General features: G+C 45.3%; 1 protein-coding gene across 1 annotated transcript; it reads left to right on the top strand.

Moving 5' to 3' along the window:
• The first annotated feature begins 22,016 nt into the window (after nucleotides 1-22,016).
• Nucleotides 22,017-54,851, top strand: DNAAF3 (dynein axonemal assembly factor 3). The gene is made up of 11 exons (XM_073571078.1): nucleotides 22,017-22,167; nucleotides 24,469-24,608; nucleotides 27,358-27,451; nucleotides 27,711-27,868; nucleotides 31,542-31,718; nucleotides 32,018-32,140; nucleotides 40,240-40,362; nucleotides 44,500-44,689; nucleotides 44,771-44,885; nucleotides 45,303-45,377; nucleotides 52,896-54,851. Exons 1-11 carry the CDS (start codon nucleotides 22,065-22,067, stop codon nucleotides 53,062-53,064), a joined length of 1,467 nt encoding a protein of 488 aa, XP_073427179.1. The 5' UTR covers nucleotides 22,017-22,064; the 3' UTR covers nucleotides 53,065-54,851.
• Nucleotides 54,852-72,089: the final 17,238 nt, after the last annotated feature.

The following is a 72,089-nucleotide window of genomic DNA, read 5'->3' as shown; positions in this document are numbered from 1 at the left end:
CTAGCAGACCGAACATTCAGCGTCTCCCATTCGCACACTACCTCCTCACCACGCCCCCAATCAGTCGGAGTCCCGCAAGGTTCAGTCCTAGGGCCCCTGCTCGTCTCCGTTTACACCTTCGGCCTCGGACAGCTCATAGAATCTCATGGCTTTCAGTATCATCTCTATGCTGATGACACACAGATCTACATCTCTGGACCAGATATCACCTCCCTACTAAACAGAATCCCTCAATGTCTGTCTGTTATCTCATCCTTCTTCTCCGCTAGATTTCTAAAACTTAATATGGACAAAACAGAATTAATCATCTTTCACCCATCTCACGTGACCCCCCCAACGGACCTATCCATTAAAGTAAACGGCTGCCCACTCTCTCCAGTCCCACAAGCTCGCTGCCTCGGGGTTATCCTTGACACTGATCTCTCTTTCAAACCACATATCCAAGCCCTTTTCCGCTTCCTGCCGACTTCAACTCAAAAATATTTCACGGATCCGTACATTCCTCAACCAAGAATCTGCAAAAACCCTAGTCCATGCCCTCATCATCTTCCGCCTTGACTACTGCAACCTCCTGCTCTGTGGCCTCCCCTCTAACACTCTCGCACACCTCCAATCTATTCTTAACTCTGCTGCCCGACTAATCCACCTGTCCCCCCGCTATTCCCTGGCCTCTCCCCTCTGTCAATCCCTGCACTGGCTCCCCATTACCCAAAGACTCCAGTTCAAAACCCTAACCATGACATACAAAGCCATCCACAACCTGAGTCCTCCGTACATCTGTGACCTAGTCTCCCGGTACTTACCTGCACGAAACCTCCGATCCTCACAAGAGCTCCTTCTGTACTCCCCTCTTATCTCCTCTTCCCACAATCGCATACAAGATTTCTCCCACGCATCCCCTCTACTCTGGAACTCTCTACCACAACATATCAGACTCTCGCCTACCATGGAAACCTTCGAAAAGTACTTGAAGACCTACCTCTTCCGACAAGCCTACAACTTGCAGTAACAACCATCCACCAAACCGCTGCACGACCAGCTCTACCCTCGCCTACTGTATCCTCACCCATCCCGTTGTAGATTGTGAGCCCTCGCGGGCAGGGTCCTCCTCTCTCATCCTGTACCAGTCGTGACTTGTATTGTTTAAGATTACTGTACTTGTATGCATTATGTATACCCCTCCTCACATGTAAAGCGCCATGGAATAAATGGCGCTATAATAATAAATAATAATAATAAAATACATATACCTCTCAAACTGATGTAGGAGCAAACTAGAAGGGGAAAGGGGACTTCTAGAACTAAATTTAACAGATCAGAGATCACTTAGGAAAATATGTCAAAAATAACACATTTGCAATTTAATAAGATTATTATTGGAATAGTTCCCTTTAAATGGGAACTGTCACATGCTCAAAAAAAAAAAAGAGAACATCCTTGTAAAAATCTCAGGGCTCCCCTGAGTCTGCTGTTTGTTTTTTTTTCCTTGTTGTACTACATCTAGAGATAATCACATTTGTGGCTTTAGAAATGCAAAATGTGAAATTTCTGTTTGTAGTGCAACGGGGCATTCCTTCAACATTTTATTTGTGCTTTCACCTCTCCCAGATGTTGCTAATCACGGTATCCCAATGTCTGAAACTACTAGACTAGTGGACAGCTGGTGAGTGATGATTGTCAGTGTCTGAGAGGTAGGGGTAAAAGCGCATGCCGCAAGAGACACTGCTGAAGGAACACACAGTTGCTCTACAAGCAGAGATTTCACATATCGCGACGCAACGCAAAACAGAAAAGAGTCATAATCAGGGATTTTTACAAGGTATTTAACTCAATTGTTATAGCAAGTGACGGGTCCTCTTTTAAAGTATTGGCTGTATTGATTTTTTTTCTAAAGCCTCTCTATAAAGTTCAGGTTGAAATTCTGACAACAGTGAGAACATTTTTTATTCTCTTGAATAGGAGCTGTTCAGCATTACCCGCCCACTAGACATTGCGCAGTGCAACTCCTTTCAATGCTGTAGGCAGCGCTCATAAGAGCTGATCAGTCCTGACCCCACAGTTCTCATATTGATTACCTATCCTTTAAAGTGACTTCAATTCAATTAATAACAAATAACGATATATTGCTACAATAAATGCCTTTTAGGCCTTATGCATTTAGAGAGGATGTGTCACTGTGTTTTTTTTAAACTAAAACCTAGTACCTCCTCCAATTGGCTCTATTCCACTGATTCTGGAACAGTTTTTCTTTTTCTTCTGTGACCCTCCATTCGAAAGTTATGCCCTCTAGTAGTAATGGTGCAAATTTTCCCTTCAAATAACTGGGCGTAAAGCACAGGACTACTCTGTGGGCATTTGCTTTTTCTCCGCTGGCCATGTTTTCAAGTCAAGTTTTGCGGTACACACCTACATGTGAACCTTATTACCAAGGGACATAACTTTAGAATGGTGGAGCACAGAAGAAAAAGAAAAACTGTTTCAGAATCAGGAGCACCAATTGGTGGCGGTTCTCTGTTTAAATTTAAAACTCCAGTGAAAGATCCCCTTTAAGCATATTATGGTTAACTATAATCTACCAGTTGTGTGGATCCATTACAGGAAAAAAAAACATTTGGAGGGGATTCTTAATATGTCTCTGATTTTCTACAGCAGCATAAAGAGTTGTCCTATAGCCACAAGCCCCAGTACCACCTTGGGTGTAATGGCTCCTCTTGTATAGTTCTGTTTATCAGCTGTCTGTATGGGGTCAAATAATCACTGGTATGAACATGACAAAATATAAGGTTTAATGTTGCATTGGTATCATGTCATTCAGATGGAGAGACAATAGGCAGCAAGGGAAAAGGATACGTGAAAAGAGACAAGGCTCACAAATGTAAAGCAGATCTGTCTGGCAATTACAGATTAAATAAGGCCAGGTGGGAAAATGTTCAGGAAGAAATCTCTGCTGAGACTGTTTTTTCCTTCTATTATCCTCTTCAGTTTATAGATCTCAGTCTCTTCGGAGGCTTTATTAACTAATTGTGCCACAAAACCAACAGTGCCATCTACAGGTTAGTAGGAGGATTACTGCTGATATCAGATTGCCTAGAATAGTATACAGTAAAAACACAATTCAGCATTACCACTTTTCACTAAAAATGTGGCCGAGCTATGACACTTCTATGAGATAATGTTTAATTTAAATAAGACCTGCCACCAGGGCAAAATTGGCGTATTTTCTCTCTTATTTTAATCCCAATGATCCCTGTTATGAATGAGTCACCGGAGGAGGAAAAAACAAAAATGCAAGCTAAGTCCAGAAAACCGGATCCTATTCACACAACTAACAGTAGCCGTGGGGGGTTCCTACGTGATCCTAGACACCTCGTCACAGGCGGAGAACTAAATAAGCCTAAAAAAAGAAAGGGGAAATCTAAACTGCCCCAGAGCAGACCCCAAAGCAATAGACAGCCCCCAACATGTATTGTCGGTGAAAACAGATGAAAACACAAACACAGACAGAAAGACAGGCAGAGCAAACGATGGGGCCCAACTAACTAGATAGGAAAGGACAGAAAAGATGCTAGCTGCAATCCGCAAAAACCCTACCAAAAATGTCCCAACACGTCTGATAAGAAAAACGGCCCTGAAGTCACTAGACTTCAAAATCCCTATATCAGCACTCCGATATATTCTGAAGACAGAGCAAAAGAGATTTAACCGATCAGGGACAAAATGGAAATTCAGCAAAGCCGCAACCGGGGCTGGCTGAGCACAAAACTAAGCAAATCAGGCAAAATCTCATGGAACAATAACAGAGCAAAACTTAGCTTTCAGAAGACAGGAACTGAACTGGAGGCCAGAGCTCAGAGCAGAGAAATCACCAGCAACCTTACAGGGCGTCGGCAGCCTTATATCCACTCAGAGATTCCGGATGTCCAATCGCAATCCTCCTGTTCAGATGACAGGTTTCTCCCATCCAAATCAGTTTCACCACCTCCTTTCACCAGCAGAGGAAGTTCATCGGACATCAAAGGTGAATGAGAAAATGAGCTCACAACAGATCCCATGAGTATTGTGCAATTTTTTTTAATTCACCAAAGATATGGTCTTTACAAAGGGGTGTGGCTTGCTGGTTCCTCTGGGGCGTGTCTTCAGGCTGCTTTGCATTATCACCCTATGAGCATTGCTTCCTTGGGAAAGACCAAAAAGTTAGCACCTAATAAAAAACCTCCATATCTCTGGGGCCATATGGCAATATGGAGAATTTGGGAAAAAAAAGCCAGAATACTTGAAGTTGCAGCAGAAATAAAATAAGACAAAAAAAGTCAGCACTTTTGACCTGATTCCAGATCCTCCTTAAGTAAGATTACAATTGATTGACATCTTAACCACAACCGAGGAACTTTTTACAAGCAAATGACAACTTCACTATGTTCCCAAAACCGTTTTGAGGGACAGAAGGTGACCACTGTCTTCCACATTATTTGTTGTACTATTTTCTATTTTTTTCTGTAGTTTATTCCTTGACCCTCTTTCCCAGTTCTTGCTAATTGTCAAGTCAGCAACATCAAATCCTTTAATCCCTCTAGATGTATAAAGAAATGTCTGCCGACCCCCATCAGCTGCACAATTGCAGAGCCCCCGTGAGATTGTTGAAGTCAAAACATGGGAGATTGTTGAGCTCCCATGTTTGGGCTTCAATGATATGGGGGATCTTACAAGTTCAACTCCCCTGGAGGGACTAATAAAAATGTAAAAACAGAACAAAAATATATGTAAAAGTTCATATAACTGATTTTTCCTGTAATGTAAATGAAATCTAAAAATTTAATTTGCCATATTTGGTATTGCTAGACAAAAAGTTAACTCTAATATTAATGTAATAAATATATCGAAATGGCAGAATTGCTGTTTTTTTTTTCAAAAAAATTGAATGTAAAGAGATCTCAGAAAGTGGCATGGGTTTTAACGTAGTGATGATAAAAACTACTGCTAGTACAGCAAAAACTCAAGTCCTGATACAACTCTATCAATTGAAAAATTAAAAAAATAAGAGCTCATGGAGGGTGAGGATGAAAAATGGAAGAGGAGCCCAAGGACCTGCATAAGACTGGAGCTGACCCTGACTGCAGGGGTCGCATGAAAGGTGGACATGATGCAGGACGAGCAAGAGACCACCAGTTCGGTAGCACTGAAGAGCCCGGGAATTTGAAGAAGGGCGTAGACAGACGGCCGTATTTCTCATGCGAGGATCACACCGCAATCCTCCGACTGGCCCAGCACCTCTCCTGACCTGAGTGTGACACCATGATGTACTTCTACATCAGCTCAGGTCAGTCCGAGGATTGCGTTGTGATCATCACTAGAGTTGAGCGATACCAGCCGATACTTGAAAATATCGGATCGGAATGGATCGGCCGATCTTAAAAAAAAGTATCGGTATCGCCGATTCCGATACCGGGAACCAATGCAAGTCAATGGGGCCAAAATATCGGAATTAAAAAAAACCCTTTCTTTCCCTGTAGGTTAATTCTACATGAAGAAAAACAACTAAGAATAATGTAGAATGTATTGTGGGAGGTGGAGGAGACATTAAAGCCATAGAGGTTTAGCCCAATCAAATGGAATAGCAGGAATTAAACTTTTTTTTTAAAGATGTTAGGAGTTACAAAGATATTGACTATGTTAGCCTCATTTATATTTTGCCAGACATGTATGTCTTCTTCTTCTACTTCCTTTTTTTACATTCTTCTTCTTCTTCTTCTACTTCCTTTTTTTACATTCTTCTTCTTCTTCTACTTCCTTTTTTTACATTCTTCTTCTTCTACTTCCTTTTTTTACATTCTTCTTCTTATTCCTTTTTTTACATTCTTCTTCTTCTTCTTCTACTTCCTTTTTTTACATTCTTCTTCTTCTTCTTCTTCCTTTTTTTACATTCTTCTTCTTCTTCTTCTTCTTCTTCTTCTTCTTCTTCCTTTTCTTACATTCTTCATATTCTTCTTATTCAACAATTATTATTCTACATATTCAGCTTCTTCATCTTCTTCCTATTCTTCTTCATCATATTCTTGTTTGTGTCAGGCATTCCTGTAGTTGTTATCTAGAAAAGTTAGAAGTTTACACCTTCCGTTCTGCCTGTCACAAAAGATTTACAACAGGATTTGTCCGCGTTCAGTTTGGCCTGCAGCAGCAGGCCTTTTCCAGGGGCACCACGAGGAGGAACGGACTCACCCCCATACACTGCTTAGTCTTCTTCTGCTTATAAATAAGATAATATCATTTGCTCAGAGTATTAGTCTTATGCTTAATGTTCTTCTGCTTTGTTTTTTTTATGCTTCTTTGTCTTCTCTCTCTTGTTGTTCTGCATCTTGGTGGTTGTCTTCCTGTTCTTTGTCCTCTTGAACCAGCTGACGGTACTGGCACCCGGAGGGGCAGCAGAAGGAACAAGAGCCAATGGCACTACCGAGGACCAGCTGACGGTGCTGGAACCCGGTTACTAAGCAGGAGGTACCTGTGCTACAAAGCACTACCAAGGACCAGCAGACGTTGCCGGAACTCGGATACCGAGATGGAGGCACCTAGGCCAAAGGCTCTGACGAGAACCAGCTGACGGTGCTGGAACCCGGAGGGGTAGCATAAGCTGCAAGAGCAAATGGAAATAGCGAGGACCAGCTGACAGTGCTGGCACCCGGAGGGGCAGCAGAAGGAATAAGAGCCAATGGCACAACCGAGGACCAGCTGACGGTGCTGGAACCCGGTTACTAAGCAGGAGGTACCTGTGCTACAAAGCACTACCAAGGACCAGCAGACGTTGCCGGAACTCGGATACCGAGATGGAGGCACCTAGGCCAAAGGCTCTGACGAGAACCAGCTGACGGTGCTGGAACCCGGAGGGGTAGCATAAGCTGCAAGAGCAAATGGAAATAGCGAGGACCAGCTGACAGTGCTGGCACCCGGAGGGGCAGCAGAAGGAATAAGAGCCAATGGCACAACCGAGGACCAGCTGACGGTGCTGGAACCCGGTTACTAAGCAGGAGGTACCTGTGCTACAAAGCACTACCAAGGACCAGCAGACGTTGCCGGAACTCGGATACCGAGATGGAGGCACCTAGGCCAAAGGCTCTGATGAGAACCAGCTGACGGTGCTGGAACCCGGAGGGGTATCAGAAGTTACCCCTGAAAAGCAAAGTTGGCATGCCGCAAGCTGGCCGCAGTTACCGAATCACACAGTCCTACAGGGGGTGCTTGTCCTACTGGCACTATGGAACAAACCTTTCTTACCAGAACCCGCAGTCCACATAGGGAGCACCTAAACTGCTGGCACCCTAGCCTCGGCTAACCCAACCGCAACACGACATGGCAACTTGGGGTGGCAAACTGACATTGACACTTCCCGGAAACAGCAGGCAGGGCTGGAACCAAGCTGGGCAGGAGGGAGTACCCGTGCCAAAGTCAGTTATGAGCAGCAACTGGCGATGTTGGAGCCAGGACAAGCACTTAGCAGGCTGAGGCCTGATGTGCTGTCAATTGGGAGGCAGCAGGACAGATTGCCATCAAAACAGCAGGGGAACAGCTGACGTTACTGAACCCCACAAACACAGGAGCTAGTGTTTTACTCTGTGAAGACGGCACTTCCGAGCAACAACTGGCTGTGTTGAAGCCCAGGGACAAGCACGGAGCAGGCTTAGGCTGCATTGAAGAAATTTTAAGATCGGTTGTAGACTACTAATTTGAACCAAGCTCCACTTAGGCCTGTGGCTTCACTGATTTTCGTATTTCCCCTGTCCTCCAACCCCGCCAGTTACAGCTCCGAAGTGGCGTCTGCACAATCCACACTTGTTCCTGTGTTACAGGTGTTCAGTCCGGTCAGTTAATCCCCTGATGTGTGTCCGGCAATGTCGCCTGCTCTGTCCACATTCCCATAATGGGAATGTGGACAGAGCAGGCGACATTGCCGGACACACATCAGGGGATTAACTGACCGGACTGAACACCTGTAACACAGGAACAAGTGTGGATTGTGCAGACGCGACTTCGGAGCTGTAACTGGCAGGGTTGGAGGACAGGGGAAATACGAGAGACAGTGGAGCCACAGGCCTAATTGGAGCACGGTTAAAAATCAGTAGTGGTACGACTGTGTAGGCAGCAGGAGACTTTGCCATCCACACAGCAGGGGATCAGCTGACATTACTGAACCCCACTGAGACACGGGAGCAAGTATCTCTTTCCGTGTGGACGGCACTTCCGAACTACAACTGGCTGTGTTGAAGCCCAGGAAATAGGAGGGTGTAGGCAGAGGCCTACTGTATTTTGAATGAGGTGACAGCAGGAGAGACTGCCATCCACACAGCAGGGGATCAGCTGACGTTACTGAACCCCACTGAGACACGGGAGCAAGTATCTCTTTCCGTGTGGACGGCACTTCCGAACTACAACTGGCTGTGTTGAAGCCCAGGAAATAGGAGGGTGTAGGCAGAGGCCTACTGTATTTTGAATGAGGTGACAGCAGGAGAGACTGCCATCCACACAGCAGGGGATCAGCTGACGTTACTGAACCCCACTGAGACACGGGAGCAAGTATCTCTTTCCGTGTGGACGGCACTTCCGAACTACAACTGGCTGTGTTGAAGCCCAGGAAATAGGAGGGTGTAGGCAGAGGCCTACTGTATTTTGAATGAGGTGACAGCAGGAGAGACTGCCATCCACACAGCAGGGGATCAGCTGACGTTACTGAACCCCACTGAGACACGGGAGCAAGTATCTCTTTCCGTGTGGACGGCACTTCCGAACTACAACTGGCTGTGTTGAAGCCCAGGAAATAGGAGGGTGTAGGCAGAGGCCTACTGTATTTTGAATGAGGTGACAGCAGGAGAGACTGCCATCCACACAGCAGGGGATCAGCTGACATTACTGAACCCCACTGAGACACGGGAGCAAGTATCTCTTTCCGTGTGGACGGCACTTCCGAACTACAACTGGCTGTGTTGAAGCCCAGGAAATAGGAGGGTGTAGGCAGAGGCCTACTGTATTTTGAATGAGTTTACAGCAGGAGAGACTGCCATCCACACAGCAGGGGATCAGCTGACTTAACTGAACCCCACTGAGACACGGGAGCAAGTATCTCTTTCCGTGTGGACGGCACTTCCGAACTACAACTGGCTGTGTTGAAGCCCAGGAAATAGGAGGGTGTAGGCAGAGGCCTACTGTATTTTGATTGAGGTGACAGCAGGAGAGACTGCCATCCACACAGCAGGGGATCAGCTGACGTTACTGAACCCCACTGAGACACGGGAGCAAGTATCTCTTTCCGTGTGGACGGCACTTCCGAACTACAACTGGCTGTGTTGAAGCCCAGGAAATAGGAGGGTGTAGGCAGAGGCCTACTGTATTTTGAATGAGGTGACAGCAGGAGAGACTGCCATCCACACAGCAGGGGATCAGCTGACATTACTGAACCCCACTGAGACACGGGAGCAAGTATCTCTTTCCGTGTGGACGGCACTTCCGAACTACAACTGGCTGTGTTGAAGCCCAGGAAATAGGAGGGTGTAGGCAGAGGCCTACTGTATTTTGAATGAGTTTACAGCAGGAGAGACTGCCATCCACACAGCAGGGGATCAGCTGACGTTACTGAACCCCACTGAGACACGGGAGCAAGTATCTCTTTCCGTGTGGACGGCACTTCCGAACTACAACTGGCTGTGTTGAAGCCCAGGAAATAGGAGGGTGTAGGCAGAGGCCTACTGTATTTTGATTGAGGTGACAGCAGGAGAGACTGCCATCCACACAGCAGGGGATCAGCTGACGTTACTGAACCCCACTGAGACACGGGAGCAAGTATCTCTTTCCGTGTGGACGGCACTTCCGAACTACAACTGGCTGTGTTGAAGCCCAGGAAATAGGAGGGTGTAGGCAGAGGCCTACTGTATTTTGAATGAGGTGACAGCAGGAGAGACTGCCATCCACACAGCAGGGGATCAGCTGACATTACTGAACCCCACTGAGACACGGGAGCAAGTATCTCTTTCCGTGTGGACGGCACTTCCGAACTACAACTGGCTGTGTTGAAGCCCAGGAAATAGGAGGGTGTAGGCAGAGGCCTACTGTATTTTGAATGAGTTTACAGCAGGAGAGACTGCCATCCACACAGCAGGGGATCAGCTGACTTAACTGAACCCCACTGAGACACGGGAGCAAGTATCTCTTTCCGTGTGGACGGCACTTCCGAACTACAACTGGCTGTGTTGAAGCCCAGGAAATAGGAGGGTGTAGGCAGAGGCCTACTGTATTTTGATTGAGGTGACAGCAGGAGAGACTGCCATCCACACAGCAGGGGATCAGCTGACGTTACTGAACCCCACTGAGACACGGGAGCAAGTATCTCTTTCCGTGTGGACGGCACTTCCGAACTACAACTGGCTGTGTTGAAGCCCAGGAAATAGGAGGGTGTAGGCAGAGGCCTACTGTATTTTGAATGAGGTGACAGCAGGAGAGACTGCCATCCACACAGCAGGGGATCAGCTGACATTACTGAACCCCACTGAGACACGGGAGCAAGTATCTCTTTCCGTGTGGACGGCACTTCCGAACTACAACTGGCTGTGTTGAAGCCCAGGAAATAGGAGGGTGTAGGCAGAGGCCTACTGTATTTTGAATGAGTTTACAGCAGGAGAGACTGCCATCCACACAGCAGGGGATCAGCTGACTTAACTGAACCCCACTGAGACACTGTGGACGGCACTTCCGAACTACAACTGGCTGTGTTGAAGCCCAGGAAATAGGAGGGTGTAGGCAGAGGCCTACTGTATTTTGATTGAGGTGACAGCAGGAGAGACTGCCATCCACGCAGCAGGGGATCAGCTGACGTTACTGAACCCCACTGAGACACGGGAGCAAGTATCTCTTTCCGTGTGGACGGCACTTCCGAACTACAACTGGCTGTGTTGAAGCCCAGGAAATAGGAGGGTGTAGGCAGAGGCCTACTGTATTTTGAATGAGGTGACAGCAGGAGAGACTGCCATCCACACAGCAGGGGATCAGCTGACGTTACTGAACCCCACTGAGACACGGGAGCAAGTATCTCTTTCCGTGTGGACGGCACTTCCGAACTACAACTGGCTGTGTTGAAGCCCAGGAAATAGGAGGGTGTAGGCAGAGGCCTACTGTCTTTGTAATGCGGAGACAGCAGGAGAGACTGCCATCTCCACAGCAGGGGATCAGCTGGCAATGATGAACCCCACTAACACTTGAACGAATGTGTTTGGCTCTGTGGAGACGACACTTCTGAACACCAACTGACGCTGTTGGAGCCCAGGATTAGGCGAGGAGCAGGCTGTGGCCTACTGGATTTTGGCACGTGAAGGCAGCAGGAGACTTGCCATCTCCACAGCAGGGGAACAGCTGGCAGTGCTGAACCCCACTAACACTCTAACGAAGGTGTTTGGCTCTGTGGAGACGACACTTCTGAACACCAACTGACGCTGTTGGAGCCCAGGATTAGGCGAGGAGCAGGCTGGGGCCTACTGGATTTTGGCACGTGAAGGCAGCAGGAGACTTGCCATCTCCACAGCAGGGGAACAGCTGGCAGTGCTGAACCCCACTAACACTCTAACGAAGGTGTTTGGCTCTGTGTAGACGACACTTCTGAACACCAACTGACGCTGTTGGAGCCCAGGATTAGGCGAGGAGCAGGCTGGGGCCTACTGGATTTTGGCAGGTGAAGGCAGCAGGAGACTTGCCATCTCCACAGCAGGGGAACAGCTGGCAGTGCTGAACCCCACTAACACTCTAACGAAGGTGTTTGGCTCTGTGGAGACGACACTTCTGAACACCAACTGACGCTGTTGGAGCCCAGGATTAGGCGAGGAGCAGGCTGGGGCCTACTGGATTTTGGCAGGTGAAGGCAGCAGGAGACTTGCCATCTCCACAGCAGGGGAACAGCTGGCAGTGCTGAACCCCACTAACACTCTAACGAAGGTGTTTGGCTCTGTGGAGACGACACTTCTGAACACCAACTGACGCTGTTGGAGCCCAGGATTAGGCGAGGAGCAGGCTGTGGCCTACTGGATTTTGGCAGGTGAAGGCAGCAGGAGACTTGCCATCTCCACAGCAGGGGAACAGCTGGCAGTGCTGAACCCCACTAACACTCTAACGAAGGTGTTTGGCTCTGTGGAGACGACACTTCTGAACACCAACTGACGCTGTTGGAGCCCAGGATTAGGCGAGGAGCAGGCTGGGGCCTACTGGATTTTGGCACGTGAAGGCAGCAGGAGACTTGCCATCTCCACAGCAGGGGAACAGCTGGCAGTGCTGAACCCCACTAACACTCTAACGAAGGTGTTTGGCTCTGTGGAGACGACACTTCTGAACACCAACTGACGCTGTTGGAGCCCAGGATTAGGCGAGGAGCAGGCTGGGGCCTACTGGATTTTGGCAGGTGAAGGCAGCAGGAGACTTGCCATCTCCACAGCAGGGGAACAGCTGGCAGTGCTGAACCCCACTAACACTCTAACGAAGGTGTTTGGCTCTGTGGAGACGACACTTCTGAACACCAACTGACGCTGTTGGAGCCCAGGATTAGGCGAGGAGCAGGCTGGGGCCTACTGGATTTTGGCACGTGAAGGCAGCAGGAGACTTGCCATCTCCACAGCAGGGGAACAGCTGGCAGTGCTGAACCCCACTAACACTCTAACGAATGTGTTTGGCTCTGTGGAGACGACACTTCTGAACACCAACTGAAGCTGTTGGAGCCCAGGATTACGCATGCCGCATGCAGAGGCCAATGGGCAGCGGTTTTTATGGAGGTTGTGGACTACTACTGATTCTAACCATGCTCCACTTAGGCCTCTGGCTCCACTGTCTCTACTATTTACCCTGGCCTCCAACCCCGCCAGCTACATCTCTGAAGTGGCGTCAGCACAATCTACATTTGTTCCTGTGTTACTGGTGCTCAGTCCCGTCAGTTGATCCCCTGATGTTTGTCCGGCAAGTTCGCCAGCTCTGTCCTCATTCCCACTACTGGTTATGGGAATGTGGACAGAGCAGGAGACCTTGCCGGACACACATCAGGGGATAAACTGATGGGACTGAGCCACAGGAACACAGGAACAAGTGTAGATTGTGCTGACGCCACTTCAGAGATGTAGATGGCGGGGTTGGAGGTCAGGGGAAATAGTAGAGACAGTGGAGCCAGAGACCTAAGTTGGGCACGGTTAAAAATCAGTAGTGGTTTGAATGTTGATGGAGCTGGTGACTTTGCCGTCCACACAGCAGGGGATCAGCTGGCATTACTGAACCCCACTAACACAGGAGCTAGTGTGTTTCTCTGTGCAGACGACACATCTGAGCGACAACTGGCTGTGTTGAAGCAAAGGGATTATAGTTCAGGTGGTAGAAAAATGAACACACCAGCAGACCTGGATACAGTTGCCAACCACTAATTTAGTCTGTAAGAGGAATGGCAAAGTCTTTGGAGATCCAGGCCTTGTTCATTTTCAGAAAAGTCAGCCGGTCAACATTATCGGAAGATAGTCGCGTGCGACGGTCTGTTAGTACACCACCTGCGGCACTAAAGACACGTTCCGATAATACACTGGCAGCAGGGCAAGCCAGCACCTCCAATGCATACTGGCTAAGCTCTGGCCATGTATCCAGCTTAGAGACCCAAAACTTGAAGGGGGAAGAGCCATCTGGGAGTACAGCGACAGGGCAAGACATGTAGTCTGACACCATCTGACGGAAGCGTTGCCTCCTGCTGACTCGAGGCGTCGCTGATGGTGTAGACAATTGTGGTGGACACACAAAACTTTGCCACATTTGGGCCATAGTGGTCTTGCCTTGTGCTGCGGCGCTGCCTCTGCTCCCTCTTTGTGCAGAGTTTCCTCCACTGCCTCGACGCACAGAGCTGCTTTGTAAAGCACTAGCAACAATGCTGTCGGGTGGAATGGAAAACATTATGGACTGCACCAGTGACTCTTCGTACTCCCGCATTTTACGCTCCCGGTTCAACGTTGGTATGAGCCTTTGTACGCTGTCCCGGTAGCGAGGATCTAGGAGGGTGTACACCCAATAATCAGCCGAGACGAGAATGTGGGCGATGCGGCGGTCGTTTCTCAGGCACTGCAGCATGAAATCAACCATGTGCTGCAGACTCCCAACTGCCAAAGAACCGCTGTCCCCTGTTTGAGGCGTGACCTCGGCCTGCTCTACATCACCCCACCCTCGCTGTACATACTGAGTAGAGGTTTGTGTACCTCCCTCCTCTGGAGAGATGTCTTCCTCCTCCATCGACTCCTCCTCATCCTCCTCACAAAGTGTCCCCTGCCTAGGCCTTTGTGAGGAAACACGTAGCGCAGACTGTCCAGAAGCAGATGGCATTTGGGACTCCTCATCCTCCACCTCTTCTGAAACCTCATCCCTTAGTGCTTGCAGTGTTTGTTGAAGCAGGCAGATAAGGGGGACAGTCATGCTGACTAGTGCATCATCTGCACTCGCCATCCGCGTGGATTCATCGAAGGCACGCAAAACGAGGCAGATGTCCTTCATAGAGGCCCACTCAATGGTGCTGAAGTGTGAACGGCGCACAGTGCGACTTGTTTGCGCCTGATGCAGCTGGTACTCCATGACTGCTGCCTGCTGCTCACACAACCGCTCCAACATATGTAACGTTGAATTCCACCGGGTGGGTAGGTCACATATGATGCGATGTTCCGGAAGGCCAAATCGTCGCTGCAGAGCAGCGAGGCGCGATCTTGCCGTGCTGGAATGTCGCAAGTGAGCGCACTCTATGCGGACCTTGTGCAACAGTGCAGCAAGATCCGGATAGTCCCTCAGAAAGCTCTGCACGACCAAGTTAAGAACATGTGCCAGACATGGGATGTGTGTGAGGTTGCCTAGGCCAAGAGCTGCCACCAGATTTCGGCCATTGTCACACACTACCAAGCCCGGCTGGAGATTCGCTGGCCCAAACCACACATCGCTCTCCAGCTTGATAGCATTCCAGAGCTCCTGCGCTGTGTGGCTTCGATTCCCCAAAGAAATTAATTTGAGTACAGCCTGTTGACGTTTGGCCACGGCTGTGCTCATATCGGTCGTAACAGGCTCCTGCTCTGCTGTTTCTGAGGAACTTGAGTAGGAGGAGGAGTCTATGTGTACAGACTGGAGTCCTGCAATCCGTGGCGTTGGAAGAACACGTACAGCTCCACTCTCCAGATCCGTACCCGGCTCCACAACATTGACCCAGTGGGCAGTGAGGGAAAGGTATCGTCCCTGTCCATGGTTACTGGTCCACGCATCGGTGGTCAGGTGGACCTTGCTACTAACGGCGTTTAGTAGCGCATGTTTTATTTTGCCCTCAACATGTTTCTGCAGGGCAGGGACGGCTCGCCTGCTGAAATAAAAGCGGCTGGGCACGTTGTATTGGGGGACTGCCAATGCCATTAAGTCCCGGAAGGTGTCAGTGTCCACCAGCCTGAATGACAGCATTTCAACTGCCAGAAGTTTGGCAATGCCAGCATTCAGAGACTGTGCTCGGGGATGGTTTGCCGAGTAAGGGCGCCTTTTATCCCATGCCTGTGCTACCGATGGCTGTGATGGATGGGAACGTGCTGCTATGGGTGTAATCTGACAGGGTCTCCGGACAACAGTGGCAGAGGTTCTTCCTTGGCGATCCTGTGAGGAAGCCGAACCAGCAGTGTGTGAGCTGGAGGAAGAGGGCCCAACACGAACTGAAGAGGTGGTAGGTGGTGCTGTACGTTGGCCTACGTCTTCAGGGTGTCTCTGCAACTCCAACTCGTGCTTGGTGCGCACATGTTTCCACATATTTGTGGTATTGAGGTTGCTGACATTTCTCCCTCTTTTGACTCTCTGATGACACAGCTTGCATTTGACAAAGCAAATGTCATCTGCAACTGTGTCAAAAAAGGACCACGCACTGCAACTCTTGTGAGCGCCCGGTTTGCCTTTGGAAGGAGGAATGCTCCTAACGGGTGCCGAAGTGGAGGGTACAGGCAACCAAGTCTTCCCCCTCCCTCTGCCTCCTGTTTTGGCCGGTAGGGGAATCTCTTCCTCCGAGCTGCTCCCACCACCTTCCTGTTGCTCACGCCATGATGGGTCAAGGACCTCATCATCTTCCCTCCCCTCTTCAAACAGCTGCTTCTCCGGGGTTGTCTCGCCAGCACCGTACGCACCAGAAAGTGGCAACTGAGTCTCGTCATCATCTGATGCGTACTGAGGTGTGCTGACCATAGGCACTGGCCCACTCGCCTCTTCAGATTCAGAGGGACAAAGAAGTTGCGCATCACTGCATACTCCCTCTTCTTCACATTCAGGAATGCTGCTTGGCTGGCCCCCTCTTTCCAAGCCAACAGATTCCGAGAACAGAAGTAGAGACTGTGATGGCTCCTGTCCATGTCTCTCTGACTGCCTGGGCACTTTGGCAGGTGGTGAAGAGACAGATGGTTGCTCTTCGGTGCTCTGACCCTGAGAGGATGCGGAAGTAATTAAAGTCGATGCGTTAGCTGCCATCCATCCGACAACGGCTTCAATTTGTTCCTCCCGCAGCAGTGGGGTACGTTGAGGTCCTACAAAGCTGCGCATAAAGGACTGTTGCCTGCTAAAACTGGGGGATGCTGATCCACTGGTGCCCGCAGCAGGCCCAGAATCCCCACGTCCTCTACCTGTAGAATCCCCACGTCCTCTCCCTGCAGAATCCCCACGTCCTCTCCCTGCTGAAACTCCACGCCCACGCCCACGCCCACGCGCCTTACTCCCTGCCTTCTTCATCTTGCAAGACTGCTTAAGATAGGCAAAAAAGTACAAAGGGGGGCCTTAGTGTGCTTATTCCTGAACAGCTGGTTACAGGTACAAGAAACACTAATTTTATGAAGTGTGTGTGTGTGTGGACTAGACTTTAATAGGAGCTGATGTGGCCTACACAAGTTCAAAATGTAGTGTTTGGTGAACTTTTTTTGTGGTTTCTTTGTTGGAAACAAACTCAAAGTATGTGAACAAAGAATTGAAACTGATAGTATCACCAACTTTTTGGAGCTATTACAATGCAGGCAGGTAACCTACAATGCAAAAGATGAGGCTCCAAAAAAATTGGGTAATACTAATCTGGCTGCGCCGGCAGGGCACAAGCCAGAAAAAAAGGCTCCTCTATCTACTCCTATATAGTGTTTGCAACCAACCAATGTTGATGGATACGGATGGATGCACACTAATAGGAGAAGAAAAAATGAGCTGCACTCAAAGACAAATATGTGTGAGGCAGTGACGCACGTTGAGCGTCCTACAACCAGACGTAGCTGCAGGACACTCTACTCAGCGTGAGCTGCACTCACACACAGTCAGAGGCCTCTCAGACAGCCGTCAACAGTGCAGCTAAGTGGGCACTGGCACTGACAGGCTGCAGAAAGGCTCCGCTGTGTACTCCTTTATAGTGTTTGCAACCACCGTAGATGGAGACGGATGGATGCACACTAATAGAAGAAAAAATGAGCTGCACTCAAATAAAAATATGTGTGAGGCACTGACGCACGCTGAGCGTCCTACAGCCAGACGTAGCTGCAGGACACACTACTCAGCGTGAGCTGCACTCACACACAGTCAGAGACCTCTCAGACAGCCGTGAACAGTGCAGCAAAGTGGACACTAGCACTGAAAGGCTGCAGAAAGGCTCCGCTGTCTACTACTAGTGTTTGCAACCAACGTATATGGATACGGATGGAAGCACACTAGATTGAAATTATGTAAAAAATGCAGCTCAAAAAATAAAAGATGTATGAGGCAGCAGTGATCACACTGGGTGGCCTACAGCCTGACGTGGCTGCAGGACCCACTCCACAGCGTGAGCTGCACTCACACAGCCCTTGCAGACAGCTGTGAACACTGCTGCTAGGGCAAAGAAGGCTACAGTGGTGGTTTATGTAGCCTGGGTAAAGCACTAGATGTTTGGTGGAATCGCTATTTCTAACTGTCCCTCACAGTCTTCTACAGCAGCCTGTCCCTAACTGAATTCACAGCAGAGTGACCAGAAATGGCGGCTGCGGTGGCTTTTATAGTGCATCATGACATCATTTCGGCAGCCAATCATAGCCATGCCAATAGTTAACATGCCTACATGCCTAACAGGATGTGCCCACACTTCGGAGGATTCCCATTGGCTTAATCAAAGCAAGCAGGCTCATAGCATGATGGGAACTTCCTATTCCGATTCCGATTCCGGAATCCGATATGACAAAAGTATCGGAATTAAGTATCGGAATTCCGATACCGCTAATATCGGCCGATACCCGATACTTGCGGTATCGGAATGCTCAACACTAATCATCACACAAGAAACACGGCCGTCTGTCTACTCCCAAAGGGTGAGAGTTGTTGTTTTTTATTTTGTAACATTTTTTGCTCTTAGACCACTCTCTTAAAATCCTCTTAAGTCCATTGGATGTGGCTCACAAAGTGTTCAGCACTTGTCCCCTTATGACCTCTCTAGGTGCCAGAACTTAAGAGCAGCACTGCTTTAGGGCTCTTTCACACATCAGGTTTTTTTGTCCATTTTTTTGTCCATTTTTTTAAGGACCAATTTCACGTGTCCTTTACTTTTGGAGACCAAATGTCAGCAAAAAATAAGAAAAATGGAGGCAGGTCCTTACTTTGATTCCTATCATCAATGTCAATCAATGGCCCTGTGGGAAAAAAAAAACGTAGAACACTGGGAGAAGGGAAGATTATTTTTTTTTATTAATAGAAAAAGAAAACAGGCAAAAACACAATATAAAAAAACTGAGACATGGTCCAAGAAAGCAAAAAACAAAAAACAAAAACAAAGACCGTTTTCAAATAAAAACCAATGCCTTCCATGGATGCCCAAATAATTAATGTTAAACCGTAAAGCGAACGCGTATCTTCTCCCACCAGTGACAACTCATCGACAGTTCGAGAAGCCAGGCGGGTGAGACGACCCCTCTAATAATGCTATACTTTTATTAGGTATGTTAGACTCCCTTGAAGTATCTGCAGAGATAGTTAGTTAGTGGAAGTTAGCGAGGATGTTTCCATGGAATTATGTCACATAAGCCCCCCACCACTTCACAGTCTGGGCTCCGCGTACTGTGGCAGTAATTAGCCTTATCAAAAATGATTGCTGTACTCCAGTATTTCCTATCTAGAATAATTATCTTTTTATGATTAGTCCAATTATAATGCCGCAGCTCTACGGGTCCATTTACTGAGTTCTACAACACAACTATACTGATTAATGGTGGATAAAGGAGACATTCTGCACCTTTATCCTTTGCAGTTCAAGTATGCAGAGAATTAAAAGAATACATTGTGCCAAGTATTGGATGTTCACACAAAGTTTTATTTCAGGTGCAAAAATCTGATGTTGTTTTGTAAGAGAAATCCATGCAATTTTTTTTTCTTTTACACGGTTTTTAGTCTGTAAAATATGACATGGGTTTTTATAATTTTTTTTCCTGCTCTTTGATTTCTAAATTCTATTTCAAGATTGATGTTGATTCCATCTGCATAAAGAAGTCGGACAGCAACTGAACAGAGAGTGACTGCAGAGTAGACTTTCGTGCCAAAACTAGACCACCCCTTTAAGGCTCTGTTCACACATCGCATTTTTGCTGCAGTTTTTTCTGCTGCAGTTTTTTCTGCAGGCAAAACCTGGTCGGGAATAGTTTATCTGAACAATACCTGATCAACTCAATGGCTGACCAAAGTGTGAAGGTAAACAGCATCCTACAAACGTCTTATATAAACTATTCCCGACCAGTTCACCTCCAGCCACTGTTACTTTTGTAATTATGCATTTTTTCATGAACTTATATAAACTTTTTTGTACAGAATAGTCGCTATTTTTTCAGACATAAAAATCTTTTTCCACTAAATAAATTTGATAAAATTGCCCTTTTTATCAAAAATGATTTTATGTTTTCACATATGTCTTGCATTGGTGACCCGTGTTCATGATTTTATGGTGGAAGCAAAGCTGAACTTTGGGATCCTGAAAAATGCAGCAAAAAAACTCAGGTTTTGGTCCTGTGGATCCGCAGCAGTATTTGCTGCAGTGTACAGAACCTTTATATTCTATTGAAAACAAAAGCCGCAGTGCACACGGTGCAGATTTTTCCGCTCGGATTTGCTGCGGTTTCAAAACTGCTTTGCGGTTTGTTACTTCTTTGTGCGGATTCCGCTGCGGTTTTATACAAGCTCCATTTTACAGATGTCAAACTGCAGGGGAAAACCGCAGGCTAATCCGCAGATAAAACCGCAGGCTAATCCGCAGATTTTGCATAACCTGTGCGGAAAAATCCGCAGCACAATCCGCAGCGTGTGCACACACCCTTACTGCCAGGTTTTGCTTGCAGTAAAAAACACAGCAAAAATGCAACGTGTGAACATATGTTCAAACATAGCGTTTTTGCTGCATTTTTTTGCTGCTTTTTTATGCAAATTAAGGCTACTTTCAAACTTGCATTTTTTGGCGCTGCGCACCGTGCACAGTGCAAACGCACACAAAAAACGCATCATGCGTTTGTGTGCTTTTTTTGCGCATGGTTTTTTTAAAAAAAACGCACCCATAGACTATAATGGGTTTTTGGGTGAATTTTGTGTGAATTGCGTGCGCATGCGTTTTTTTGAGACAAGTCGGGCGCACAAAAAATGCAACAGGATGCATTTTGTGCGCCCGGCGCACACTACATGCGCATACAAACGTGTACAAACGCATGTGTATGCGCACCCATGTAAAGTATAGGGAAAAAATGCATGCTTTTTTTGCACAAAAACACAGCGCAAAAAAATGCAAGTGTGAAACCAGCCTAAAAGCTGCGTTTTACAGTACCAGCAAAGCTATGAGATTTCAGAGATCTTATGCACAAACGTTGTTTTTCTGTCTTGCCTCAATTAAAAAATTGCTGCGTTTCTGAGAACTGCAGCATGTCACTTCTTTCAGCGTTTTTGAAGCATTTTTGCCCTCCCCCTAGAAAGCAATTAAGTGCAAAAACACAGCAAAGACGCAGGTATCAGGTTTTGCTGCGGTGTATGAGCATGAAGAACGCAGCAAAAAAAACACAGCAAAACCAGCTTTTGTAAACAGCTACTTTACTGCCAAGACAGCAGATTTTGCTTGCTGAAAAAAAAAAAAAAAAATCAAAACCTCAATGTGTGAACATAGCCTAAGGTCGGGTTCACACGAGTCCGAGTGCAGTGCGTGAAAAAACCGAACAGCCCTTTGACCGATCTTATGCAATGGGCAGTGCAGACGGGCGATTGTTTTCACTGACCAAATCTGGGTGTGAAATAAATCACGTGCTAGCATCTTCCGTACACGAGACTCGCCCACTGCGGTCTATGGGTGCTCGGAAAAACATTGGACGCCGTATGGAGCTATAATATAGCGTCCGTTTTTTACGGGCACATTGCAATTCTGTAACATGGGAAACTGTAGATGATTAATAGCTACAGCTGTAAAAAAAAAGATTGAAAATGGATGTGGTGAGAAAAAAAATCGTCCCGATTTTCTGGATGAAACTCTGAGCGGTTTTTTAGACACTCAAGATCCTGCCCTTAGGCCGGGGTCACACGTGCGAGAAAATCTACAGTGAGTGTGGCAGGTGTGACCAGGCCTGTACAGGGTGTAACGTGCACGAGGCTTTATATACAATTTATTATAAGTTAGTGGCCCCCTGCACACAGTACTGGCCCAGCACAGGGTGCAACAGCTCTGCGGCCTCTGGCAGCGCTATAGAAACAACAGGTGCAAAACATTCTGCAGCGGCCATCACCATAGCAACTGCAAGCTTCGCTGTCAGCACAACCTAGCCTAATAGCTGTGGAAAGACACGCCCCTTGTGGCTTTTTATTGGTTATCCCTAAAGTCAATCACGCGCTTCTAGCCATCTATTGGCCAGTCGTGGCGCTGGTTTGGAGGTTTGTCTTAGCCGTAGCGGGGATCATTTATAGTTTGAAAGCCGAGTGAAGTTGCGATAATTCGGGAGCCGTCAGTTATACCGGTGCGGGACTGCGGGTGCAGGGATCGGCTGGTGCCGGTGGAAAGCGGGTGTGTGATGTGTTTGTGTTCGTTTTCAGCGTCCATGGCGGCTGCAGGCGGTGGAGAGGTGTACCCGACCTTGTGGGGCTTCAGTCCTGCCTTAGATCTTCAGATGCAGTGTAAGTGCAACATTTACAGGTGTGAGTGATGATCAGCGCCCATGGTGCACAGTGGGGTATGGCTGGGGGCCTGTGTGCCCTCAGTATAGGAGCAGCCCATCAGTCTGGAGGGGTGTGCACCTGCCCCCCCCTCCCTTCTTCCCCCCCCCCCCAGTCTGGAGGGGTGTGCACCTCCCCCTGTCCCCCCCCCCCTTCTTCCCCCAGTCTGGAGGGGTGCGCACCTCCCCCTGGCCCACCTCTCTCTACCAATCTGGAGGGGTGTGCACCCACTGTCTTCCCCTGGTCTAGAGGGGTGTGCACCTCCCCCTGACCCCCCACCCACCACCCCAGGTTGAAGGGGAGACCCCATATTAATCACTGTACCAAGCTAGGTTCCAGCTCTCAGCTGAGTCACCTGTTAGGTAGTGAGCCGGCGTTAGGCTTCATTCAGACATTGGGGATTTAAAAAGTCCTCGTTTCCTCATCGTTGTTGGGTGAGTTTGGTCAGGGCCCATTTTTACCATCAGTTTCCTCAGGTTTGGCAGAAAAACAAAAACGGAGGATTCCCAGGCTTCTGCCTTTGAAGACAGGACGGCAGGCGGCTGGCATCTCAATGCTCTGGTTTTTAGGGTACGTGCACACGCTGCGGATTTTGTAAAATCCGCAGGTAAATCTGCAGGTCAAAAGACCTGCGGATTGCTCTGCGGTTTTTCATCTCCTCAATGGAGGAGATGGCAAACCGCAGCGGAATCCGCAGAAAGAATTAACATGTCAATTCTTTCTGCGGTTTCAAAACCGCGGAAAAATCCGCATCGTCTGCACTGTGGTTTTGTATTCCCATAGGGAATAATGGTACTGTACACCGCAGCCAAAACTGCTGAGGACCCACAGCGGCCAAAACCGCAGCAGAATCCGCAGCGTGTGCACACACCCTTAGTTATATTTTTTCCACAGATCCATAAACTTGCATTGTTGAGTTTGATCCATGACTTGGGTCACATTCTGCCAATCACTCGGTCTGAGAAGATACGTGGCCATGTAACCACAATAGGTGTGAGTTCTAGGCGTGAAAAAACACAGAACTAGTGCGGTAAAAACTCGCGTCTGAGGCCTTATCTGCGGGACTATGGCTGGGCGGGGTGTTGGGGTGTGACCAGGGGTAACGTAAGGCCGATGTCACGATCTGGCTACGGACTGCAGTGCCCAGCCTCACAGCGGGTTTCCCAGCCCTAAACTGTAGACTTTGATGGCAGCACTACAGCCTTGAGGCGCTGGGATCCTGGGTTTAAATCCCACCAAGGAGTTTGTATGGTCTCCCTGTGTTTACGTGGGTTTCCTTCTACACTGAGACATACTGATAAGGAATTTATACTGTGAGCTCCAATGGGGACAGAGGTAATGTCTGTAAAGTGCTGTGGAATTAATGGCGCTATAGAAGGGATTAGGGTAATGTATCCGTTAGACCATGAGTTTGGGTGAAAACTGCAGACTGTACTACACTGACCATGAAATGCGCCCATGCTCACTCGTGTGCAAAGGCTGGGGCGAGAACGGCTTGCAATATACAGACGAACACTTTCAGGGGTGAAAAAGATAAATGGCATTTATTTGAACACCGTTTAGATCTCTGCATCCTGTGGTCTTGTCCGTCGGGGGTTAATCATGTTTTAATGGAAACTCATTAGCAGCCTCTGAATGTATTGCGGTGTGAACAGGGCTTAAGGCTTTAGTTACACCGCTCTTTAAAACTGACACCTCACAGATGCAAAATGGAGGGCGTCCACGTGCTGTCTGCTCAAAAGATGAACCCATTTATTAGAAAGGAGGGAGGGTGAATTTGACGTATGAATCTTCCCTTTTTTTTTTTTTTTTTTTTTACGTTATTGAGCTTCAAAAACACTGACGCAGACATGTGAATGAGACCTTAGTCGTCCATAGGAAATTACAGTACCACACCTTTCTTGGTGGCTCAAGTGCATGAGGTCACCGTTGGCTTGTGTGTGGCTTTGCTGATACCTCTTGGCCCCTTCAGGGGTGGAGGCTGCCGCTTGGCCCCTGCAGGGCTGCTCCAAAGGGCTCAAATGTTTCATTTGGGTCAGAATCCTTAATATTCCCCTCTGATGTAACGTGTCCCTGTTCTGACATGCTATAATTATACAGCGATGCAGATATTATTTTTTTACTCTTATTGCATTCCTGTTCTGGAGCTATAGGGTCCGTAGCCAACACTATAGCAGCCATGCATTCCTGCTTTTATGTCTATAATTTTTTTTTTTTTTTCGTTATACAGCTAGAAACCAATTCTTTGTTTTTTACATTTAGGTCTGCAGAATACCCTTGAACACTTATCAACTTGTGACGATGTACCGGAGCTGAATATTCTGCTGGTGGGATGTGGCGATGGGCGACATCTAATGAAAACCATCTGCCAGGCACGTCGCTGGCCGCAGAGGAGGCTCAATGTAAGGATCCTATAAGGCAGCGCTGCACAGATTATCGGCCCTGTTGTCGTCTTTTAGTGCCTGTTTATTGGGGCATTCTGATCTCTAAAGTGGAGAGAAATTGCGAAGAGACAAAATCTACAAAAAGAAGGAAGAGGGAAAGGAACTGAGCTCACTGGTAGGCCGGTTTCACACTTCACTGGCTCCGGTACGTGTAGTGAGTTTCCTCACGTACTGGAGACATTGACACACATAGACCCATTCAAATGAATGGGTCGATGCATATGTCAGCGTGTTTTCACAGACCGTGTCCGTGTGCAAAACACGCTGACATGTCAGTGTTTGCGGGAGCGCACGGTCCACAAAAACATGCTGAACACGTGCACACAGAAAACAGTTCACACTGTCCTCTGTGTTCATGGACGGCCACCGGGGAAAAAGCGCAACTGTAAGCCGCTGTTCCCCTGCAGCTGGTGCTGAACGCGGCTGTCATTCTTCTTTCCTGATCTGCTGGAAACAGCGAGCAGGAGAGAAGAATGAATGAATGAAAACCCGATGTGGGGTCCCCCTCTGTTTGTGACCCAACCTGGCAAAACTCATAGCTGGGGGCTGCTATTCTCAGGCTGGTAAGGGGCCATTGATCTTGCCCCCCCCCAGCCTAAAAAACAGCAGCCTGCAGCTGCCCAGAAGAGGCGCATCTATTAGATGCGCCTATTCTGGAGCTTTGTTGGGTTCTTCCCACTTGCCCTGTAGTGGTGGCAAGTGGAGTTAATAAGGGGTTAATGTCACCTTGCTATTGTAAAGTGACATTAAGCCCGGCTTAGTAATGGAGAGGTGTCAATAAGGGCCCCGTCACACATAGCGACGCACCACCGATCCCGACAACGATATGACCTTGTCAGGATCACTGGTGTGTCGCTACATGATCGCTGGTGAGCTGCCACACCGGCAGCTTCATCAGCACCAGCGACACGCGGGTAACAAGCGACGCACGTCGCTTAGTTACCCACTGTGTATGTTAGAAACCAGCGCGCTGGTAACCAAGGTAAACATCGGGTTTCGAAGCGCTGCGCTTAGAATCCCGATGTTTACCATGGTTACCAGCTCTCTGCACCAGCATGCTGGTTTCTAACGTACACATCGGTTTTCTAAGCGGCGCTTAGAAACCCGATGTTTACCTTGGTTACCAGTTTGCTGATCGCTGGTCTCCCGCCTGCCACACGCAGTGATGCGTGTTGGCCAGCGGGAGACCAACGATCAAAAAAAGATCCAGGCCATTCTAGCACGATCAGCGATACTCGGCAGGGGGGGCCGGTCGCTGATAAGTGTCACACAGCGATCTTGCTGAGGAGATCGCTATGTGTGACTGGGGCTTAAGACACCTATCCATTATTAATCCCAGAGTTATTCAAGGGTTAAATAAACACACATACGCACGTATTTTAATGAAAGAATACACCACACAGTTTCTAAATCTTTATTATACTCCTAATCCCCTATCAAAGCCATTGTTCACCTGTTAAAAAAAAACAAAAAAAAAACAAAAAACAACATATCCATATCTGTCCCGCACTCAGTCAAGTCTCATGGCGTAAATCCATCTCAGGGGTTAATCAGTTTACAGGAGGAGCGCTGCTAATACAGCCGGGAGCAGTTGCATTAGCAGCGCTCCAGCTGTAAACTGATTAACCCGCCGAGATGGATGCCACACGGATGTACCACTTATCCACACGGATAGCTCCGGTACCGGAATTATCTGGATGTGTGAGACTGTCCGTATGTTGTGCACCGTGTTCATGGATCTCATCTGCACAGAGCCACCCCAGTCTAGGACGTAATCAAATGGCAAGGAAAAAAAAAAGTGGCCTCCAGTGGTGAATGAAATCCACTTGAAAGGTAGAATAAAAACCAAACTCTTAATGGAAAAACTAAAACCATGCAGCCAGTGTAGGTGATGATTCCAGAGATTCCACATATGAAACAACGTGTTTCAGCAACTAGCCGTAATCATGGTGTAAGGAAAAATCAGGGTTCTAATATACCCTAGTCATGGGTGTGACAGGTGGGGAGAACAAATGGGAAAGGCAATGAGGAAATTAGCCCTCTAATATCCCACCTGACTTTTCCTTTTTTCCTTACACCATGATTAAGACTAGCTGCTGAAACGTGTTGTTTCATATGTGGACTCTCTGGAGTCATTACCTACACTGGCTGCATGGTTTTAGTGTTTCCATTAAAAGTTTGGTTTTCGTTCTACTGTACCTTTCAAGTGGATTTCATTCATCGTTGTTTTTACACTGTACATTGTGCGGTTATAATGACCTCACAAAATGATTCTGCTCATCAGTACGATTACAGCGACATCAAACATGTCGGTGACTGGACTTTTCTGAATACGGCGATAAAACGTCTACTTTTTTTTTATTTTTAGTGGGTGGAAAATGAATTCACACTTTTTTTTTTTTTTATTAAAAATGTTTAATTTCGTTTATTAGTCCCCTTACGACGTAGGGGGCCTCGAAGCTACGATCGTCTGATCGCTTTTTCTATATACTGCAAGACTGCTATTGCTGTGTATAGTAAAAATGTCTCCTTTGAAGCCTGGCCAAAGACATTGACAAGCACAGAGGTCTTCAACAGAGATCCCCTTGGCTGTCATTGCAACCCACCAGTGACCGCACGATCACATAATCCTTCTTGAAAGCATTTCTTGTGTAATATTCCAATAAGCATTGACAGCTCTGTATGCGTGTGCCTTCTTCTCTTCTAGCTCTTCGTCATTGAGAGTGACCTGGAGCTTCTCGCTCGACAAATCTTGTTTTTGACTTTAGCGCTGGAAAATCCAGAACAAATTGGTTTACAAGGTAACATCATTATGAAGGCGCCTTGCTGTATACTTGTGTGTGCTGGATGTATACCCCAGAATAGCCACAGGCGTCTAATAGGCCGATGTGTGGGCACTCCCATGTTCTCGGGGTGGGGTGTCTCGGACTTCCAACGCACCCGTTAAATTTGCTTCTTGGATTAGCTAAATCTTTTTTTAGTTTCTTTATAAACTGGGAAATGGCAGCAATTTAAAACTTAGATCTTTTTAAAAAACTTTTTTTTTTTCTCTCTCCACAGAGAAGTGTGAAATCTTTCTTGAGCTGTTTGGTAACAGCATGGTCCGTAGTAAGACGGCAGCATACCTACACGACAGATGTGGGCGGTTTATTAAATACGTCACAGACCCCGAGTACCAGCAGAGAGTCCTCCCGTTGCTGAACATGACATCTATCAAGGTAGGTCCATGGCAGATCTAGGGTCGGACATGGTCACTTTCAGTAAGTCAGGTACGTGTGCCTTGGACTTGAGTTTGAGAACCGAATCGGCCAGGGCATTACTATAATGGTGAAATAAATTCTCCATAATCCTGAGAAATCCACAATGGCCGCTCTGGCGAGACCATTTAATGTCTCATTTCTATTATTTCTCAAGCCATTCTGTAATAAAGCTTCATCCTGCAATCTATACTGGGCGAGAATGTATCACACCCCGCTCTGCGCTTCCAGGTAACTTATGGGAATGGGCTCCCTCGTAGTTCACGTTTTTTTGTGATCCTTATTTTAATCAAAGCTAAAAACAAGGTCTCTCCTAGTTCTTAATTTGACACCTTTTAATATTTATTTACTCTCTTTATATCTCGCCATTATTCCGCAGGACTTTAGACAGAATTTAAATGCCCCATCAGTATTGTCTTTGTGAGAAAACCCTTGCAAAACATACCCCTTTCAGATCTTATCCTTGGTAGGATTTGAACCCAGGACCCCAGCGCTGTAAGGCTGCAGATTATTATTATTATTATTATTATTATTATTATTTCTCTTTAACATATGCATTAAAGGAGTTTTCTACTACTCTGACAACCCTGCCTCCATTCAGCATGTTCTCCCAAGTAAAATAACACTTTAGGGACTTACCAAGACATCAGATTTTCTTACATACGAGAAAATAAGATCTATTATTCTGAGTGTGGTGCGAGTTGTCATCCGACTTGTATGTGGAGAGATTTAAATAAATTCTCCATTCTGACATTCTGTGATAATCAGCACTCTGATGTCTTGATACCCCCCATGGACCCTTTGACTTGTATTGCAGATGTTGATCTGACCCTCTGATCAAAATCAGACATGTCTTTGTGATTTTTTGAAAAATCAAGGTCATGTGGATGGCCCCCATAGACTTTCACAGGTACGAGTGCTATCCGTGAAAATCACTAGCACGCGTACACAAGAATCGGAAGTCTGAATGAGCCCTTCTATTCGCCTCTGGTGCCAGTGTCGTTCCCACGGTGTTGACACAGACTCTCCTGAGCTTTGCACCCCATTATGTCATGGAAGCCCTGCAGCCAATCACAGTTTGCTTCTCTCTCCACACCATTGGGTATCGAGAGGAAACCAGAGCTGTTGATGTCTTATAAGTCTGGAACTGTAGATGTTGCTATTTGTTTGGTCAGTTTGTGACCTCCTCTTCTCCCTCGCTCTCTTGTGGTGATAACGCCACTATCATGCAGATGAGAGCACATCCACCATGCATAAGAGGTGCAGTACTCCACCCCGATAGAGGTTGTCTCGTTGAGGGAGGCCCTTTAAATGTGCAGTATATGCTGTATATCATGCAATATGGCATAATGTTTCTCACTACCATAAATATGAGATTGCAAAATGTGGTCTCGGGCCCATATTTATTGGTGGTCTTCTTGCCCACACTGCACCATCCCCAAGTCCCCCTACATCTTATCGTTTACTGCAGAAAGTTCCAAATGAAGTCCCACAAATAAAACGAGTCAGAATTTGTCAAAAGTGAATAAAAGTATTGTATTAAATATAACTCCTCGCCTTTGTGTTTCTCTTCATTTGCATGTATTGATTGCGTCCATTGTTCCTCGCGCTCCGCTCCTCCTACTGTTGCAGACTAGTTTGTGCCTTTCCAGCTTTTATTAATGAAGACTCTGGTTCATTCTTATGAGACGATGAAAGCAAAGAGGCTTTCTTCAGTGCCAGAAGGGGCGTTATTTGTTCCTAGCACGTGTAGTATATGACAACGGTTCAGTCACTGCTCCCTAAATGCTTGTTCATCGACGCAAAATACTTAAGACCGATACTCAAACCTTATGGGAGTAATGTCCCAATGAGGTCAACAGTTGAGACCGACACAGATTTTGGTTTTGACACATTTTGCTCCTTAAGTGTGTTTAGATGATTCTAGGTTACTGAAGTACAGTGACATGTTACATGGTCTCCATCACCAAATTGCTCCTGGATAATGGGAGATGTTTCTCTTGGACGTTTAGATCCCATTCTTTATTAAAACCCATGTTCTTGGACAAAATTGAGTGAGCCAAATCCATAAATGAGAAGTCCCTACACACCAATGGTCTTGAGAGGCTTTACTGTTTGCATGGCAAAACAGTCATGGTAGCACTTGCCTTTTTTTCTCAGGACAATCATTCTTCTGATGCCCCAAACAGTCTGAAGGTGACTTCATTAGGCCTGTTTCACACTTCCGTTTTTTCAAATCCGTCAAAATCCGTTTTCCGTAAAAAAACGGATCCGCCATTTTTTGCAGGATCCGTTTTTTTGTCCCATAGACTTCCATTACGGTTACTGCGGATCCGTCAAAAAAACGGATCCGTTTTTTTAAAAACGGATCCGTTGGCATCCGTTTCCGTCAAAAAGCGGAAACGGATCCGTTTGGCGGACACAAAAACGGAAGTGTGAAACAGGCCTTAGAGGATATAGCTGTGCCCTGGGTCTGCTTCGGTCCAATCCCTGTACTTCCTGCAAGGCTATTTTCTCTGAAGCCCCATTTAGACTGTTTAATATGTTGATTGTATGTTCCTAATTGTAAAGTGCTTCCGAAAATCTACAACTCGTGGAAAAGACTGAAAGCTGTTATCTGTCAAATGTGCATCATGGTTGTAGAGCATGTTGCTACTACTGTGGATCTTTCGTCCAAATCCGTTGGAAAACTTTTTTGAACTTTCATGGGTTATTTCGTAGCAAAAAGTTCTGTTGCTTTTCACTTTTGGGAGCACTCACCTCACATGATGATGAAGTACGTAGGCAGAGGCTTAGACTATAATCGTATTTCTGACCTCTACAGGTCGGTGTGATGAAAGGGACCAAAATACAAGGATTCAAGCCTCAACTTTGTAGTTTCCTCCTTCTCTAAAGAATAAAACTTCTCAATGTTCCTGAATGAGGATTTTTAGAAAAAGACCTCCTCACAGGAGTTTTTTTTTTTTTTTTTTTTAAATCTTAAGATAACTTTCTCCTTCCCATGCGATGGGCAAAAACTTACTGATCATTGGAGGTCTGTTTGCTGAGAACGCCTGGCAATACCAAGTATGGGGCTCAGGGATTAGACTTTTGAATGCCCCATCATGAATGGAGAAGATTTGCACATGTTCAACCTTACTAAGTCCCTTGTCTATGAGATTCTGGAAAAAGCTGAGCTCTGTAGACCCATAGATGGCGAATGGAGTGGTGGCTGAGCGTGTGCACATCCTTTCCATTCGTGATGGGGCTCTGCAGAGTCCAGGGTTGTAAGGCCTTCTCTGGATTGCTGGGATTCCACCAATCAGTAAGTTGGCCCTTTTTTATCTTGAGAATAATCTTTTAACTTGCACTGATCTTGACTCCTTTTTATATATAAAAAAAAAAAAAAAAAAAAAAAAAATGCCTTAGAGAAATACAGTAATGATCCTCAGATAGTTCTGTGAAGACACTAAGGATTGCTGTGGGGTGGGATAAGGAAGAAGAGAATGGTTAGAATCCTAGAAAGTTAGCGTTGGATGGGATCTCCATGGTCATGGTGTCCAACCTCAATTCAGTGGATGGTGTCAGCCATGAAACGTTGATGCTTTTTGAGTTCCATTATAGTTGATTTTTATTTTTTCCTTTCCCTGCACAGTTTAAAGAAAGGGATGAGTTGGAAAATATCTTTAAGTTCTGGCAAACGTCTGAGGCCAAGGTGTTTCCTATCGAGAGATATTGGGACGTGAAGAACCGTCAGCTTCTAGGCAAACGCTACGATTCCAGGAGAGGAGCCTATGACTGGGATCTAAATATGAAACTGCATGACCGTGGGGTGAGTTCTGTTTTAGTATACAGGTTTGTTTTTCGCTTGCTCACCTTCCCAGACACTTCTGCATGGTGAGAAGGATGGAAGCTGTTGCCAGTTGCTTCTCTCGGCAGCTCATGAAATTTTACATGCCTGATTCTCCTTTCTTGTCATCGGTCAGTGGAAAGTTTTACAGCCAACCCACAGATAAGAACCTGTTCAGCCGACATAGACTTTGTGTATGAGGCCATCTTTACATTGTGAACATCACTTTTTTTTGCAGTTAGGTTGGAGATTTTATTCATTGCTGTAGGCATGTCTTGCAGGCGGCCGTGATTGGGGCCACGGAGTACAATCGCTGGAGAGAGAAAGGTGTTGCGTTTATGACACGTGAAGGAATCTACGATGTCCCTAATAAAACTCTGGCTTCTCATATGATTGTGACACACGTGAGTATTCGGATATTATCGCCTGTACCCCCAGTGTTGTGTGCACATGTATCATTGCTCATTTCATGTTATACTATATTTCACTTCAGCCTACCAGAACCTAATAGACATTATTTGGAATAACTTTAAAGATGTCCTAGAAATGTATTTCCATCCAGTGATTACAGATATTCTTTAGATCAAAGATGGCCTATTGCTAATGTGGCGCCCCTGAGGGTTCAGTCGCCACAGAGGTACTGCACCTCCTCCTGAGGTGTGGTACCCCACCATCCAGGTAAGGTGGGGACACCTGACCACACTCCAACACCTGCATCCCACACAACACAGTAGTGTAGCAAAGCACCCTTTGGTGGCTACCTGCTTGGAACACGAAGCGTGCTGGGAGGCGGGTGGAGTTTAGTTTGCATCAAAAGAGCGGGAAGAGTTTAGGATTTAGTCAGTCTGACAGAGTCAGAGGAGGAGTTAAGATCCCCTGAGTGGGATGGATGAAGGAAGTGCTGCAGCCGACCTCAGTGACCTGGGTCCGCTGCACAGGAGAGGAACATTGATAGAAAGCCTGACTCTCCATAAGAAGGAAAGTATTAGTATGGAACGTGAGGAGAAGAAGAGAACTAAGGGTTAGAGGAGAACTCTTCCCAAGTTCTAAGCGCAAGGCCGGGGTCCGGTCCCAGAGGTTTTATGGATACTAATGGTCCTTCAACAGACACCGGAGGAATAGAAGTTGTCACCACTTTATTCCCACACCAGACTTGGGGGCACAACAGCATCGTGAGTGAGCCGGGACTACGTAGCAAGGAGTCCCCGACGCAGGCTACAGCTGTCTGCCGTACAAGTAGATTTCATAGGAACATCTGACAGGAGGAACTCCAGTGTAACTCAATACTGTGAGTACTTCACTAAAGGCGCTAAGAGGGAGACGTTCAGAAAAGGCACATGTTGTCGGAAAGGAGTACTTCATCTTAGACAAAAACATAAGTGGCGTTCCAGCTGATAAAATTTCTTGCTTTATTGAAAAAATTAAAATAGTACAGCGGCTTACTCCTCAAGAGCAGATGGATGTGCTATGAGGCACTGAGATACCAGCTACGTGTTTCGACCCTACATGGGTCTTTATCACAGCTGCAAATTACTAACATAATGCAAACCTTATACTTGGTGCTGACCAATGAGAACTGCAATGTAGATCACATGAGCAAGCCAAAGGTCCTATGAGCATTACTACAATGCCTATGTTCCATAGAGACCAATGACGCTATCACCTTCTATCACATGTTCTAATAGAAAGGTCCTGTGTACAAAACTCCACATTCTCTAGGTTTGCAAAATAATACCACATAAAAACAAATTGATTAACATATATACAAATATTTAAAATATAGCAATAACCATCAATAATGATACATAATCTGTTCTCTTGTTTAACCCATTTGGATATCTAGACCCCAGACAGAATATCCAAAAAGCCTCTCTTGTAAGAAGACGTCTTTTTCCATCCCCACCACGCTTTGAATTTTTAACCCATTCAATTCCTGCAACTGACATCGCCTCCAAATCCCCATTATGCTGCATTAGAAAATGTTTGGACACTATAGAAATATTACGTGTATTACTACTATTATTCTCTACATCCCTAATGTGCTCCAGGATGTGAGTTTTTAGTTTCCTTGTTGTACAGCCTACATAGGATAAATTGCATATCCTATAGGATAGGAACTACATGCCCTGGTGTCCTCCACTTATTCCTGCGTCAACCTGCCCGGCACTGCTGCATCCCCTGCGCCTGACACTACACCATGTACAGTTGTGGCCAAAAGTATTGACACCTCTGCAATTCTGTCAGATAGTACTCAGTTTCTTCATGAAAATGATTGCAAACACAAATTCTTTGTTATTATCTTCATTTAATTTGTCTTAAATGAAAAACACAAAAAGAATTGTCCTAAAGCCAAATTGGATATAATTCCACACCAAACATAAAAAAGGGTGGACAAAAGTATTGGCACTGTTTGAAAACTCATGTGATGCTTCTCTAATTTGTGTAATTAACAGCACCTGTAACTTACCTGTGGCACCTAACAGGTGTTGGCAATAACTAAATCACACTTGCCGCCAGTTGACATGGATTAAAGTTGACTCAACCTCTGTCCTGTGTCCTTGTGTGTACCACATTGAGCATGGAGAAAAGAAAGAAGACCAAAGAACTGCCTGAGGACATGAGAAACCAAATTGTGAGGAAGCATGAGCAGTCTCAAGGCTACACGTCCATCTCCAAAGACCAGAATGTTCCTGTGTCTACCGTGCGCAGTGTCATCAAGAAGTTTAAAGCCCATGGCACTGTGGCTAACCTCCCTAGATGTGGACGGAAAAGAAAAATTAACAAGAGATTTCAACGCAAGATTGTGTGGATGTTGGATAAAGAACCTCGACTGACATCCAAACAAGTTCAAGCTGCCCTGCAGTCCGAGGGTACAACAGTGTCAACCCATACTATCCTTCGGCGTCTGAATGAAAAGGGACTGTATGGTAGGAGACCCAGGAAGACCCCACTTCTTAACCCGAGACATAAAAAAGCCAGGCTGGAGTTTGCCAAAACTTACCTGAAAAAGCCTAAAACGTTTTGGAAGAATGTTCGCTGGTCAGATGAGATAAAAGTAGAGCTTTTTGGGCAAAGGCATCAACATAGAGTTTACAGAAGAAAAAAGAGGCATTCAAAGAAAAGAACACGGTCCCTACAGTCAAACATGGCGGAGGTTCCCTGATGTTTTGGGGTTGCTTTGCTGCCTCTGGCACTGGACTGCTTGACCTTGTGCATGGCATTATGAAGTCTGAAGACTACCAACAAATTTTGCAGCATAATGTAGGGCCCAGTGTGAGAAAGCTGGGTCTCCCTCAGAGGTCATGGGTCTTCCAGCAGGACAATGACCCAAAACACACTTCAAAAAGCACTAGAAAATGGTTTGACAGAAAGCACTGGAGACTTCTAAGGTGGCCAGCAATGAGTCCAGACCTGAATCCCATAGAACACCTGTGGAGAGATCTAAAAATGGCAGTTTGGAGAAGGCACCCTTCAAATATCAGGGACCTGGAGCAGTTTGCCAAAGAAGAATGGTCTAAAATTCCAGCAGAGCATTGTAAGAAACTCATTGATGGTTACAGGAAGTGGTTGGTCACAGTTATTTTGGCTAAAGGTTGTGCAACCAAGTATTAGGCTGAGGGTGCCAATACTTTTGTCTGGACCATTTTTGGAGTTTTGTGTGAAATGATCAATGTTTTGCTTCATTCTCTTTTGTGTTTTTTCATTTAAGACAAATTCAATGAAGATAATACCAAAGAATTTGTGTTTGCAATCATTTTCAGGAAGAAACTGAGTATTATCTGACAGAATTGCAGGGGTGTCAATACTTTTGGCCACAACTGTACGTGTCACTTCACCTACTCTGCCCTGAGACTACAGCCCTGCCTGTGGAGGGCTATAACATCATTGCTGCACCACACCATCTGTCCCAGAGGATCTGTCTGCAGCGTCGGCTTAACATCTTCATTGCCGAATACCACAGGTGGCGTCACGACTCATTCATTCATAAACTCTAATCATCATAAGCACACTGAACATTCCCCTTTTACAAATGGGCGCCCAGGGCCACGGGCCGGGTCCCAGCTGGCGTGACATCTCCCATTGAAGCTCATTGGACCCAGTACCGAGTACCCCACAGCCCTGGGAGGGCGACCCACTAATATCACGTTTGTGATGATTGGAACAAGATTCTGAATAATTGACAGCACATGTGCACCAATGCTTACCTTGCCCTTCCTGGTTACAGCGCTGAATCTTCGCTGCTGCTCTCAATGTCTTATTGTCTGTCTGCAGCGCTATCTGAGCTGTCTGTGTAGATGTCACGAGCCACTTAACTTAATGATTGGCTGCAGTGCTGTCAACAGGACATCGGCGCTACAGCCAATAACAATCAGTGAGTCCAGTGGCTCTTACCGCTAATACAGGCAGAGCATCTGAGGTTTCTGATTGGCTGCAACACTATGTGATGTAGCGCCGCAGACAAGAACAGAGACATGGAGCAGCAGAGACTTGTCTTTGGACAGGCAAAGGTTAAGAAAAGGGCCGCTTTTTTTTTTTTTTTTTTTTCTACCTGCGGACAGTGGTATGACTCACCCGGAAAAACCGGAGGCAGAAAACCTAGTATCAACTTCGATATAAAGTGGTGATCGCAGCGCCTCTCCCTCTCTGCACAGTGCCCTCTGCACAGGACACTGAACATGCCCAGTGCACTTAATTGGCTGGAAACAAAATTCCTGACCCTGTAAATATATAAAGATATAGTACAAAAAAGTTAAAACAAAAAACAAAAAAAAAAACAGTGGTTAGAAAATAATGTAAAACTTTAATTAAAGTTAGCAAAACCCCTGAACATATATGTATTTCCTTCCATCTAAGCTTGGAGCAGTCGGTGTTGCTTAATTCCAGCAGCAGTAATATCCTCTCTATTTCTGAAGTCCTTATCAGTTTTGTGATTAGATAGATTTACTGGGAGACCTGGATCTTTCCAGAGACAAAATTATCTTCATTGACTGGGAAAACGAGGCTGATTATCAAGACACTTCAGCGGCACTGTGGGGCCTATTAAGACGTAGCAGCTTGTTTATCTACTGAACTAAATATATCGCACTTTGCATTCATTTGAATGATTGCTGGAAGTCGTGAGGATACAGACAGGCCAGATTTTCCAGAATGCTCCCTTCTATATATTATATTGGACTTGTTTCTATCTCTGAAGGAGACTCTTTTGTAGGCATTATTAAGAATTTTGGTCACGTGGACATCAGGGCTGTGGAGTCGGTAAGCCAAACCTGCGACTCCGACTCCTCAATTTCCCTTACACCGCCTCTGACTCCCACACATATTGCTTATATTTAAGTGAAAAATTTATTGTAGTACAGTGTGAACATCAGACATTTAATCATTTTTATGATCCAATAATCAAGATATTTAGAACATAATATATATTTATTGGAATACAACTTTAGAACACAAAAAACTAATAAATTGTAAATATGTAATACACTATGTAATATCGATTACATATTACAGTACAGACCAAAAGTTTGGACACACCTCCTCATTCAAAGAGTTTTCTTTTTATTTCATGACTATGAAAATTGTAGATTCATTCTGAAGGCATCAAAACTATGAAATAACACATGTGGAATTATATAATTAACAAAAAAGTGTGAAACAACTGAAAATGTGTCTTATATTCTAGGTTCTTCAAAGAAGCCACCTTTTGCTTTGATTACTGCTTTGCACACTCTTGGCATTCTCTTGATGAGTTAATCACCGGAAATGGTCTTCCAACAGTATTGAAGGAGTTCCCAGAGATGCTTAGCACTTGTTGGCCCTTTTGCCTTCACTCTGCGGTCCAGCTCACCCCAAACATCTCGATACGGTTCAGGTCTGGTGACTGTGGAGGCCAGGTCATCTGGCGTAGCACCCCATCACACTCGTTCTTGGTCAAATAGCCCTTACACAGCCTGGAGGTGTGTATGGGGTCATTGTCCTGTTGAAAAATAAATGATGGTCCAATTAAACACAAACTGGATGGAATAGCATGCCGCTGCAAGATGCTGTGGTAGCCATGCTGGTTCAGTATGCCTTCAATTTTGAATAAATCCTCAACAGTGTCACCAGCAAAGCACCATCACACCTCCTCCTCCATGCTTCACAGTGGAAACCAGACATGTAGAGTCCATCCGTTCACCTTTTCTGCGTCGCACAAAGACACGGTGGTTGGAACCAAAGATCTCAAATTTGGACTCATCAGACCAAAGCACAGATTTCCACTGGTCTAATGTCTATTCCTTGTGTTCTTTAGCCCAAACAAGTCTCTTCTGCTTGTTGCCTGTCCTTAGCAGTGGTTTCCTAGCAGCTATTATACCACGAAGGCCTGCTGCACAGTCTCCTCTTAACAGTTGTTGTAGAGATGTGTCTGCTGCTAGAACTCTGTGCATTGACCTGGTCTCTAATCGGAGCTGTTAACCTGCAATTTCTGAGGCTGGTGACTCTGATGAACTTATCCTCCGCAGCAGAGGTGACTCTTGGTCTTCCTTTCCTGGACCAGTCCTCATGTGAGCCAGTTTCTTTGTAGCGCTTGATGGGTTTTTTTCCACTGCACATCGGGACACTTTCAAAGTTTTCCCAATTTTTCGGACTGACTGACCTTTATTTCTTAAAGTAATGATGGCCACTCGTTTTTCTTTACTTAGCTGCTTTTTTCTTGCCATAATACAAATTCTAACAGTCTATTCAGTAGGACTATCAGCTGTGTATCCACCAGACTTCTGCACAACACAACTGATGGTCCCAACTCCATTTATAAGGCAAGAAATCCCACTTATTAAACCTGACAGGGCACACCTGTGCAGTGAAAACCATTTCCGGTGACTACCTCTTGAAGCTCATCAAGAGAATTCCAAGAGTGTGCAAAGCAGTAATCAAAGCAAAAGGTGGCTACTTTGAAGAACCTAGAATATAAGACATACAGTATTTTCAGTTGTTTCACACTTTTTTGTTAATTACATAATTCCACATGTGTTAATTCATAGTTTTGATGACTTCAGAATGAATCTACAATTTTAATAGTAATGAAAATAAAGATAACTCTTTGAATGAGGTGTGTCCAAACTTTTGGTCTGTAGTGTGTGTGTGTGTGTGTGTGTGTGTGTGTGTGTGTGTGTGTGTGTGTGTGTGTGTATATATATATATATATATATATATATATATATATCACTATGACTTATCTCAGCTAAGACAAAGCCTAGATCCTCAGGCTATATTCACACCATGGGCGTAGCCAGGATCAAACCTGGAGGGGGGCAGAACCTCATGCTGCACACCTCAGCTGCTGCAGGACCTCATACTGCACACCCCTACACTTGAAAATAAAGCCTGCAACTTAAGAAGATGTGGTGGTGATGAATGCAGTCTATTTATTCCAACTATCAATTGATGTTGATGTGTTACTGAAGACGAGCAATGCCTGTCCTGGGCGTCCTTTTGGGCAGCTATGAGGTGTACCTGACTGGTGCTAGAAAAAAGTGTTAGTCTGTGTACTACCCGGTTTTCATTCTTTTTGGTACAGATACAATATGGATAGACAGATATGGATAAATGGATGGATGGAGCAGATTTCTAATCTGCTTTTGCTATTGAAAACATTAGCTATGAGCTCAAAAACCTTTCAGGTGATGCAGTTTTTTTAAAAAGCTGATCGGCTTTTGCAGCTGAAAAACGTATCCTCGAAAAACGCTGTGTGTGAATGTAGCCTTAGATGAGGAATATAACAGCCATTTAAAGGACATTTCATATCTTTCCCAAATTTGTATGAAAAAATATTCAGCACATCCTGCATTGAATTACTGTACCCAATTTATTATATATTTTAGGAGTCGGTCCATTTTATACCGACTCCAACTCCACAGCCCTGGTGGACATGATCGCCTGTACCATGATGGCCACAGTCATCTTATTCTTACATTTCTGTATCTACCCACCAGACTGCACATTGTGTAGTCTGTAGTGATTAGTAAACATTCTGGGATAAGGTGTTGTCTGAGCATGCTCGAGTGAAGTGTCTTCAGCGTACTCTAACATTATGTTCGAGTCCCCGCGGCTGCATGTCTTGTGGCTGTTCAACTGCCGCATCACAACTAGTCTATTATGGCAAGGTACAAATGTGAGTTTTATACCCCTTGCCAGGCTTGGACTGGCTCTCCGAGGAGCCGCTGACGTGCGGTTAAAGCATATACTCCTACCGGACCCCCTACCATTCTAGAGCCTTCACCCATGTCCCCAATGGTGTCGTTCCTTCCTCTTATGGCATGATCACTCCTGTCAATCTGTGGTCACATCGGTGACAAAATGGTCACTACTGCAGCCACTGGTTTGCTGCAGCGGTAATGTGCCACCCAACCCAGAAGAGCTGATCTGTTGGCTGTCTTAAAAAAAAAAAAACTTGTCTTGCCCAGCTTGTGCAGGCGCCTTGCATTTCTGCTTGGTCACATTTAGCAACCTTCTTCTTGGGTCCTAGAGATGCGGGAAGGTACAAGCTCGAGGATACTGGGGGGATATTACCACCGGTCCTTTCATATCGTATGGGATCGAAACAGAGGAGAAGAGCTTGTTGAAGACTGCTAATGGTGTGTATACAAAGGTAGGACATGGCTTCCAAACATTAAAAAAAATACGTATATAATCATACAGCGTTTTTTTAGATTATGCAGTCTATCTTTTTCTTTATGTAGGATTACTTTAATATACTATAAACCCTATAATTATTTATGAAACACTTCAATGAAATGCTTTTATGGGAATATAAAAAAAGCATAGTTAATTCTTAAATACCATTTTAATTGGCAAATCTCTATAGTAAATTTATGTGTAGAAAGAAGTGCACAAAGATTATCTGTCTAGATAAAACAAGCATCATTTGCTAATTACCGTATATACTCGCGTATAAGGGTACCGTTACACCTAGCGATGCACCAGCGATCCCGACTAGCGATATGACGCGGTCAGGATCGCTGGTGCATCGCTGGGTGGTCGCTAGTGAGCTGCCACTCAGGCAGATCTCACCAGCGACATCGCTGGGGACGGGGGTCGCTACTTACCTGTCAGACGCGGCGATCCTGCGTCCTCCCGCCCGGCTCCACGCGCTGCTCGTCGTCACAGCAGGAAGCGCCGCAGGAAGTGGACGACGAGGAATGGTCCAGGAGCTTCTCGTGCGATCAGCGATAACCAGCGGGGGAGCCGGTCGGAGGTAAGTATCACATGCAGCGATATCGCTACCAATATCGCTGTAACGTCACAAAATCGGTGACTTTGCAGCGATATTGCTAGCGATATCGCAGTGTGTAACGGGGGCTTAAGCCAACCCCCCTCCCTAATTTTGCCACAAAAAACTGGGAACACTTATTGACTCGAGAATAAGCCAAGGGTGGGAAATGCAGCAGCTACTAGTAAATTTCAAAAATAAAAATGGATACTAATAAAAGTAAACTGGTGGCTCCATATTAAAATATGCCCCATATAATGCTGCCCAAAGGTTAATGGTGGCCCCACCCATAAGATGCTCCATGTTGATATATACCCCATATAATGCTGCAGAAAGGTTAATGATGGCACCATAAGATTCTCCATATTAAAATACGCCCCATATAATGCTGCACAAAGGTTAATGGTGGCCCATAACATGCTCCATATTAATATACTGTATGTGCCCCATATAATAATGCTGCACAAAGGTTATTGGTGGCCCATAACATGCTCCATGTTAATATATATATTCCCCATATAATAATCATAGTTGGAAGGGACCTCCTGGGCCATCTGGTCCAACCCCCTGCCCAAAGCAGGATTCGCTAAATCATCCCAGACAGATGTCTGTCCAGCCTCTGTTTGAAGACTTCTATTGAAGGAGAACTCTCTACCTCTTGTGGCAGCCTGCTCCACTCATTGATCACTCTAACTGTCAAAGTTTTTTCTAATATCTGTGTCTCCTCCCATTCAGTTTCATCCCATTGCTTCTAGTCTTTCCTTGTGCAAATGAGAATAAAGATGATCCTTCTACAATGTGACAGCCCTTGAGATAATTGTAGACAGCTATTAAGTCTTCTCTTTTGCAAGCTAAACATTCGCAAATCCTGCAACCTTTCCTCATAAGGCTAGTTTCACACTAGCGCTTTTGAGCGCAGCGACGGCCTGCGCACGGCCGCCGCTAAGCCCCGCCCCTTGCCGCGCCTCCGCCGGTAGCTCCGCCTGCCGGCGCATGACGCTGCATGCGTCCTGCGTCCCCTATCTTTATTACTGGGGGCGCAGGCCGTGCGCAGTATGCGTTTGGCGGCGCATGCGCCTTTTTGACGGTGCGCCGAGCGCAACCAAACTGCAGCAGGTTGCGCACGGCCTGCGCCCCCAGTGATAAATATAGGGGACGCAAGACTCATGCAGCGTCATGCGCCGGTAGGCGGAGCTACCGGCGGAGGCGCGGCAAGGGGCAGGGCTTAGCGGCGGCCGTGCGCAGGCCGTCGCTGCTCTCAAAAGCACTAGTGTGACACTAGCCTAAGGCCTGTTTCACACTTCCGTTTTTTCAAATCCGTCAAAATCCGTTGTTTTCCGTAAAAAAACGGATCCGCCATTTTTTGCAGGATCCGTTTTTTTTTGTCCCATAGACTTCCATTACGGTTACCGCGGATCCGTCAAAAAAACGGATCCGTTTTTAAAAAAAACGGATCCGTTTGCATCAGTTTCCGTCAAAAAAACGGAAACGGATCCGTTTGGCGGACACAAAAACGGAAGTGTGAAACAGGCCTTAGACAGGGTTTGCAGACCGGTCACCATTCTGGTCGCTCTTTTCTGAACTTTCTCCAGTTTGTTGATGTCTTTTTTAAAATGTGGCACCCAAGACTGGACATAGTAATCCAGATGAGGTCTGACCAAAGAGGAGTGGAGGGCAATAATGACTTTACATGGTCTAGACTGTATGTTTCTGTTAATACATCCTAGAATTGCATTTGCCTTTTTTGCTGCTGCATCACACTGTTGACTCATATTCAGTCTCTGATCTATTAGTATACCCAAGTCTTTTTCACATGTGCTGTTGCTTAGCCCTATTCCTCCCACTCTGTATATGCTTTTTACATTTTTATTGCCCAGATGTAGTACTTTGCATTTTTTCCTGTTAAAAACCATTCTGTTAGTTGCTGCCCACTGCTCCAATTTAGCTATATCTTTTTGAATCCTCTCTCTTCTCTAGTGTTAATGCTGCACAGAGATTATTGGTGGCCCATAACATGCTCCATATTAATATATATGCCCCATATAATGCTGCTGCTATATAAAAATAAAAAAAAAAAAAAAAAGACATGCTCACCTCTCATCAGCTGCCTGCTGCTCCTCCACGTTGCCGGCTCTCTGCAGGACCCGGGAGACTGAGAGGTGAATATGGTATGGCTGGCTCACCCTCTCCTAATTCTACTCACCTTCCCGGTGTCTGCATATCCGGCTCTGCTACATCTCAGTCCCGGTTGTCTGCATCTCCCTTCCTGTGTTCTTCCTGTGCGGTCACATGGTACCGCTCATTAAACTCATGAATATGCGGCTCCACCCCTATGGGAAGAACACAGGAAGGTTGATGCAGACAGCCGGGACTGAGATGTAGCAGAGCCGGATATGCAGACGCCGGGACGATGAGTATCATGTCTCCTGCTCCCCCCCCACCGACTTTCAGGTGTATGACTCGTATACAAGCCGAAAGGGTCTTTTTCAGCCCAAAAAAGGGGCTGAAAAACTCGGCTTATACACAAGTATATACGGTAACTTTATTTTTTCCATTCTTGGTCAACCCCCTTGACAAGTGACAGACAAATCTGGTGTAGGTGTATGGATGGAGTTAGGGTAGGTGTCGGCTGTGTCATACAGCAGCGATTGAAGCGCTGAGTATTGTGATCCCAGCGGGGTTCTCAATTCTGCCCCCGACCACCCGACAACACAAGATTGGGCCCCTTCTGCCTATAACTATTGAGAATATCATGCAGAATCGTCAGACTCTGCATAAACAAGGAACAGATGGTTTTATTACCTTTGTGGTCGCTGTATACACAATGCTGAACAAGAGTTTTTAATCAGTTTATTAAGCACTGACGTTTCCTCTTTCCATACCATGTGATCTTTGGGAGGAAATAGAAACTGGTGGGTCTTAAAAATTAAAAATAAAATAATTGAGTAGCTGTGCAGACACTAAGCTGAATTGTCCCTGTTACAGGGGCTAATATGCCAGCCCCAGTTACAGGGGAAATCTGCAACAATAATATATTTAAATATTGAAATTAGTTTCATGATCTCATCAGGGGCACAATGAGTTAACTAAAAAATGTGCCTGGTCACGAATGTGGGATGATGACTTGGTCTTGAGATGCTTAACAAAGCGCTTTCCAAGACCACCTCTTGTCATTATATACAGGCCTCGATTTAAAAAAACAGCTGTCCTCTTTAAACGTAGTTTTGGGAGCCCTGCTCTTTAATGCAACTAGTTGATTTCCATTTGTAATGTAAAACTCCAATTCCCAGCATGTCCTGACTGCTGCTACTTTACAAATATTGGATCAACTACTCCCTTTTTATAAAGGCAATGTTATGCTAATATGGCTTGACTCCTGATTGGATGCAGAGTAATCGATCACATCTGGATTCATGGGTGAAGAATTTTAGTATTAATTGGTACTAAAGTCTTTATTTGGGTTTTCCAAAGATGGTCTTATTGCGGATTTTTGCACTTGTCTTGTTTTTCCCGTAGACTGCTCAAGATTTGTCTCAACACAACATCACCTCAATGTTTCACGAATTGATGACGGGACAGAAATACTCAGGCGAAGAGAAGATCACAGGAGACCCTAGTCCTGCCGGCCCATCTACTATCCGAGAAGATGAATCCCAGAAAAAAACTAATGAGAATGTGGAGGATGAGAAACGTGTGGACGCTGCAAGTAAGACTCGGATAAGGTTACTCTAGTATGAATTACAGAACGCCTATGTACAGGAACTGAGCTTTACATTTGGTTTTCTAGATTATCTCCAGGTTGACAATGTGGTTATCCATCTCCTACCTCTTAGCTGGGTCAATGATCTTCATCACAAGAGCAAATTCCTTAATCTGTTCAACCTCGTCTCTTTCTCCTGCAGGTAATAAACCGAGCTGACGTTGTCATAAAAGCCAATATTTTGATCAGTTATTCACTAGAGTGATGGGGGTCTGATCAGTGTTCTCCAGAATTGACTTGTCCTAAATTCCCCGTAGGAAAGGTATGGTGCGCCCCACAAGCTAATTTACTGTCCTATAGACTGTGATGGGAGCTGTAGCACACGGGCTGAATACTCCCTGCTCCAGTCACACTACTGGATTTGGGACCCCAAATATTGCTCATCTGTGGTGGGCCACACAGCAGGACTGCCAGTGATCTACTGTCCAATGATTGCAACTGGAATACCCCTTGACTGTTTTGTATGGACTCTGTAACACAGTCACCCTGTTCTTCAGAATTGTCAGCTTATAGGGAATGCTACAGACGTGATGAATGAATGTATCGCTCTTTGTTTTAGCATGGTTCACCATCTGACTGCAGACTACAAGCTAATCACAGCCAGGAAAGCGACTCTGATCATAGAATTAACAAAGTAAGTTTATTTTCCTAATCCTGGGATGAGATATTTTAGGGACTCAGTCTGTGGTCAGAATTATGGAGGTGGTCGTGAAATGCATGGTTCCTCTTGGGTGCACACTTTCGGCATACAGAATTGGGATCCCAAGAAGGACATCGACAACATGCAGTTTGTATCCTGTCTCCAGGTAACACTTAAGGGTTAATTTTATTCCAAAGTAACTGCCCCAAGGTTTCAGATTGTGATCTTTTCTGGAAAGGGGTGTATTTGCATTTGGAGTACATCTAGAAGTAGCACAATACATAAAATGAGTACAAAAAAAATATTCATTGTATTTCCATCTTTAAAGGCTATATCTGGGACTTTCTGAAGAACAGTTGTTACTTACCTGCCTGTTGTACATGGCACCATTCTTCCCCAGCATGGACCACTCCTGCCAGAGATTCAGCTGCCTCTGCTGACATCCCATTGATAGATCGTTGGATTCTTTTCTGCTCCCCTCTGACAGGGAGGGACTTTCTAAATCTTTTTGCTGTCTAGGTGAGCAAGCCGGCTGTCAATCCAAATGACATCGGAAGTCCTTCCTGTCAACAGAGCTAAGCAGAAAACAATCTGATGTCACGTCAGCAGAGGCAGCTGAATCTCTGGCAGGAGCTGTCTGTGCCTGGCACAACAAGCAGATATGTAGCAACGACCTGCCTGATAATGCTTAGGTGCATTTTTTTTTTATTTTTCAGAAAGTCCCAGATATCCCTTTTTAAATGGAGTCAAAATAACTGTTCAAACCAAGCACAGGCGCTCGTTGCTTCCATTGCATGTCCAAACTGTGCAGTGCAGCTTACCACCTACATGTTTTCCATCTATCTTCGCCTTCTGCGATAAATGGGAAAACGAGTAGTTGTGAGGCTGCACTGAGCTATTTGGCTAGGTCATGGGTGCATCGAGCACCTGTGCTTGCTTTGTACAGTCATTTTGTGCTGACACTCTTTACAATCCTGTTGCCATTTCCTAATACTTTCCTCTTGCTCTCGATTCCCAAAACAGTTGACTTGGGATAATAAGAAATAAACGCCTCTAGTGTCATGACTTTCTCCTACGCCTCATTGGGGGACACACAGTGGGTGTTATGCTGCTGCCACTAGGAGGACACTAGGCAAACGAGAGAAAAAGTTAACTCCTCCACTGCAGTATACACCCCATCGCTGTATGAGATATCTCTAGTTCATGCTTAATGTCTGTAGGAGGCACTTGGGTCTGGTTTCAGACCCCACCATTTTTATTTTTGAATTTTTCTGTAAATTTTTGTTTTTTAATTAACGGAGTGAAGGGGGCGACAGTTCCTTTCTACGGCCCGCTCTCCCCCCGAACCAACAGGCAAGCACGTGGAGTAACCCTTCACGTACACTTTCCTGCGACGTTTGGGGCTGATTCCTCTAGCATTGGCGATGATGCTTGCGTCCGGTAATCCACGAATATGAGGGAAGGCGCACGTAACGGAGAAGACTGGACAGCGCTTACGTAGGCCCTGAATCGGCCCCACAGCTCTCCATCCCCCTATCATAGGGAGGATCGATTGAGCATGGCCCCTTTAAGAACTCCTCCAGCTCAGACAGCGCTGAGCACTGGAGTAGAGGTATGGGGTCGGGTCCTGTCCCCCGGGTGAAGCGCTGATGTAGCGTCAGAGACGGTGCACTGCCCCCCCCCCCCTCCTTGGCGCTACCGCGGGTAGCCCAAAAAATTTAGTTCCGGCCTGCTAGGCCGCAATTTAAATAGCGCTGCCCACTAGCCCCGCCCATGCACGCCGACCGGCGCCTACCTCTGGTAGGCTCCAAAATTTAGCCCCTGGCTTTTCCGGCCTACTAGGCCACAATTTGAATAGCGCCACCCCCTCGCCTTGGCTCCTCTCATCCTGACGCAATCCTAGTCTTGGGGGCCATATCCTTTACCTCAGCCTGCTCTGGATATGATCTGTGAGGCAAGCATTCTGCCGTATACCGGATGACACCGCAGGGCCACCGCCATTCCTCCCGGGGGGACACAGCATAGGACCGGGTAAGCTGCATCTGCCCTCAGATTAAAGCTTAACCCCTTCCCGGCACGTTCCCTACAGCAGACTCTGCCGTTAACCCTTTCAGGATCACTGTCTCAATCTAAGGAAGCGAAACAGGCTGCTAAAAAGCACACTGCGTTTTTTTACCGTGTGTACCTCTTGCAAGTCTGCCTTACCTAGTGCACAGACTAATCCATTATGCACTGCCTGCGCCCCGACCTGCGCTCAATCGCCCCTCGCCGACGCTGCTGACGGGTCTCCTGCGTTTAGTACCCCTGAGTGGGCTGCGTCCCTGTCATGGTCGGTGGAGTCTCTGACCCAGGCTATATTCTCCCTCCGGGAGGGCTCTTTAAGCCAGAAGGTGTTCTTACCCCCCGAGGAAGGCTCTGGCGTTGAACAGGAACCATCCACCAGCAGGGGCCGTACTCGTTCAAGGGATGGTCGGGGCTCTAGAAAGCTCACCCATGACGCTTCCCCTAGCCCTGTTCGCGCCTCTGCATCTGTGACTCCTGTTTCTCGCTCTCCCTCTCCTGGAGTTCTCAGCAAGCACAACTCTGAATTTGATTCTGACACGTCTGCCCCACAGAATCCCCCAACTGATCAAGAGTCTCTTGTAGAATCAGTTAACAGGATTCTGAAGTTGGATGAGGATAATGTTCCCGCTGCAGCACATCCTATTTCACTTAAGAAAACCAAGCGTGTGCGCAGGTTATTTACCATCTATCCGGAGTTTAAGGAAATTGTCCAGCAACATAGGTAACGTCCGCAGGCTAACTCAGGCGAAATACCCTTTTGATCCAGACCTAATAAAAGATTGGTTACAGTCCCCTCCGGTGGACCCGCCTGTATCGCGTCTGGCTTCAAAAACTCTTCTGTCCGTGTCTGAGAGTTCCTCGATCAGAAACCCCTCCGATCGTCTGACTACCTTGCCCGTTCAGTTTTTGAAGCTTCAAGAGCAGCGCTTTTTCATCTTTCGTGGCAATTTGGGTCACGAAAGCAATGGCCGCTTGGGCAGAGGTCTTGATAACTTCCTTCCAGGGCACCAATCTTCCGCCGGAAGCAACCACGGTCGCCAGGCAGATAATTCACGCAGTGGACTTTGTAGTGGACGCCTCTTTTGATGCCGCCAATTGTGCTGCTCAAACTGCCGCTAACACGATCTCCATTAGAAGAGCCTTATGGCTCCGCGACTGGCGGGCGGATGCCGCATCTAAAAGATCCTTGACTTCGCTCCCCTTTCAAACGGGTTGTCTTTTTGGAGAGAAACTAGATCAGCTCATTTCTGATGCTACCAGGGGGGAAAAGTAAATTCCTCCCTCAACAAAAAGCTGCTCGGCCGTTTCGCAACCAACAGCCGACGCACTTTCGTTCCTTTCGCAACAACTCCAGTTGGTCATCCTCTACCTTCTCTTCCGGATCACGTCCATCTCCGCGCGGAGACAGAGGCTCCCAGGTCTCATACAGACCTAACCGTTCTTGGAAACCCAGACCTAGGGCTTCTGGTTCCAAGGGAGCCAGGTCTCATAGATCTACCCAATGACTTGTTACGGTATCCGGCGGACGCCGACAAAGTAGGCGGCCGCCTACTTTCCTTCAGCCACACCTGGCTCGCGGTCGTCCACGACAAGTGGGTCAGGGAGCTGGTGTACTCCGGATACAAGATGGTTTTCCGCTCCCCCTCCAACTCGCTTTTTCCTTTCCTCTCTGCCCAAGGGAAAGACAAGAGCCTTCCTTCAGGCTGTTCAGGCCCTCTTAAGGGACGGAGTCATCATTCCGGTCCCTCATCACGAGAGGTTCAGAGGATTTTATTCAAACCTTTTTGTGGTTCCAAAGAAAGACGGCAAGATGCGACCCATTCTGGATCTCCAAACTGCTAAATCAGTTTGTCACGGTTCGGCGATTCCGAATGGAATCTCTCCGGGCAGTGGTCGCTTCCATGGAAAAAGGAGATTTCCTAGTATCCATCGACATCAAGGACGCTTACCTTCACATTCCGATCTGCCTGTCTCACCAGCAGTTCCTGCTTTTTGCAATTCACGATGAATACTTCCAGTTCGTGGCCTTGCCCTTCGGACTCGCCACTGCCCCCAGGGTCATTACCAAGGTCATGGCGGCTGTTAAGGCCATTCTCCACTCTCGAGGAGTAGTAGTGTTACTGTATCTGGACGACCTGCTCATCAAGGGTCCGTCCCTTTCAGCCTGCGAAGAATCTGTGGAGATAACAACAGTAAATACACTTTCATGCCTGGGGTGGAAGATAAACTTCGCAAAGTCTTCCCCGAAACTGGCTCAGCAAATTTCCTTTTTAGGAATGATCTTGGACACTTCCCCCGGGTTGGTCATTCTCCCTCCGGAAAAGACGCAAGCCTTACAACAGGCAGTGCGGACTCTTTCCCGTACAGCTTCACTCCATTCGTTTCAGCAGGAGAGTTCCCGGTAAAATGGTGGCTGCCATGGAAGCAGTTCCGTTTGCACAGTTCCATCTCCGTCCCTTACAACATGCATTGCTGTCGGCTTGGGACAAGAACCTGTTCTCCCTGTACCGTCGGATCCTTCTGTCCCTGCGGGTCAGGCAAGCCCTCAAGTGGTGGATTCTGAGGTTCTCCCTGAATCAAAGGAGGTCTTTTCTCCCAGTAAGATGGTTTGTAGTAAGCACCGACGCAAATCTTCTCGGCTGGGGTGCGGTCTTTCGTCACCACACGGCACAGGGTCGTTGGTCAACCCGAGAATCGCGTCTCCCCATCAATATTTTGGTGATACGAGCGATTAGATTTGCTCTACTGAGTTTCCACCATCTCCTCGCAGGTTGCCCCATCAGGATCCAATCACTGTCATGCTCTCACTAAAGGAACGGGATTCAAATAGCTTAGCAAGCAGCTATACCGGGTCCAATAAGGGAGACTGTAGTTGAATCTGTGTTTTATTGAACGTAGATATATAAATGAAGTGAAACTAGGAACAAATCCTTGAATACAATCTGTGCCGGGTACATAGTGCAGTTATGTATATATGTACTTTCTAACAGCTGAACAAGGAAACTAAGCTGGCCAGTAAGAGACATATTTATAAAGGGAGCGTGTCACTTACCAGCGATACTAACACTGTGCGAGAAGATGGATGAGGTGTTTCCAGTATGCAAGCAGATTGAAAATGGAGGACTGGACTAGACCATAATCCCTTGCAAATTTACCCATGATACAGTGGGAGTTGGAGGGAAAATGAAACGAAAGCAGGAAGAGAATAACACTGCAGTTATTTTTGGCCACTAGATGGAGCTGGAAGCAATGCACATCAAACTGTATTGCAAACTGAGCATTATCACTGAATTTATGCTATAAAAATAAACACTTAAGAGTCATTATGTCGGAGACAGAACACAGACAACGCCACGGCTGTAGCGTATATCAACCGCCAGGGAGGTACCCGGAGCAGGATGGCCATGCACGAAGTGAGTCACATCCTCCATTGGGCCGACACCAACCATTCACCCATCTCAGCAATTCACATCCCCGGCGTAGAAAATTGGGCGGCAGATTTTCTCAGTCGCCAAGGCATTGCCTCAGGAGAGTGGTCTCTTCATCTGGAAGTCTTTCACCAGATCTGTCTTCGTTGGGGACTCCGGATGTGGACCTCATGGCCTCCAGGCTAAACAACAAAGTGTCTCGGTTCATTGTCCGATCTATGTGCCATTGGAGCGAACGCCCTAGTTCTGCCATGGTTCCGGCTCCCGTTCATTTTTCCCCCTCTTCCCTTGCTTCTGAGGGTCCTCAAAAAGATCAGAGTGGAGGGGGTACCAGTGATCCTAGTCGCGCCAGATTGGCCGAGCATGGCTTGCAGAACTAATACAGCTAGTCGCCGACGTCCCCTGGCGACTTCCAGATCACTCAGATCTGCTTTCTCAGGGCCCGATTTACCACCAGAACTCCGGGGCCCTGTCTTTGACGGCATGGCCGTTGAATCCTGGATTTTGGCACAGGCTGGATTCTTTCTCAACGTCATTTCTACCATGATTAGTGCTAGGAAGCCTGTATCCAGGCGTATCTATCACCGCACCTGGAAAATCTTCTTTTCATGGTCGTTCCCCTCTGGTGTTCTCCATTCCAGGCATATTGGAGTTTCTTCTATCCGGATTAAAATCAGGCCTCTCACTTAGCTCTCTCAAGGGCCAAATTTCGGCCTTGTCAGTGCTTTTCCAACAAAGAATTGCCACCAAACCTCAGGTCAAGACGTTTATTCAAGGAGTCTCCCATGTGACGCCTCCTTATAGAAGGCCATTAGAACCATGGGACCTTAACCTGGTTCTCGGGGCCTTACAAGAGGATCCTTTTGAACCGCTGCAGGACATGTCATTGACCATCCTCTCTTGGAAAGTGGTCTTTCTAGTAGCAATTACGTCAATCAGACGAGTTTCGGAATTGGCATTTCTGTCCTGCCGTTCTCAGTTTCTGAATTTTCATCAGGTAGTTCTCGGGACGTCCCTTCCTTCCTGCCAAAGGTCGTTTCCTCTTTCCATCTCAACGAGGAAATTGTTTTGCCTTCCTTTTGTCCGGCGCCAGTCCATCGCATTGAGCAGGCCTTCCACACCCAGGATGTGGTTAGGGTGCTGAGATGGTACATCTCGCGGACGGCTCCCTTCCGCAAGTCAGATGCCCTGTTCATACTTCCTGAGGGGCATAGGGAGGACCTAGCTGCGTCCAAAGCAATGCTAGTCAGGTGGATTTGCTCAGCGATTCCGGAGTCCTACCGTGTCAGGAATGCGCCTGTCCCAGCGGGGATTAAGGCGCACTCTACCCCGTCAGTGGGCGCTTCTTGGGTGATTCCGCACCAGGCCTCGGCAGAACACGTCTGCAATTCTGCGACTTGGTCCAGTCTGCATACCTTTTCAAAACATTACCAAATTCATTATCTGGCCTCTGCACATGCAGCTCTCGGCAGAAGCATCCTGCAATCGGCAGTACCTCAGTCTTAACTCAGAGGTACATGGGGTATTAGCAGATGTATGCTCCTAACCCAGGGACTGCTTTAGGACGTCCCACTGTCTGTGTCCCCCAATGAGGCGTAAGAGAAATAGGGATTTTTGTGTATTCACCATAAAATCCTTTTCTCCGAGCAATTCATTGAGGGACACAGCACCCACCCTGTTTAGCCTACTGGCTCATTTGTAGCATTCTTAGGTTTTGACACAGTTCGTTATTGTTGACTGTTTAAGCTCCTACTGCTTTTTTCACTGAACTGGAGATATCTCATCCAGCGACGGGGTGTATACTGCAGGGGAGGAGTTAACTTTTTTTTTTTTTCTGGTTTGCTTAGTGTCTTCCTAGTGGCAGCAGCATAACACCCACTGTCTCTGTGTCCTCCAATGAATGGCTCGGAGAAAAGGATTTTACACGCAAATCCCTATTTTTACGGCTTCTTAAACTTTCCATGTAAAGCAATGAACTTCATGAACCAAACTGGTTTTTGAGTTTGTATTTTGTTCCTAGGTTCATGGTGGATCTCCATGGGGACAAGGTTAAAAGCTATATATCTATAATAACCAAAGTTGCGGAAGAAGCCGGATTTGTGGCCACAGAAAATCTAGACTGGAAGAGAGATTACATTGCCAGATTTGAGCGTCTGGACGACCGTGACGAAGACCAGAAAGCAGCGTAGAAATATTTCATGCCGACGTGAACTTTCAAAATTACTACTCCATCCAGATGTACTGCTAGAGCAGAGTGTCCTGTTATATTGCAACAGACCAAAGATATTTGCTGGCCATCTTGTATCTGTATGATGCGGGTACCATGCTGGCCGGCAGGAGCAGCCAAGAACATAAATGGCTTTGTTGCCAAAGTTTCTGGTACTTATCTAAAATTCCTGCTCATTTGAAGGGATTTTCCTACCAATGTATCATGGAATTTCTGATAAATTTGTTTGCTAGGAGCCCCACACTGAATACCCCCCCCCCCGCCCCCCCCATTCTACCTCCTCACTGCAGCTGGGGTTGAATAGAGCAGTATGTTGGTGCATGGCCTGCCTCTCCATTTACGGTTTGTTGGACCGGTGGAGTAGCAGAGTAGTGTGCGATAGTAGATTAAGATATTTATCTTAAAATCATTGCCAGGATCTCACCAGAGTCCCCCCCCCCCCCCCCCAATCAGTCATTTATAACCTATCCTGTGTACAGATGTCCATCCTTCCTGGAAAAACCTCTTTATGTCCAATGAGTTGTCTTTAGTAACAGGTTTGTCCATCCACTGCATTCCTAAGCCCCCACTAAGCAAGGATTTAAGTCCATAACTTACTAGACAATCCGGTTCGTATAGGGCCATTAATGGCCGGACTGACCCTTCATCCCCTGACTTGAACTTACAGCCTCATGCTCATCTATGAATTTGTTTGTTCAGGTCCGGACACCTATGGTCAGTAGACGAACCCTTAAAATATGGCTGGCTTATCCTCCTTTCCATCCTAAAAACTTTAGATCAATGTGCTGATCTCCTCCAGCAGGCAGAGGACATAGTCAGCGTGACCTCTAACTTTAAAGATCCAACTTCAGATGGACATTCATGTCCAACAATTTGGCAACATTGTCGGAAGAGGGCAATAGTAGACAGTCCTTAATAAAATACACTGATTTCATTCATTTTTCCTCCCTCTAAGCAGAATCTATAGTCTGTGCTTATTCTTACCCCTGAGCACAGAACAGGTATGTGAGTCATGTCTGATGCCCCATGAGTGGTCCCCTTTTCTGCTGGAGATCAGTTCACTGGATATTGGCCTACTGGAAACAGAAGCCTTTGGAAGGTCACCAGTGAGACCATTGTTTTGTTTTTGTTTCTCTTGTCCCCACCCCCATGACAAAGGCTGGCACTTGGATAGGCATAGCTGCTTTAGGCCGAGGTCAGACTTGCGAGAAACTCGCACGAGTCTCACGTCTTAAGGCCCGGCACTCGGGACCGTGGTGTGTGGCTGAATGTATTTCTATGCAGCTGAGTGCTCCGGTCCCGAGTGCCGGCGGCCATGCCGGGTATTAAGACGCGAGACTCTTGTGAGTTTCTCGCAAGTGTGACCCCGGCCTTACTTTGAGGATTATGGGATCTCGGCCCCTCTGGGCTCCCACAAGTTTGACGTGCAGGTAGACACACATCTCCAGGTTTTGAGCGGAGCTCTGCTTCTGTATTCATTGTAGTTTTCACTTGTTCTTCTGTATAGAAATGTTAGTATGACAACCCGCAGCAGGAGCCGACTGTAGTCTTTTCTGTGGAGTGACTATGTTATTACTAAGGTTTATACTAACTGGCCATATTTATCTTATTTATTTAATTTTTTTTTTTAAACCAGTTCCTTTTTCAAGTTTTAAGTAATAAAAAATAATTGTGAGCCGTTCATACAGTGTCTCAATCCAAATTGTTTCCATCATTACTTTAGAACCCATAAATGCATCTTAAACCTGATGAGGCTGGTGTACTTATTTCACATATCCACATCCAGACTCGCTGTACAAACCTGATCTAGAAATGTGTACTTTGAGGCCAGCTAAATGAAACTAGAGATCTCTGGAGTCCAAGTGTATATAGTCTTTGCCCATCCAGACTGAGTGACAACTGCAGCTTGTACTGAGCAGTGTGAGATTCCAGCAACAGCCGGGAGGAGTGACCCTGAGGAGCTGTCAGGCTAGTTGGGCGGGATGCAGTTGAAACTTTCAGAGAGGATTGTAAAGCTGTTATATTGTTGTTGTAAGTACAACAGTCTCATTAGATACAAGATCTGTGTAATATTGTATCCAGTTTGAATTGGGTAATCTGGTGGTGCATCAGTTGTAAACATTGTCAATTACATTCCCCCCCTATAGTTTAATTGTACCTTGGTATAATGAAGTAATGTCCTATTTACAATGTGGAGATAGCATGGTAACGGGTATTCTGGATCAAAGCTCCATCCGACTCTAGTGCCTAGAACCTGTGATATATTTATCAAGAGAGGTTTCCAGGCCTTCCTTGTAACTCTTTTTTTTTTTTTTTTTTTTTTTTTTTTTTTTTGTGAATCAACCATAACAATATCATGTGGCAGAGGATTCCATCGTCTCTATGTTCTAACAGTAAAGAATGTGTTCCTTCCTCTACACCAGTATTTCCAAAGCTCCAGTCTTCATTTCCCCCCAACACATTGTGGTCAGAATTTCGTTAGTTTAGTACAAGGACGAGAACCTGCAGCAATTTTTGATGCCTTAACCCCCTTCACGACCTATGACAGATATGTCATAGGTCGTGTCCATGCGGGTTCTGGCTCTGAGCCTGCATATTTTCCAGCACATGACCACTAATCTGATCGGTCATGTGACCCTAACAGTTGCGGTTGGAATTGCGATTCACCTGCGACTGTTGGCATGTTAAATGCTGCTTTCAATCTCTGACGGCGGTATTTAATATGCGCTTGCAGAAAGCGCGTTACAAGCCCCTCTCACATGATCGTAGGGCATCGATAGGTTGGCATGGCAACCCGGTGTCTGCAGGAGACCCTCGTGGCTGTCATTGTCGATCTGCTTTGAGCGCTGCCCAGTGTTCATAGCAGATGAGCATTTCTGCTATACATGGCAGGGCCGAAGCTCTGCGATGTGTAGCACAAGCTATCAGAAAATCGCAGCCTCAAGTCTTCTAAGGCTATGTGCACACGCTGTGGATCTGCAGACAGTGTACAGTAGCATGTAAATCTGTGATTTTCATTCTGCTGTGCACATGCGGATTTTTAACTGCGGAAAAGCTGCGGTTTTGAATCCGCAGAAAGAAATGACATGTCACTTCTTTTCTGCGGTTTCTGCTGCGGTTTACCATCTCCTCCATTGTAGAGGTGATGGACCATAGGCCAATCCGCAGGTCGTTTTACCTGCGGCTCCGCAGATACAAATCCGCAGACCAATCTGCAGCGTGTGCACATTACCTAAGGAAGCTACTGAAGCAAGTAGAGGAAAAAAAAAACATTTTGTAATCTTAAAAATTATCCCATTCAAAATAAAAAATTCTAAATAGTGTATCGTTGTGTTCAGAATCTCCCAAACTACTGATCAGATTGCTACTTTTTATAAACAGCGTACATTGCAATAAGAGGCGATCAAAACATCGTAATTACCTCAAAATAGTATCTATAAAAACATCAGCTCAAGGAGCAAAGAAATAAGTACATAAAATGGGGATGCTATGGGTCTCAGAAATTGGCTTTTTTTTTTTTAATATATGTACAAACTTTTTAACACATAAATGCAATTCCACTAGGTTTTTTATTTTTTTTTCCTCAATTTCACTGCACTTGCAATGGTTTTCCTCTCTTCCTTTACACTGTATGGTAAGTCCTCACGTAGCCATATTAATGGAAAAATAAAAGGTTATGGCTCTGAAAAGCAAGTGCAAAAAAAACTGAAAACCAAGGTTGTGAAGGGGTTAATACAATCCCTAATGCGATACTAAGAGAATCCTGAAAACATGATGTATTGGGGCCATGAGTAGAGATGGACGAACCTGAATAGAAATGGTAGTACCAGACTGAATACATTATTTTCAATGGTGTTCGGGTACTTTCTAAAAAGTTTAGGTATTGTAACCTGAACTGTCAACGGTGTACCCATCCCTAGCCATGAGGACTAGAGTTTGGCAAATGCTGCTCTAGACATAGATGAAGCCCCTTTGCCACCATTGGAGGCCTAGTTTTAAAAAGATCTTTGTACTGTCCTTTCGTATATCTGTACATTGTCATAAGATCGCCCCTATACCTTTTATTTTTCCAAACTGAATACATCCAAGTTTGATAACCTGTCTTTGTTTCGCAGTCCACCCATTCCCATTCTTCTTTGCCCGTTCTGGTCATTATACACTAGAGACCAAAATTGTTCCCAGTATTCTAAGTGTATGTTACTTAGAAGTTTTCAGGGTCATCAAAACCTGTGATTTTTTTTCTAGTGGAACCCCTTCTGGTAACTCCTGGTTTTGGAGATGATTTTCTGAAGCGGTTTTAGAACAGGTGCGTTTAGTTTTGCCTCTGTACAAGTCACTAGTCCAGCCACACTTAAGGCTATGTTCCTGTCATTAGCATCTATACTTAATTCAAATGCATCCCATATTTCTAGTGCGCAGTGCCAGGCAGCCACTGTGAAAGGCAAATACAGGTAAGGCTGTAGTCTGTGGATACCCTTAAATCTATATTTTTAGTCAGTTTTATTATTTACTGAGCAACTTTGTTTCCTCTAACCAAGTACATGACCTTTAACAATGGGTCTCGGCAGAGCCGACTCCAGGTTTTCATGGGCCCTGGGTGGAAGTCTCAGTTGGTCCCTTTAACATATACCATGCTTCGTGATGCACAGATCCGGCAGAGAAATATAGGGATAGTACAATGCCAAAGACTTCACTTCTTACATTGCATGAGCGATATCTGTTGTAAATTCTACAACCGCTCAAACTGGTAGACCCTCGCAGTGCACAGTGTTGTGCCCTTGAGGGATTCAAAAGTTTGCAGTCACACAGTGACAGTGTAGCCCTCTGTACACTTTTAGGGCACCACGTAGTCCTCCGTACACTATTATGGGCACCACTTAGTTCTCCATACGTAAATGAAACGATCAAATGCTCACCTCTCCTCTTTCCCCGCTGCTGCGGTCACCTCTGCGTCTACTGACTCTGCACTGCTCGGCAGAGAGTGCTCTGTAATTACATCATCGCACCCTCTGCCCTGAGACATCACTGAGAGTCAGCAGAGACTGGAGCAGCGTGGACCAAGGAGAGGTGCGTATTTGAAAGGGGGGGGGGGGGGGGCTGGTGCCAGTGCTAACAGGCTTCCCTGACTCACGGGCCCCATAGTGTGCTAGTGTTCCCGACGGTGAGTGGGTCCCCCTCTGTTGGTTCAGGGCCCGGCACTTGCTCGGGGAATGACAGCGGCCTTGGGTTTTAGCTTCTTTTCCCTACTCATTACAGGGAATGTGTTAGCCTCATAATGACTGTTCATAGGTGCTCAGTGCACCCTTTGTGTGGGGAAAAAAAACTTTCAGTGCACCTTTCCACTTGTTTTCCATCTATCTCCGCTCTTCTCTGGCTCTATACAGCTAGAGCTGCAAGTCCAAATAGAGCAGACATGGAGGACAAATAATAGGTGGTAAGGTGCAATGAAGTGTTTGGCCACACCAAGGGTTCACTGAGCGCCGGTACTGCTGTTTTGATGGACTTCCTTCAAGGCAGAGATCTGAAATTAGCCAATGAAGACTACTCACAGCTGTAGTGCTGCACTTTGCCCACTGGATTTTGCTTGACCTGTACGAGCAGCAGGAGCAGGATAAGTCGCTGATCTCCTACTTGACACTGCACAACGGAGACTGTTCCGCTTCCCTTAGGTTGCTGAATGACTATCTTGGCAACAGACACCAGAAGTAGCAGTGGAGAATCAGCGCTGGACCCATGCAATAGTCTGCAAAGCATGACTGAACCATATTAGCCCTCCAAACATTCCTGGAAACTGATATTTTAACAATTTGATGAAACAGGGCAACTTAATAAATAATATGTACTCCTATAAAGTGAAAGGGCTGTGTGCACACGCTGCGGATTTTGCTGCGGTTCTGCAGCGGTTTTGGCCACTGCGGGTCCTCAGCAGTTTTTGCTGCGGTGTACAGTACCATGATTCCCTATGGGAATCAAAAACCGCAGTGCAGACGGTGCGGAATTTTCCGCGCGGATTATCTGCGGTTTTCAATCCGCAGAAAGAATTGACATGTCAATTCTTTCTGCGGATTCTCCTGCGGTTTGCCATCTCTATTGAGGAGATGAAAACCCGCAGGGCAAAACCGCAGAGCAATCCGCAGGTAAAACCGCAGGTCTTTTGACCTGCGGTTTCACCTGCGGATTTTACAAAATCCGCGCGGATGAATCCGCACCTAATCCGCAGCGTGTGCACACAGCCAAAGACTCATCCCGGCTGCCCAAGATTGTCACAACGCAGTATGCAGGCCTGCCTCACTCCTGATTGTCCTCATCTATTTCTCTGTAAGATTTCTCCAAGCATCAATATTAATCCAAAGAGGGATTAGATTGCTTGTCGGTGATCTGATCGAATAAACATCAGATAAGAGTCCATACACTGTGATACAGCACTTGTCGGATTAGACCACTTTCCTTGGTTAGTATTTAAAAATATTATTAAAAAATACAGTTTATAAAATATCTATGAAGGGTCTATGAAAAAACACCTAAAATTCAGTTTGGGATCCAAAATATTGAAACCATTTAGTGCTGAGCGAACGTGCTCGGATAAGGTGTTATCTGAGTATCTTGGGCATGCTCGAATAATATTTTTTTTATTTATTTATAAGCATTGATTCCATGGTGCTGTACATGAGAAGGGGTTACATACAAATTACAGATATCACTTAGAGTAAACCAACAATCACAGACTGATACAGGGCGGAGATAACCCTGCCCTTGCGGGCTCACATGCTACAGGATGGTGGGGAAGGAGACAGTAGGTTGGGGGGTTGCAGCAGCTCCAGTGATGGTGAGGCGGTAGCTCCGATAGTGGTGAGGAGGCAGCGGGGGTCATTGCTGGCTCTAAGCTTTCCTGAAGAGTTGTTTTTTTAGGCTCCATCTGATCGATCTGAATGTGGTTGATAATCAGACATGTTGGGGCAAAGACTTCCAGAGGATGGGGGCTATTCAGGAGAAGTCATGGATGCCACCAAGACTCATTAGTCTGGAAAAACGGATATTAAACCTGCTGAACTGTGTCCACCTGAATGTTCTCCGCTGTATGAATCATTCTGCAGTCAGACTTTTATTCCTGACTCATGATAAAACAAACTTCAGCTTAGGCACGTACATTGCGATGAAGCAGTCTTCTCCATCCTCCTTTTATATAACTCGTTTGTACAGAATCTTCTTGATGGCTTCTACACTTGTACTGATGAATAGAATAGATGCCTGTTCACGCTCAGAACTGTTGTATGAATGTGCGGCTGAAATGCTACTTTATGAATTGGAAGCGAGGGCAGAATAGTTGTGTGCCTGATCTCATTATGGACTGGATCACACAGGTCAGGTTACTGGACATTTTTTTTTTTTTCGTAATTCTAAAACTGGTAATCGAACTTGAATCTCTATCGTCATCTAAATTTAGTGAAAACCTAGCCACAGCGATCAGAAATTCAGCAGTTCAACAAAAGTGAAATGATCTCTCACTCATAGCAAACTAGTCTCCTCTTGGCCATCCCCAATTTGTCCACAGCACACTTGTTCCACCACCCCCATTGTGACCCCTCTGCGCTATGCCATCTTTCCGCCCACTACATTTTTCTCTCTCCAATGTCTTTTTACTATAAAAATCTTATTTTATTTTGGTTTCTTAAATCAATGGTACAGAAGCAGATAAACTTTATTATCTATCTTAAGAGACAAGTAGCTTTTCATCCATCTCTTATAAGATCCCCCCCAGATGACCATTTACTGTAAATTTTCTGATAACATCTGTTTTCAGTAAAGACAGTTTATTTCCACTCACAGAGGGAGCAAGTTACACACAGACACTTCTTGATTGTAATATATCACGATTGTGCTGGATGCACAGATACCTTGCTCACTACTTCTGTATAATGTCCTCTATGTTGTTGCTTCGGAGAGTGTTACAAAAGTATTAGGAAGCAAGATCTCCTTTTCTAAGTGCGTCCTGTATCGGTGTTCCTTTGATTGTTAGAATTCTTCCGAATCCCACAATACTATAATAATGCCTCTTAAAAGGATCAATCACCAGATCAAAAATGGCCATCTTTGTTCTTCATTTATTATTCCTGATCACCTAGGTATTCTGTTTTTTTGCTTTATTTATATCTCCCGTACGGTCCCAGAGATATTGGCCTTTTTATTTAGCTCCACTTTTTACTTTACCAATGGAGCATGGCTCATGGTATTCAGTGTGCATATCCCTTTAAACTGCTCTGCATTATTTGTCTGTGAGCAATGCCCTCTTTTAAAGGCGTTGGCCGGCCTTAGGTTACAAGTCTGCAGTCACATTCTGTGACAGCCGACTTGTGAATCCTCACATTGGACAATTTGAGAGAAACCCATTTTTCTTCAAGTGCCTCCTTTATTGTGCATATTGAAACAGCCACACCGCTAGTTTTCAGAGAGTCCAGTATTTCAGCTGATGTTATTTGTGTTTTTCTTTGCATCCTAAACCATTTTCCTGGCATTTGTCACAAGTCACAGATGAGAATGTTACCTTTAGTAGCGATTCAAACCATTTGTGTCAACTTCTGTGCAGGTTATCAGGCCAAAATCACCAGGGTATGTAAACTTTTGATCAGGGTCATTTGGATGTTTTGGGTTGTCATTATGATTTAAAAAGAGAAAACACAGTAGTTTGACAATAAATGGCTTCACTCAACCACTAACCATGAGTGGAGAAAAAGTTTTTATGTTACCATTCATATTCTCTGAAAAAAAAGTCAAGAAAGTAAACATTCTGCCGGGGTATGAAAACTTTTGAGCACAGTTGTGTATATATACATACTCCAATAAGTTATAAAATAAGCAAAAATATCTAGAATGGAGGGTAAATGAACATGAACACAATTGAGAAAAAATAATAATGGGGAAGGGAGAGAAAAGAATATTTATTATTTTTTTCTCAATTGTGTTCATGTTCATTTACCCTACATTCATATTTGGCCTTCATATTTGTGGGGTTGATGTCACCTTTGTATTGTCCAGTGACATCAAGACCATGGCTTAATAACAGAGTTGTCTATAAGGCACCTATCCATTACTAATCCTATAGTTGAATTGTAAATAAACACAGTCAGAATAAAGTCCTTTAATTGAAAGAATGTCACAGACTTCTTTAATGAATCTAAATTAAACTATACTCAGGTCATCACCCATTCCACTGAAGCCAATGTCTCCTGTAATAAAAACAAAAAACAACCATATCCCTCACCTACCCGTTCTGACCCACGCCATAATCAATGTTTTGGGAAAAAGAGTATTCAACCAAGATAGCGCCAAGATGCGGTTGTCCAGGCTGAGAACCACTGAGGAATGAGCTGCTGCGAGCGCAGCCTCGGTGACATTGTTGTTACTACAGGCACTGAGGTTACTTTCCTAGCCGGGCTCCTGAACTGCAATGACCCAGGTGAGGTCAGTGCTGCATTGTGAGACTTTTTCTCACTGTGCTAGATAATAATAAAAAATGCGCCTTTTCTGGGGCGGCTGCGGGCTACTATTTTAAGGTTGGGGGGAATATCCATGGTCCCTTACAAGCCTAAGAATACCAGCTGCCAACTTTAGCTTGGCTGTTTTTTCAAAAATGAGGGGACCCCATATCGTTTTTTAAATTATTTAAATAATTAAAAAATGCAGCATGGGGACCCCTCTATTTTTGACAACCAGCCTTGCTGAAGCTGACAGCTGAGGGTTGCAGCCCGTAGCGGTCAGTTTTGCCTGACTGGTTATCAAAAATACAGGGGAACCCACATAATCTTTTTTTTTTTTATTTATTTATAGCGCAATTGATGGGTCAATTGATGCCACTTTTCCTGGTGTCTGCCCCTAATTTTAGCTGTTTTTTGGCAGTTTTTTTTAGCCCCCCAGAAGGTGTTGTCAATGCGTTTGTTTTTTCCTCCCATTGAAGTCAATGGGGTTTGTATATGTTCGGCGAACATCAGGACGTTGGCCAATCAAAACCGAATCTTAAATGGTTCGCTCATCTTTATTCATGGGCCCCCAACACATCCTTAGTTTTGCACAGGTTAGAGAACCTGTGGCAGTTTGATGCTTTAATAATAATTCTATAACCTGTGCAATACTAAGGAAATCCTGAAAACATGACATGTTGGGGGTCGTGAGGACGGAAGTTTGAGAAACAAAATTTTCAAGGCATCTCAATTGTGTGCAGAAATCTCTGCACTCTTACAGGCATTAATAATATCAGGATATTCAGAACTGACACCCAGTCAGTGTGTGGATCCTGAGAAATCCATGCTGCTGCATGGGCTTACCAGGGTCCCTAGGGAGAGGAGCACATCCCAGAGGCTGTGCACTAACAGGACCTGCACCACGGGGCGGAGTCGGCCGCAGGTCTCCCAGAGAAAGCAGGAGCAGAGAGAAATGCTGGCTCGAGAATAAAAACTCTACCAGCAGCAGGTATAGCACAAATAGAAGCACCGATGAGCGCTAGACAGGAGAGATGTCAGGGACAGGCCAAGGGTCACAACCGTATGGACAGCAGAAATACCAGGGGCGTAGACAGGAGAATCACAAGAGACATAGCCGAAGTCAGAAACCAGGAAAATAGACACACCATACCGAATCAGCAGGCAAGCACACAACGGGGACAGACCGGGTCAGAAGCCAAGATATCAAACATGGAAGCATGTACACTGCACAAGGCACAAACACACAGGGGTCACTTAAACTAAGCCAAGGGCAAAAGTATAGCTGACAGAGAACCCTTGTAAAGAGTGAGTATAAATACCCCTCCCAGATCCAGAAAGAGGCCACATACACTTAATCTTGCGAGTGCAGGGCAAGAACCCTGTCCAAACCATGACAAATGGTTTGAGAAATGTTCTGCCACGCTGAATGCACTTGGGAGAATCATCAAGATCCGCTTTTGGCAGCTTCTGTATAATCACTGACCAATGACATCCCAGATGTGCTCGATGGCAGATAAATCTGGAGACAATGCAGCCATGTTAGCACATTTAGGCCACGCAGGCTGCTCACAGTAACACCAGCAACATGCTGCCTGGTATTGTTCCTTTTTCACCCCACTGTCCAGCTTTTTAACAGTGAATACTTTATTTATGCAGGAGCAAAGATAACACAGCTTACAACTGGTATTGCTTACAGCTTAGGATCTTAGTATCATGCCTGTCAGCTTGCAGAGTGAAAGGAAAACTGGGCTCCAGCCACACACACACACAGTGAGCACGGTCTTCCTTTTTGTTTCGGGTTTTTTTAACAATGTATTTTTGGCAGTATAACACTACTGCTCGCGACAGAAACTCATGCACTGCAGTATTTAACAGTAGTAAATAGTAGTTGATGCAATATATACAATAATAAGATTTTTTCCAAGAGTATAACTCCAGAATAAGTTTTTACTAATGGCGGTGAATAGTTTATAAGCTCCACCAACTCTTCCAGGAGTTTGCCAGTAGGATATTATTGCACACGAGACTCATTTTTTTATTGTGTGCTTGTGGATAGCTGAGAACAATTTCTAAAAATAAAACTCAAATGTCAAACTTTATTCCATTTCCATGCTACACCCCTGTATTGCATTGCATGGATGTATTCGGAATCCTTTATTTAAATGCCACCTAAGGCAATGCTTCAGAGGAATGTCTGGCATGATAAAACTGAGATAAAAAGCTGAAGAGTGCGGCCTCCAGCCCCCCAGTGCCATGCCGTACAAGGAATAGGTCAGCCCCCCACCACTTTATAACAATCACATGTGAAGTCTAGGCTGTTTCTTTCCTGAAAAAGCTGCTGAGCACATCATCCGAACCCCAGCTCGGAGAAGGTACGTTACTTGAAATAATGTATCGATAAAATGAAAAAAGAATTGTTGGAATTAATGTATTTGTAATGCCTTTTAGACTTGATGCTTCTTGCATTTATCTTTTTGATTGTTTTTGACGCAATCGATTTTATCCAATTATTGACTTTCTAAAATCTACGACGCGTCGATGTCTCGATTTGTCCAATGCAATGTATGGTTTATGGTGAACACCTGCTCTTAGATCAAGCAGAGTGCAATCCTATGATCGACCTACGAGTAGGTTTCTTATGACTAGTAATCATTATCAAGGTTGACCTTACTAATTGTGGAAGGTGGTTGCACATTATTAGAGCCAAATCTGCCCCAATCGTGTATGTAAGTAGCTATACACCGCAAAATCTAATATAGGGGGTTCGGAAATTATTAATTGGTTGGATAACCGTTAAGTGATTTCCTACAGCAGTGTTTGTCATCGTGTAAAATATATATATATATATATATATATATATATATATATATATATATATATATATATATATATTACAGTGGGGAAAACAAGTATTTGATACACTGCCAATTTTGCAAGGTTTCCCACCTACAAATAATGGAGAGATCTGTCATTTTTATTGTAGGTACAGTTCAACTGTGTGAGACAGAATCTAATAATAAAAAAAACCTGAAAATCACATTGTATGATTTTTAAATATTAATTTGCATTTTATTGCATGAAATAAGTATTTGATCACCAACCAACCAGTGAGAATTCTGGCTCTCACAGACCTGTTAGTTTTTCTTTAAGAAGCCTCCTACTCTGCACTCAATACCTTTATTAATTGCACCTGTTTGATCTTGTTACCTGTATAAAAGACACCCGTCCACACACTCAATCACATTCCAACCTCTCCACCATGGCCGCTGGTGCCATTTTGCTAGAGGAAAAAAAAATTGTCTCCACCAAGATGACGCCGGCGGCTCCTACGCAGTAGCATCTATCGGCAATTACCGTATATATTCGAATATAAGCCGAGATTTTCAGCCCTTTTTTTTGTGCTGAAAGTCACCCTCTCGGCTTATATTCGAGTCATATACGCCAGGGAGTCGTAGGGGGAGCGGGGGTGTCAGGTCATGCCCCTCCTGGTGCAGTCTCTGCAGCCCCCCTGCTTGTCCCAGGTCTCCCTTCAGCGGTCACATGGTACCGCTCATTAAACTCATGAATATGCGCATATTCATGAGTTTAGTGAGCAGCACTACGTGACCACTGAAGGCAAGAAGAAAGACAGTGGGAGAACGGAGCTGCAGAGACAGCGCCAAGATGGGTTAAGTATAGGCTATATTCACCTGTCCCCGCTCCATCGCTGCTTGCTGCTGTCTGATGTGTCCTCTGTCAGTGACATTCAGACAGCAGAGGGAGTGGTGACATGGTTAGTGCGCGCTGTTCACTCTGCTGCCTGAACGTCACTGACAGATGACATGGCAGATAGCGGTGAGCAACAGCGATGGACGCAGGACAGGTGAATGTCTCAGGTGCCGAGTCCTGAGCCAGCAGCGACACCGGCACTTGACACCTAAGAGTTGAGTATGTTATTTTTTTTATTTTCATTTGCAGCTGCAGCGGCAGCATATGGGGGCATAATGTATGGAGCATCTTATGGGGGCATGCTATATGGAGCATCTTATGGGGGCAGCATATGGGGGCATAATCTATGGAGCAGCATATGGGGGCATAGCATATGGGGGCATAATCTATAGAGCAGCATATGGGGGTACAATGTATGGAGCATCTTATGGGGCAGCATATGGGGCATAATAAATGGAGCAGCATATGGGGACATAATCCATGGAGCAGCATATGGGGGCATAATCTATGGATCATCTTATGGGGGCAGCATATGGGGGCATAATCTATGGATCATCTTATGGGGGCAGCATATGGGGGCATGATCTATAGAGCATTTTATGGGGGCATAATCTATGGAGCGTTTTATGGGCCATAACCTTTATGGAGCAGCATATGGGGCATATTATACTAGGGAGCATCTTATGGGACCATTATTAACCTTTGTGCAGCATTATATGGGGTGTATTTTGTATGGAGCATCTTATGGGGCCCATCATGAACTGTATAGAGCATTATATGGGGCTCCTGATTCAATATGGCTATTCAAAAACATTTATCCTACTGATGTCTCAATTAATCTTACTTTTATTGGTATCTATTTTTATTTTTTAAATTCACCAGAAGCTGCTGCATTTTCCACCCTAGGCTTATACTCGAGTCAATAAGTTTTCCCAGTTTTTTGTGGCAAAATTACGGTGTCGGCTTATACACGGGTCGGCTTATACTCAAGTATATACAGTAATATTTTTTTCTCTAGCAAAATGGCGACGCTGGCGCCTGCACATTAGCATCTATCAGACTGCCAATAGATGCTACTGCACAGGCGCTGCCAGCTCCATTTTGAGAGAGAATTTTTTTTTCTGAATAAATATAGATCACCAAATAAAATAATTAAATGGACATTATAGATGCGATTATGATACAGCAGCGGCACCTGCCTGCTGAATGTGATTTTTTTTTTTTTCAAAACTTAAGGTACTGTCACACTTAGCGATGCACCAGCGATATGACGCGGTCAGGATCACTGGTGCATCGCTAAGTGGTCGCTAGTGAGCTGCAACACAGGCAGATCTCACCAGCGACATCGCAGGGGTCGGGGGTCGCTACTTACAGTCATATGTTAAAGTTTGGGCACCCCTATTAATGTTAACTTTTTTTCTTTATAACAATTTAGGTTTTTGCAGCAGCTATTTCAGTTTCATATATCTAATAACTGATGGACTCAGTTATATTTCTGGATTCAAATGAGGTTTATTGTACTAACAGAAAATGTGCAATCTGCATTTAAACAAAATTTGACCGGTGCAAAAGTATGGGCACCCTTATCATTTTCTTGATTTGAACACTCCTAACTACTTTTTACTGACTTCCTGAAGCACTAAATTGGTTTTGTAACCTCATTGAGCTTTGAACTTCATAGCCAGGTGTATCAAATCATGAGAAAAGGTATTTAAGGTGGCCACTTGCAAGTAGTTCTCCTATTTGATTCTCCTATGAAGAGTGGCATCATGGGCTCCTCAAAACAACTCTCAAATGATCTGAAAACAAAGATTATTCAACATAGCTTTTCAGGGGAAGGATACAAAAAGTTGTCTCAGAGATTTAACCTGTCAGTTTCCACTGTGAGGAACATAGTAAGGAAATGGAAGAACACAGGTACAGTTCTTGTTAAGCCCAGAAGTGGCAGGCCAAGAAAAATATCAGAAAGGCAGAGAAGAAGAATGATGAGAACAGTCAAGGACAATCCACAGACCACCTCCAAAGACCTGCAGCATCATCTTGCTGCAGATGGTGTCACTGTGCATCAGTCAACAATACAGCGCACTTTGCACAAGGAGAAGCTGTATGGGAGAGTGATGCGAAAGAAGCCGTTTCTGCAAGCACGCCACAAACAGTTGCCTGAGGTATGCAAAAGCACATTTGGACAAGCCAGTTACATTTTGTAAGAAGGTCCTGTGGACTGATGAAACAAAGATTGAGTTGTTTGGTCATACAAAAAGGCGTTATGCATGGAGGCTAAAAAACACAGCATTCCAAGAAAAACACTTGCTACCCACAGTAAAATTTGGTGGAGGTTCCATCATGCTTTAGGGCTGTGTGGCCAATGCCGGCACCGGGAATCTTGTTAAAGTTGAGGGTCGCATGGATTCAACTCAGTATCAGCAGATTCTTGAGAATAATGTGCAAGAATCAGTGACGAAGTTGAAGTTACGCAGCGGATGGATATTTCAGCAAGACAATGATCCAAAACACCGCTCCAAATCTACTCAGGCATTCATGCAGAGTAACAATTACAATGTTCTGGAATGGCCATCCCAGTCCCCAGACATGAATATCATTGAACATCTGTGGGATGATTTGAAGCGGGCTGTCCATGCTCGGCGACCATCAAACTTAACTGAACTGGAATTGTATTGTAAACAGGAATGGTCACAAATACCTTCATCCAGGATCCAGGAACTCATTAATAGCTACAGGAAGCGACTAGAGGCTGTTATTTTTGCAAAAGGAGGATCTACAAAATATTAATGTCACTTTTATGTTGAGGTGCCCATACTTTTGCACAGGTCAAATTTTGTTTAAATGCAGATTGCACATTTTCTGTTAGTACAATAAACCTCACTTGAATCCAGAAATATAACTGAGTCCATCAGTTATTAGATATATGAAACTGAAATAGCTGTTGCAAAAACCAAAATTGTTATAAAGAAAAAAGGTTAACATTAATAGTGGTGCCCAAACTTTAACATATGACTGTACCTGTCACACTAGGCGATCCTGACGTCCTCCTGCCCGGCTCCACGCTCGTCTCTCCACAGGAAGCGCCGCAGGAAGCTGATGAAGAGAAATGGTCCAGGACGTTCTCGCGCGATCAGTATCACACACAGCGATATCGCTATAACGTCACACGTTATAGCGATATTGCTATATTCAGTATGTCAAAACGGGGCAGGTCAGTGAGGGATCAGTGACCTGTCAGAAGCCATACTGGTGAATACCTAATCAGAGCACCACATGAAGACCCCCCACAGGCCGCCCCACAGGGGCACGAGCATATCATTAACTCAAAACTGACTAAAGATTACATAACAACCAGAAGACGGATTTCATCACCAGGTGTCAGTGTAATCAGTATAACGACACCGACCTGACACTGTAGGTTACTGAGCACAATCCTGCTGACAGGTTCCCTTTAAAAAGAGGAAAAAAGACGCGCACTCTTGCTATAAAGAGAGGTGCTGACTGAGCGTGGATAGACCACAGACAGTAGTAAATGGATGGACAGTCACACTCAGAAAATAAATAATCTTTGCAAAAAAGTCTTTGAAAAGTTTTTTTATGATTTTTAATTCATGTGAGATTTTTCCAATAGATCAAATAATAAAACACCGCAAACAAAAAATAAATATTCCAAAGGTGAGTATTGTATGGTTACGTTTCGACCTAATCCTAGGTCTTTCTCAAACCATACTGCAAGAGAAAATGTAGAAAATAATTACAACACTGAACTAGGTGAACAAAGTATCAGAAACAACTGGAGATATAATTATATACAAAGTAATTATATACAAAAAATAGTAAAAAAAAAAGGGTTAAAAGAAGGGGGGAAGGGGGATGGGGTTTGTTGAAGAGACCCAATATATACAGCACATGTTCGGGTATACAGAAAAAATGACAACACAGGGATCTATAAAATACCCAAGAAAATGCCCAGTTGATCAGGGGGACAGAAACTGGAGGGTGTCACAGGCTATTGGCAAAAGTTAATATATATAAGACATTATGCTTCATAACTAATATGACAGGGGGGTGGTGGAGGCAGGTGGTGGTTCCCTTTAAATGCAGTTAATTGGGGCTAAAAAAATAATTTTTTCAATTTTTTTTCTAATGGAACAATTTTCCTTTTATCGCCACTGTGTTGTAATATCTACTGCTGGCTGCAGAATGAGCTAACTGAGAATCTGTCAGCAAGCCAATTATGACGGTCTGATGAGGAGTTTGTATTTATCTGTCTTTTTCTATCTAATATGTGTGTGTGTGTGTATGTATATATGTATGTATGTATATATATATAGCTCTGGCAAAAAATAAGAGACCACCCCATCAAAACCCTGTTCTGGGCAGCCCATTCTCCAGACCTGAACCCCATTGAAAACCAAGCTATCAAACAAAGAAGAACTGCTTAAATTTTTGTTCCAGAAGCAGTGTGAAAGACTGGTGGAAAGCATGCCAAGACGTATGAAAGCTGTTTTTAAAAATCATGGTTATTCCACAAAATATTGGTTTCAGAACTCTTCCTGAGTTAAAACATTAGTATTGTTGTTTCTAAATGATTATGAACTTGTTTTCTTAGAATTATTTGAGGTCTGCAAGCACTGCATTTTTTTGTTATTTTAACCATTTCTCATTTTCTGAAAATAAATACAAAATTTAGTGCTTGGAAATTCGGAGACATGTTGTCAGTAGTTTATAGAATAAAAGAGCAGTTTACATTTTACTCAAAAATATACCTATACAGAGAAAAATCAGACAAACTAAAAATTTGAAAGTGGTCTCTTAATTTTTGCCAGAGCTGTGTGTGTATATATATATAATATATATATATATATATATATATATTTATTTATTATTTTTGCTTAAAGGAAATCTGTCAGTAGGATTAACCCTCCTAAACCGTCTATATGGTCACGGAGGTCATAAAAAGCTGAGTAAAATGATACCTTGATATTTGCAATCTGATGTTTTATTCCTGAGTAATTCCCATTTTTCTTAATACGTAAATGAGCTGTTAAGATATGTGGGCCGGACGTAGATCTCCCTGAGATTCTTCCTCCAGAGCTTAGGGTATATAAAAGCCAGTGTGAGACATCTAGATCAGGACTGCAGACATTATATGTCTCACACTGTTATCACCCCCTTTTATTTACTCTAAGCTCTGGAGGCAGATTCTCAGTGAGACCTATGTCCAGCCCATAGATCTTAACATCTCATTTGCATATTAACCCCTTCATGACTGGAGGTATTATTGGTTTTGTGAGGAAGAAAAAAGTTGTCAGATCATACAGCTGAATAATCAAAAACAATTCTTTATTTCATACCATCATAAAAACGTGTAGATATAGCCACAAATGGATAAAAACAGAGTCACATCCTTACGCGTTTCTGGCTATCAGCCCTTAGTCATAGAGTTTGACTCTGTTTTTATCCACTTGTGGATATATCTACACGTTTTTATGATGGTGTGAAATAAAGAATTGTTTTTGATTTTTCAGCTGTATGATCCGACAACGTTTTTCTTCCTCTCATTGTAGTAATCCGACGATCAGAATTTTTTTGGGATCGCTGCTGGCAAATTCAAGGCTACCAGGCACATTGACACGGTGAGGCATTCTGTTTTTCCCTGTATTATTGGTTTTGCGTTTTCGTTTTTTGCTCCCCTTCTTCTCATAGCCGTAACTTTTTTTCTGTAAATATGGCCATGTGAGGGCTTATTTTTTGTGGGATGAGTTGTACTTTTGAACAACACAATTGGTTTTAGCAT

This window comes from Dendrobates tinctorius, unplaced genomic scaffold (assembly GCF_039654945.1).
Source record: "Dendrobates tinctorius isolate UK_male_01 unplaced genomic scaffold, ASM3965494v1 ptg000028l, whole genome shotgun sequence".
In the NCBI taxonomy this organism is placed as follows: Eukaryota; Metazoa; Chordata; class Amphibia; order Anura; family Dendrobatidae; genus Dendrobates; species Dendrobates tinctorius.
The sequence above is the reverse complement of the archived record's forward strand: the minus strand, read 5'-3'. Positions and strand labels throughout refer to the sequence as shown.

What these genes read in the sequence shown, in the direction of transcription:
- DNAAF3 (XM_073571078.1), top strand. Translation starts at nt 22,065, where the DNA reads ATGTGTTTGTGTTCGTTTTCAGCGTCCATGGCGGCTGCAGGCGGTGGA. An exon ending in TGAAACTGCATGACCGTGGG is followed by an intron (nt 31,719 to 32,017) that starts GTGAGTTCTGTT and finishes CATGTCTTGCAG; the next exon opens with GCGGCCGTGATTGGGGCCAC. An exon ending in GAAACGTGTGGACGCTGCAA is followed by an intron (nt 44,690 to 44,770) that starts GTAAGACTCGGA and finishes TTGGTTTTCTAG; the next exon opens with ATTATCTCCAGGTTGACAAT.